Below are 69695 nucleotides of genomic sequence, written 5' to 3' on the forward strand. Positions count from 1 at the left end.
TCAAGAGAAGCTGCCAAGGGTGGGCCCACGGTGGCTCAGTGGCAGAGTTCTCGCCTGCCATGCCGGAGACCCAGGTTCGTTTCCCAGTGCCTGTCCATGCAAAAAAAAGAGAAGCTGTCGAACACCAGCAACCAGACTGGCCCAGAGAAATGCCAGGGCCAAAGGGCAGCCCTGTCTAGGGGCAGTGCAGGGAGCCCAGTGCAGCTCCCCCCAACCCCCAGCCCCATGCTCCCCTCCCCTGGCCAGCGGGTGTTTCCCCCAGTGACCCTGGAAGAATCCCAGGCTTGGCTCCCAGCGCTGGGGAAATAATCTATTGATAGGGCAGGCCTGGCATAGGGAGGCTGGCACCATGACAAAGAGGCACGGGGGCCTCCATTCCTGGTCTGTTTCATGGAGTGTGTGTGTGGGGGGATCCTCAGACCCCAGGCCCAGAGGTGGGCTTTGTGTCTGCCCTTTGCGAGGGCAACTCCCGGCCCTGCCTTCCCTCCCCTCCCCTCCCCTCCCCTCCCCAGACCTGGTTTCCAGAGAAGCATCAGCAAATGGGATTGGCTGGGTTGGAGAGGTCAGGAGCCCCCTTGGGCTGGGCCTACTGTCTGGATGGGGGGGACAGTCACTCCTGCCCCTGGTGAGACAGAGTACCACCCCAGGTCTGGGGAGGCAGCCTTGACCCTGGACTGTCCCTCCCCCACCCCAATGCCCATCTCCTTCCCAGCCCTCCATCCTCACTGGAGAGTCGCCCTGAACCCCCTGACCACTTCAATTGCTCCTTTCGCCTCCATCCCCACCTGGAAAGGTGGCCTGGGCTCCCTAACAGTCCCCAGGCAGCCCAGCCTCTGTTACCCATTCACAGCCTGCTCCTTGCACCGCCATCTCACGGTACCATTTGTCACAAAACACCCATCACTGTTTGCCAAGGACCGGAGGGGAGGGCCTGGCTAGAAGGGGGCCCTGGGGCGCATATTTTCGGTGAAGGGAAGGTCCCTGTCCTGACAGGGATAGGGTGGTCTGCAAACACTTGGGAACTTTAAAGTAAGAAGGAGCATTTTTCTGCCTGCCAAGGACGTCTTAACAGAAAGGACGGGGGAAAATGCGCGCACCCGCAGGCGTCCACTGTCCCTCCACCCCGGCTCAGGAGCGGAGCCAGGCCTGCGGCTCCATCCAACAGGCTACCCTCCCAGGCTGCCGCCAAGCGCCCTTCCCTCGCCCCAGTGCCCCGCAGGCGGTCCCTGCTCATCCGTCCTCCCCCACACCCACCACCGCGTCCCTCTCCCCACAGGGGCCGCCGGGGCCATCTGGAAATGTCCTAAGGGGCGAGGGGCTGTCACGCGCTGGCGGAGCTCCTCCCTCTCCTCTCCCGCGGGGACAGAGCTGGGGCGTGCGGAGCCCGGGAAGCGCGGGGAGCCGAGGCCGGGCACCTCCCTCTGGCTGAGTCCCTCCCGCGCGCGCCCCCGCCTAGCGGTCGGCCGACAGAAAGGCGCGCGCGCCGCCTTTAACGCAGGCGGGGGCGCGCGGGGGCGGCGGGGGCGCACACAGCCCGCTCGGGCTCGGAGGCGGCGCGGCTCCCGGGCGGCGGGAGCTGGCACCGGCCCGCATGGCCAGGGCGCCGTGGCCGTTGCGGCTGGGCCGGGGCTGAGCAGGGCCGACGGGACCGAGCTGGGCCGAGCGGGGCCGTGCGGGGTGAGCCCCGGGCCCCGCCGCAGCCCCCGGCCCGCGCCCACCATGCGGCGGCTGCGGCGCCTGGCGCACCTGGTGCTCTTCTGCCCGTTCTCCAAAGGCCTGCAGGTAACGGGGCGCCCGGCCCCGCCCTCTCTGGCCCGGAGCTCCCCACCCCCACCCGCCCCACCTCCCCGCCCCCTCCAGCCGCCGGCCCCCCACCCGGGCCGTGCGCCCCCGGCAGTGCAGGCCCGGGTCCCTATTGCGGCGCGCTCGGGCCGCGCCGGAGACCCCAGTGGTTTCGGCAGCCGTGGGGGTGGGGCCCGGCGGGGCCGGGGGTCACTGGTGTCAGGACAAAAGGGGTTAATGAGGGCTGGGTGTGGGGTAGGGCGTTGGGAGACGGCTCGGGATTCCGGGTGCCTAGGGGTGGTTGGGGAGGGGGGGGGGATGCCGCCTGCGGATGCTGCGATGGCACGTCCCTGCCCCTGGGCGAAAGGAAGCCCCCCCCCCCCACCTCAGCAGGGCTGGACCCTGCTTCCTGAGGCCCCACACCATAAAAAAGAAGTTATTGCCTATATTCCCTGCTTAAGAAAACAAGGTTTTTAAAAAAAGGCCCTAAGAAGGACCTAGCAACCCCGGCTCCATCATCTGACCCGGCTTCCCCCCAGCTGACAGTGTGCAAGAGTCTGCCTTGCCCCCCACCCCACGGTGACCTTGAGCAAGTCACCTTCCCTCTGGAGGCCTGGCTTCTGACTGCCCCAGGGTTCCAGCACCAGGACTCTTGCTACCCTGTGCTTTGGGGTGATCCCAGAAGGGGCCCTCCCATGCCCTACAGGCTCAGGGCCTGCCATGAAGGAACCAGCTCTGGTCGAGCCCACCCACCTTCTCAGGCAGCCAGGGCTGTCCTGGGGTCAGGGCAGGAAGGGCCCTCCTGGACTCATGGCCTTTGCCCAGGACCCACCTGGCCTCACAAGGGAGGCAGGTGTGGGGCCCCGTGTGTGCCATGACTTCCTGCCCGCAGTGGAAGGCTGGTGCCAGGTCACTGAAGGTCCTCCCGCCCTCCCCACACCTGCTCCGCCCCCCACCCCCTGCCCGCACCTCCCCCCCTCCCCCCACCCCCCCACCCCTTACCGAGATGAAAGGGAAGGATGGTTAAGTGTCGCCGGGGCACAGTGGGGTCCACCCAGGCCTGGCAGGGCAGGAGAGGAATTGGGGTGTGGGGGTGTGGCGGTGGGGTTCCTAGTGGAGGTAGGCCAGCTGGGAGAGCCCTGGGTGAGCCCCACGCACCCTCCCTGGTGACCTTCAGAAATGCTCTGAGCCTGTTTCTCTGTCTGCGAAACGCCCTTCTGGCCTGGTGGTAAAGGTCCAAGGCCATGTGCCTGGGGGGGCCCCTGGCCCATGGTCCGAGGTCCCTGAGCGGTAGGTATTGTCCGCGGGGTCTCGGCCAGGAGCTGGTTCCATCCAGCCTGCTGCAGAGCCCTGGGGGGCCCAGGCTACCAGCACCAGCAGTGGCCCCCCCAACCTCCAGTCAACCCGACCACGGGGGGGGGGGGGGGCGTCAGGAACCTGGTGGGTGGGGTGGGCAGCACCCTGCGAGCACCAAGGGGGCGTGAGCCCAGTGATAAGACGGAGCTGGGTGGACCAGCACCCTGTGGGTGGGGGGTGGGCAGTGCTGGGTGGGGCTCCTGGGGGAGTGCCCCTGTGGGACAGACACCTGGAGGGGAAGTCCGAGCCAGCCGGGTGGGGATGGTATTCCAATATTCTAGGCAGATGGCTCTGGACCCCCAGCCCCACCTTTTGGACCCCCCCCACGAGGTTCCCACCACCTCCCACTGCAGCCTCTGGGCATTGTTCCCCACCAGCCGGAAGTCCGACCTCATCCTGCCAAATGCCCCCCCCAACCCTCACCCCCCTTTTCTCTGCTTTCCTGTTTTTTATTATGAACAATTCTGATGGAAACAGAAGAGGGGCCGGGGACTAGAGGGCCCGAGGAGGTCCGAGGGGGGCTGAGCCTCACCCATCGCTGCCACTGAGGCACCCCTGGCCCAAGGCCGCCCAAGCCCTTTCCCTGGCTGGTGGGGTCCTCCCCGGGCCCTCCCAGGGCAGCCAGCAGTGTGAGTGGGGTTGGGGCAGCAGGAGGGGGACATGTCCTGAAAGAACCTATGAAAGTGATCACAGCCACGGGGTGGGTAGGGCCGATAGGCCCTTTGTCGGCCCTGTGGGGTCCCCCAGACTCCTGCCTGGCCCTGCAGCTAATAAGGACGGAGCAAGACTAGAGCCCAAGCCTCTGACCCCGCACAGCTGCCCAGCTCCATTGAGGCTGAGGTCCCAGCAGGGATCTGCTGGCCAGGCCCCCAACAATCAGCCACGGGGCATAGGGGGGCTTCTCAGGGGCTAGCTGTGCAGCTGTGATCCTGCCCTCCTGCCCTGGGCTGGTTCCTTTTCTCTGGGACCCTGCTGGGGGTCCCGGAGGGCTGAGCCTTTGCTAGGGACCAGCCAGTGATGCCTCAGACCTCTCTGATTTGCCAGAGCACAGAGGGTGGGGCAGGGGGGCTCCCAGTAGGCCCCTGGCTGTACCGTTGGAATTGGGCGCTGGGATGGAGACAGTGCCCCCAGCCCATCCACACCAAGAGTTGTCACTCTACATGACAGGTGGGGAAACCGAGGGCAGGGTCTGAGCCCTTCAGGAACCTGGAGACTCCAGTGAAAACACAGGCTCCCAGACCCCCTTCCTGGATACCTGGGTGGCCCTCAGAGGCTCCGGGGCCACAGGTTTCTGGCGCTGGTCCAGCCGGAACATTCTTCCAGGCTGCAGCACAATGAGAGAAGCGCAGACTGTGTCACGGGGTGTGCAGACCCTCCCGACCGGCCCTGCTTGCTTGACTTCAAGAAATACTTTTATTAGCAAAGTAGAGAGCTGGCACCTTCTGTAGCCCTCACTTGAAATCTATTTGTACTTGTCCGTGAAATCCAGATGTCTGGGAGGCGCCAGATACTGCTTCGAGGCCCTGGGACCCTGTGGGTTCCCCGGTTCCAGGCTGACACCCATCCCCCACCTGTACCCCAGGGGAGGAAAGACCTGGCAGGCCCCGGAGGAGGGCACCCCACAGGAGGCTCTGGAGGCTGGAGGGACCTGGCTCCAGAGCTGGGGAGGGGGGCTTCGGCTGCTGCCTCCTGACCTGGGAGGCGCCCACAGGCCATGATGCCTCCTCCTGGACCTGGCTGCAACGCCCACCTCTGTTCCCACAGGGCCGGCTCCCGGGTCTCAGGGTCAAGTACATCTTTCTGGTCTGGCTGGCTGTCCTGGTGGGCAGCTGGGTGGTGTACGTGCATTATGCCTCCTACGTGGACCTCTGCCGCGGCCGTGTGTGCCAGGCCCTCATCGTGAGTGCTGGGGGCGCAGGTGGGTGGGTGGGTGCATGGGGGACCGCGGCGAGCCAGAGAGGTCCAGGGTGGAGAGCAGAAGAATGTGCACCTCCCAAAAAATAAGTGGAAATTGCAGCTTCCTTTTTCCCAGGGTGTCCTGACCTTGTGGCCCAGTTGGTTCCATGGAACTTCCTGGGGTCAGTGCCAAGCCCAGCTCTCTTGACTCCAGTGTTCCCAGGGGCCTTGGGGGGGGGGGTCCTCTCCTTTATAGAGGAGGCAGTGAGTAGGGGCTCCCTCCCACCAAAGGTGCAGGACGAACTGTCTCTGGAGGAGCTGGTTGGGGCTCAGAGAGGTTCAGCAGCATGTCCGAGTCACACAGCGATGAGGGTGAAAACAGACTGTGGGTGTGGGGTGGGTGTCATTTATAGAATGCTGGCAGGGCGCGTCGTGCACAGGAATTCCGGGATGACCATCTGCAGGCAGGGAAACTGAGTCTGAGAGGTGGGGCTATTGCACAGGGATTTGGCTGATCTAAGGGGCCGCAGGGGGGCTGAGGGTGCCGCCTCTCTCTGCTTCCATGCAAGCCCCGCCTACCCGGGGGTGTCCAGCGGAGGCGCCCCTGAATGGTAGATGGCTCCTGGCCTTGCAGTGGGCAAAGCCCCCCAGGTGGCACCCCTGAGAGGGACCTCTGTGGCTGGGCAGAACCCCCCAGGGCGGGCCCTGCGGTCTGCGGGATTCATGGCCCAGGTGCAGGTTGCCTGTAACCACACTTGGTGTTTTGGGGGCTTCCGAGCAGAGAGAGCTCCCGAGGTGGAGGGTCTCCCTGCAAACTGAGAGACTGAAGTGCCCCTGGATCGTCTTAGCTTTCTTTTTCTCCTTTGCTGGACGCGGAATTTTCCATGCTGCGCCACAGGAGACGCAACAGAGTTCGGGGTCTCGGGTCAGCTTGGTGTCTTTTCTGCCCCGCCTCCCAGCTGTTCCATCTGGGGTCCGGAAAGCCCCGCCCCGCCCGCCCCCTCCCTCCCTCCCTACTTCCCGGCGGCGCCCTGTTCTGCGCTTGCCTCCTCCCTCCGTTCCCGCTCCCCTGGCTTGCGGGACCCGGGCTCCATGGCAATCGGTGATGCGTCCCCAGGAATGCACCCCCATGCGGCACCCCCCAGCCCCTCCCCGGAGTGGGCACACCTCCACTGGCTGCCGGGGGAGCCTGGGGACCCCCTTCTGCGGCCCGGCCCAGGCTACTCATCCCGGGTGGGATTTAATTACGCCCAAGGCAACCCCCCCTCCCCACATCCTCGGCTGACTGGGTGGCCCGATAGGGAAGACAATGCAGAGGGAGCCTTTCTTGACCTGCCATCCACCTCCGGATTTAGCACAGCTGCCCCATCCTACAGGAGGCCCAGGGGCCCCTGGTGGCCACCAGCTTGTGGGCGACTCACTCCAAGGGGGAATGAACCGGCTGGAGGGGTAGTCCTTGGTGGGGACTCAAGGCTGGGCGCTGCTCTTCCGCGGGGAGACCCCACCTCTCCGGCCCCAGAGCCGAGCTCCTCACTTCCTGGATGGCTGAAGCCGGGCGTGTTCAGGGGCCCCTTGCGCAGGACCCTCCTGAGCTGGCTGGTACCTGTGGCTCCCGGTCCTTCCCGTCTGCAGTGCTTTGACTGGGGTTGGAGGTGGAGGGCTCCCGCAGCGGCCCCCTAGGCTGGTGGCTGGCAAGGTGTAGTGGGCGTGTTCCCGCACAGTGACCACTCCAGGGCTGGGGGAGCCCTCTGAGGACAAGCGCTGTGGGTCCTCGCCTGGGAAAGGGCCCCCTTCACGCCCACCTCATGCCGCCCATAGGGGTACAGAAGGATCGCCGGGGTGGCCTCGCCCAGGAGGCCGCCAGTCTGGCCCTCTCCTCTCCTGCCCAGAGGCTGTGACAGGCCCCAGAGCTGCTCAGGGCAGGAGAGCCTGTGCCCCCCCCCAGGGGTCCCCAGTGTGGTTTAGCACAGCAAAGTCACCTTTCACCCTGTGCATTCGGGGGCCTTTACGGTGGGTGCGGGCAGGTGGGTGACTGGGGTGGCAGTGAGCTGGCTGCCCCGGGGATGGGCCCTGCTCTGAGTTATCACACTGCCTCCTCAACTCCTGCTCTGAGTCCTCCCCACTCCTACGGCCTACCTCCTGGCTCCTCCTGGTCCCGGTGTGGTCATTCTTTCTTCCATCGCCAGCCCACGGGTCCTTGTGAGAGAGCCTGGGGTTCCGGCCTGTTTGTAGCCCCTGGAGGCCTCCTGTGCCACACAACCCCCCACCTGCTGTCCCTGAACCCCAGGGCAGGGTCTCCTCCCAGGCCTTCCAGTGCATGCCCTAGACTTCCTGTCTGCACCCCACTGGCCTTGGTGCAGGTGAAGCCTGGTCAGGGTTGGAACTAGAGAGAGCTGGTGGGTGTCCCTGACGGGCCAATGCTTGGGGGGGCCCAGCCACTGCCCAGGTGTCACTCATGCCCCCTTGGGGTCACGGTAACATCTGTGTTGCTCACCTGGCTCCTGGTAATGCCCGGCCCTTCCCCACTCTCCCACCTTGTTGCCCCGTGACCTCCGCTTGCCAGATGCGACGGTAAAGTCGCATATGTGACATCCCTGCTTGGTGGTGTTTGTCCTGCCCTGGCTCTCCCCATTTCAGTACCTGGCGCCCTCGCCCACCTGCCATCTCCAGCCAGAGCCCCTGGTCTCCTCCCCAGTTTCCACTTGCCCCTCCCCCATGTCTGCCCTCCCCAAACCTGGCCTCAGGCCATCCCTTCTCTGCCCTCACCTGGACCCCCAGGCTTGGCACCTGGTGGAGGTGGTGGGCTCTTCGCCTGGGGGTGGGGCCTTGGAGGAGGGGCTGACAGGGTGTGGGCCCTGGTGGGTGTAGGATCCTGGCCAGGGGCTCTGGTAGGGATGGGGCCCTGAAGGAAGGGCCAACAGCGTGCAGGGGTCTTAGCCAAGATCCTGGATGGGGCCTGGAGGTGGGGGGCAAGGTCTTGGAGGAGGGAATGGCTAGGCAAGGGCAGGGTTCTCCTGGTGGGAATGGGATTCTGGGGAAGAAACTAATGGGGTACGGGGTCCTGCTGGGGAGCAGGCAGCAGGCCCCTGTCCTTGGGGCCTGGATGGCCAGTCTTCCCAGCCCACTTGGGCCTCCCGTTTCTGGTGGCTCCCAGGCCTTGCAGAGACCTGGAAGCTTCTCTGCTGCCCGGCCACTGCTCCCACCGCTGCCTCAACCCTGCTGGTCTGGGCTGATGAGTGGATCCAGGGCAGCCAAAAGGGGGAGGTTGGGGCTCTCCACTCAGAGGCTGGGGACGGAGAGGTCACGCCATAGGGTACAGTAGGTGACCACATGGGGAGAACTCACAGTCCCACCCTCTGTCCCTCCTCCCCAGCTCCGGCCCCCCCAGGTACAGCCCTCTGCGCTGGTGCACGTGTGCCACACAGCCAGGAGCTCTGGGCCACGAGCTCTACTAAGGAAGGGCGAAGGAGTGTGCTTGGAAGGGAATGGGCCGAGAGAAGAACGGGGGTGGGAGGGCACGCCTGCTGGGCCCACTGCCGTCTCCAGGCCACTGGCTATACCTCTTCCCCCAGTGTGACCAGTACCACAAAGGTGTCATCTCGGGCTCTGTCTGCCAGGACCTGTGTGACCTGCACCAGGTGGAGTGGAGGGCTTGCCTGTCCTCTGCCCCGGGGCAACAGGTGAGCTGGGGGGCCCCCCACCGTGGGGTCGGGGCGCTGGGGCCATTCAAGGGCTTCTGTCCTCAGGCTGACAACTCAGTCCTCTGCCCGGGCTGGGGCGAGGCCTTGGGTTGCCCTCCCCCCCACAGGGGGGCTATGACTAGCCATGCCCCTCCCTATCCTTTTTTGTGGGGGTCCTTGGAGAGAGGGGTCAGTCACCCAAGCCCCCAGAGTCCCCCCAGCCTGGCTGCCTTCTGAGTCAGCGCCCCAGGGGGGCACATCGGGGGGCTGATGGGGCCCAGTGGGCAGCCCCAGTCCTTCTGTCCTGCGCAGGTGTACAGTGGGCGGTGGCACGACAAGGACGTGCTCATCAAGTGTGGCCTGGAGGAGGCGCTGAGCGCCCAGGCCCAGCCCGACACAGCCCCACCGCGGGAGCTTGTGCTGTTCGACAAGCCCACCCGGGGCACCTCCATTAGGGAGTTCCGGGAGATGACCCTCGGCTTCCTCAAGGTCAGCTCCCCCCTCAGTGGGGATGGGGGTGCAGCCCTGCAACTGAGGTCTCCAGCTCACAGGCAGGGATGGGGGCTCCCACGCCCCCAGGCCAGGAGAGCCCACTTTGTGCTGGGAAGGTGGGGCCCAAGTTGAACTGCTCTGGTGTTGAACTGCTCTGGTGTCTGCTGTCCCTCGTTCTAGAGCGCTCCCTCTGTAGCCAAGTAGAGGATACCCGAGCTGTCTTCCCCTTTGGGGGGTGGGGGGGGGCAGAACAAGTTGGGCAAGTCAGTGAGGGTGGGGTGCCAGGGTGGGGACAGGGGGAGAGGCTTGGAGGGGAGCATGGCATCGTGGGCTTCCTGGGGAGGTGTCAGACAAGGGTCAGGGGCAGTGAGGGGTGGGGGATGCAGAATTCCCCATGGCAGTGGCCCTGCATACACTGGGAGGTGGGAACAAGGTCCCCCCAGGGGCCTGGCCCACCTCTGCTAACGATTCCCTTGGGGCAGGGGTCCGTCCTAGGAGGCAGCAGAAACAGGCCCTTTTCCTAGATGGGCAGGAGGCCCAGGAAGTTCCCTAGGGGCCACTGAGGGTGAGTGGGGAGCAGGGAGACAAGGTTGACCCAAGGCCACCCTCTGGCCAGGTGGGGCCTGGGGTGAGAGGCTGAAAACCTCCCCTCCATGCTGGAGGCTCACTTCCAGCCTGGTGATGCTCCAGGGTGGCCACCCTCACGTCCCAGGCGCCACGACTCGGTTTCCCCTCTTCCACCAGGCAAACCTGGGGGACCTGCCCTCACTGCCGGCACTGGTCGGCCAGGTCCTCCTGATGGCCGACTTCAATGGCGACAGCAGGGTGTCCCTGGCTGAGGCCAAGTCCGTGTGGGCCCTGGTGCAGCGCAACGAGGTCCTGTTGCTGCTGTCGCTGCCTGCCAAGGAGCACACGCCACGGCTGCTGGGCTTCTGTGGGGACCTGTACCTCACCGAGGGCGCCCCGCACAGCTCCTCACGCGGCGCCGCACTGCTGCGGCCCCTACTGCCCCCTGCCCTGCACGGCGCCCTGCAGCAGTGGCTGGGGCCTGCGTGGCCCTGGAGGGCCAAGATTGCACTGGGCCTGCTGGAGTTTGTGGAGGAGCTCTTCCACGGCGCCCACGGCACCTTTTATATGTGCGAGACTACGCTGGCCAATGTGGGCTACACAGGCAGGTACGATTTCAGGATGGCCGACCTGCGGCAGGTGGCCCCCGAGGCGGCTGTGCGCCGCTTCCTGCAGGGCCGCCACTGCGAGCACAGCCGGGACTGCACATACGGCCGCGACTGCCGGGCCCCTTGCGACCAGCTCTTGCGCCAGTGCAAGGGCGACCTCCTCCAGCCCAACCTGGCCAAGGTGTGCGAGCTGCTGCGGGACTACCTGCTGCCCGGGGCACCAGCTGACCTGCACGAGGAGCTGGGCCAGCAGCTGCGCACCTGCACCACGCTGAGTGGGCTGGCCAGCCAGGTGGAGGCGCACCACTCGCTCGTGCTCAGCCACCTCAAGGCCCTGCTCTGGAGGAAAATCTCAGACACCAAGTATTCCTGACACGGCGCCTGCCCCTCCCTCTCCCTCAGTCCTGCCCCACCTCACTCCACTCACCGCCACCAAAAAGCCGGAGGGGGTGGGGACAGGCCACCTGGACTCCAGCAGCCTGACCAGCCGCTCTGTGATCTCAGCGGTGGGGTGGAGCTCTTTCCTGCCTTATCCTTTGCTAGACAACTTTCCCTAGAAAATGCTCCTGGGGTTCTACTGCAGGCACCTCTGCTTCCCCCCACCTTAGGGCTCCCGGGCACCAGCAGCCCAGACTCAGGTGGCAAACAAAATATACTTGGAGGCTGGCGAGGAGAGAGCATAAGGGCCAGGTCTACTCAAGGGCTGCCAGAGCAGTCCCAAGTGTTGATTTTGTTATTTTGAACATACAATGTAAATAAAGAGCTTTTATGTGAGTGTTGTGCGTCTCTGGGCCCTGTCAGTCACCAGGGACGAGGGTTCTCAGGCCATGGCCTGTGGGGACCCCAGGTGAAGGTCTGGGAAACCCTGGTTCTTATAGGATGCCCAGGGCCCGCAGGCAGTAAGTGCCGGTCCAGGTCCCAGGAGAGCTCAGGCCTCCTGGGTGGAGGAGTCATGTGGGACACTGCCTTTGGCAGTGCAAGTAGGGGGTGGTGAACCTGCTTTGGCCCTCCCCCTGCGGTCTGCCATCCACCCACCTGGACCCAGGGTGGACAGCTTTTTGGAAGCAGTGGGGCTGCCCAGCTCCCCACACAGCCAAGGGAATGGCTGCTCCCAGGCAATACTCTGCCTGAGACTAGGCGTGAAGCCATCTTTGGGCAATCCTGGGACTATTTTAATTTCCTGATACCTGATGCCAGAACTCAAGTTCACCAGAAGAGTTTCAGGTCAGCTTGAAACTGACCACAGAAAGCAATTTAAGACCATCCCATACTCATTCCCCTGCATGTCCAGTTCCTGAGTCACCAGGGCATCTGCAGGGACCCGGGCCTCAGGGGCTTGTTTGGTTTCCCGATCTGCAATATCCCAGACCACCCCCCTTCTGGTCCCCCAGAGATGGGTGAATGGGAGGAGACTAGAATAGGGATGTATACAGTATGTGCAAGACCCTCATCGTCAACATTCAAAACAAAGCACATCTCATAATGCTCACTGCACAAAACTAAGCAGCCCACATCTAGGAAATAATGTATTTAAAGCTTTGCCTATAATTAGCTGTTAGGTGTCAGCTCCATGGCAGAGTGTTATGTGGTCTGGACTCCTGCCCTCCCTCAGCAAGAGGCAGGGCACAGCAGCTGCACCTTTTCCTTACCAGGAAAGCCAGGCTGGCAGGTTAGGGTGGGTAAGTCCAAGTCCCAGGACTGGCACAGTGGCTGGCTTTGAACTGGGCCTCAGCTAATCATCAAGATGCAGTAAATCTGTTTTAAGATCAGTTTATTAAGTTTGTCAACAGAAAGAAATCCCTTCTTTGAAGAAAAGTGCATTCATTAAACAATTCACGGGCATCTTCGCTTAAAACACATCTTCCAAAATTTCAATTCTAATGCCATGTTCTTAGTGCTAATCGTCCAAACTCACCCTTGGTACTTTCAATCACCCAGGTTGCTCTCCCTTGAAAAGAGTGCTGGGACAGCCGTGCCCTCCCTCCCCCAGCATTATCCAGCTGCTCAAGCAAAAGGGAGCAAGCAGCTCAGCACCCGATGCTGGAACAATCTGGTCCCACAGCCTCAGGGCTGGCCCTTGTTCCTGACCCACTTCCCGTTCTTGCACCTCTGCAGTGAGTGCGGGCCCAGATGGGGGTGGGGAGCGTTTGTGCCCGGGTGCCCTCTCTGCCAGCTGTAGCCCAAACCACTCAATACAAAATGTGATGCAGCTGCTCCCCCTTAGGGTCTACAGAACCTGCAACCCCTCAGTTGCGGGGTCTGGCCCTGAACCAGCAGACTAGGGCAGCTGTGCTCCCTGTAATTTGGCTGCTCAGGCTGCTGACAAGCCAGTACTGCACTCCTGCACCTGGACATCCCTGGCCCAAGGTGGGTGTGTTGGTGACCAGCTCTGGCCACACAGAGTCTAGCTGCTGGTGGCCCTTCAGCACATCTTCAGGGCAGGCTCCTCCACTTCCCAACGGCGTCTGGGCTTATCCAGCAGGTACCCCTTCTTCAGACAAGGCTGGAGTCAAGCCCCTTACCTCAGGGCAGCACAGCAGAGGCTTCTGGAATTCAAAGACATAGGTACTAAGGCTTCTTCAGCCCACCCCCCACGAGAATACACTAGCAGATAGTCTCAATGTGCCACCTCTACCCTTTCTTCTGAGAACTCCCCCACATCCAGTTTCTGCTGGAACAGATGCCAAAAGCCAACAGGCCCAGCCTCATAAAAATGCAGAGGCCAATGAAAAACCCTGAGAAAATGGGACATCCCCAGGGCAGGCTATGAGGTGTTTTCCTGGTTCTCAGATAATTTTGCATACTGAATGTGACTTCTATTTAAAAAAATAAAGGGACCCTTCCCAAGTCCTCTAGCAGGCCACATCAGAGGGGCATGACATCTAGTTCACAGGCACCAATGCTGTGAAAGGAACATGCATACCTCATTCCAATTACTGGCTCAACGAAGTCAGTCTTGGCTTCCAAAGCGAGCCAAAGCTAGGGACAAGCCTCTGGTTTAGAGTGAAGCTGACTGTACTCACCAAGGTCCAGGAACTTGGGGGCGGAGGCTACTGTGAAGACTGGCTAGGACTCGTGGGTTGCTCCCCACGGAGACGGAGAAACGAGGACAGGGGCGGCTGCCTGGCCAGGCCGTGGACACGGTGCTGGCACCTGGCCTTCACAAATCACAGGCCACATTGACTGTACAGCTCACAATATTGTGAATACCCATCTTAAGAACTGATAAAAATAATCTAAACTACCAAAGCTTTGTCTGCAAGTCTGTCTTCCCCCGATTCTTATGAGAAATCCGGTCTGCCCAACCATCCATCCATCCATCCATCCGCCCCAGTGCCCTCTGGTTCTAGAGGACTGCCTGCAGAGGTTGCTGTGGGCTGTCAGGGCCCTACTTACTCAGCATGATCTGTGACTCCTACCAAACCCGTCCCTGAGCTCCACAAGTGCATCTCCCAAGAGCTCCAGGCCTGGGCACAGCAGGCCAGAAGTCAGCACAGCGCTCCTGTGCCTCCTGACATTCTGGGCCCACAAGCTGTCTAGTGTGAAGGTGCTGAGAAGGGCCTACTGTCTGGCAAGGTGCCAGTTCTGGCTGACAGACCAGGGATGCTCCATGCCCTGGTCCTGTCAGCCACCCTGTGCTGGGTGGCTGTGGACTGCTCCCTGAGCTTCCTGCCCTCAACCCCTACCCCTGGTCTACTCAGTCTGTCCTTCCAGCATTTGGTAGGACATGCTCCCTGCTATGAACAGTCTGGTCTGGGGCAGGAAGGGGCCACTCCCCACCTCCTGGCCTCCCGGAGCCCCAAGCCCCTTTGGGCCAGTCGTGGATGAGCAAAGGCCTTCCGGCAGGGGTCAGCTTGGGGGCTGGGCTGGGGCTGTGAGGCTGCCAGCATTCTGGGGGCTCATGGTCCAAGAGCACTCAGTGTAGACGGCGCCTCTTCCTCTCTGCCACCCATGACACAGCTGGGACACAACAGCCACAGCTGCAACGCCTGCAGGGGCAGGGGCCATCTGCCCTGCCAGCACCTCTACCTTGGCTCCTCGGCTGTTCTCCCACGAGGTGGCCCTGGCACATGCCAGACCTGGTCCCTGACTGCTCTGAGCCCCGTGGGGAGTGGGAATGCTAGACGGGACACAGGTTGTTTATCCCACCTCAAGAGCTTTGTAGTGGGGACACACATCACACTGCCCAAATCCTTCCCAGTCCGACTTTCAACATGTTTCCAGGAACAAGGCCTAAAAGCCAGACCTCTGCTGGTTAATCCCACTGCACCCCAAGCCCGCCACGGCCATGTGCTCTGTATATACACATATCCCATTTAATTCCCGGAACCACCCAGGAGCAAGTTAGGACCACCCCCCATCTCTCAGCCATAGTGCTCAGAGGAAACCACTTTGCAACGCAGCTGCCCCTCGAGGGACCAATCAATCGAAAGGAATGTTAGGCTACTGACCATTCTCAGTGCCCCCTGGTGTCTGAGCACTGAGTGTAGAAAGAGCCACTTCCTCTTTGCCCCCAAGCCGCAGGTGCAGCAGGATGTCTGTGCCTGCCAGGCTCAGAAGTCCAGGACAGCATCTGCCAGGGCCCTTGCTCACGGCCCACCTAGCAGCCCCTGGGGGCAAACATGGACCTTATGTTAAGGAGACTGTGGGGGAGGGGAAGGTAGAGAAGTACCTGGCCAGGAGAGCAAGCCTCTGCCCCCCTCTTCCCTTGGTCTGTGGCTGGAGTGGTCATCATGTCCAGGTCATCCCAGCTGGTGTCCCCTCTGGGAGTCACGTCATGAAGTAGTAGTCAGCTGCCTTCCTATAATTACAACCACAAACACATGGCACAGTCTACCAGAATGTAACACACGGCAGGAACCACCATCCCCATTAATGCGGAACTGAAAAGAACATCAGCAAACCCCACCCCAGTCCTCATTGTCCCTGCCGGTTGGTTCTGAAAAATCTATCCAACAAGTCTCGACTGAGGGATCTTAGAGACACCAAGTATGTAGGACAGGATTCCAAGACAGGGACTGCATGCTCCCCAGCAGGCACACCCGCTGCAATAGTCCAATGTGCTTATTTCAAGACAACTTTGACACCGACAAACACCTCTCAGCTGCGCAGAACCGGGGGTATGCTCCTAGAACTACCTGAAGTCCACCCCCAAGACCACTGGCTTCACTCAGCTTGAATGCTGGCCACTCCACTGGGACCCTGGGACCCCGGGGTGCCACGGGCAGTCACAGAGCAGAAAGCACCCCCTTAAGCCGAGCACTGCTGCATCCCAGCAGAAATCCTGTCAAACTTCTCATTTCTACTTAGCATCCTAAAACAAGAATTAGCCTATTTAGAGTTTTGAAATCTTATGGGGTAGACAGCACGCCTGGAAATGACACAAAGTGGCTTGGCAAATTCTCATTCCCTGTTCTAGTTTGCTAGCTGCTGGAATGTGATCCACCATCAACAGAATGGCTTTTAAAAGTGGGAATTTATTAAAAGAAATAGTGGGTGCAAGGGTAGTTCAGTGGTTAGAATGCATGCCTTTCATGCGGGAGACCCGGGTTCAACTGCTGGAACATGCACCTAAAAACAAAAACAAACAAACAAACAAAAACAACAACAACAAAAAACCCGGCTGCCTCCACAAGATGGATCAGGATTAAAATATGGCATTTCGAGGGCACAAAATTCAAACCAGCACCCCCCCCCCACCCCAAAGCAATAATAAACTGGACAATGGATGTAGGAGGGTGAAATAAACGGCAGAAATCAATGAAATAGAAAACACCAATAGAGAAAAAACAACTGAAACCCAATGCTGGAAACTAAAAAAGATAAGCTGCCAAAAGAATAAAAGAAAATATCACTACTGTCCCACGGTAACCACATCTACTCATTTTCACCTGCAACAGTTTTGCACCGTGTATTTGGCAGGTACAACTAGAAGAGACAACCACTTTCACCCCCTGGCCAGGAGGCACACCATGCTCACCAGTCTAGGAATAAAGTCCTGAAGATCCCATAGCTGAAAGATTTTAGGAAAAACTCTAAGGGCCCCCCAGCACTTGTCAATGTCTAGATACATGTTTGTACCCCATGCTACCCTGCAGTGGTTAGGTTGGCCACTGCTGTAGGGGACCACCCTGACCAATACTTCAAAGAAACCCCAGCCCCCAGGAGGTCAGGAAAGTAAAAGCTATGGGAAAAAAAGAAATACATTTTCCTAGCTGGACCTTCCCCCTGGAACTACCTGCCTGTGCTATATCTGAAACCAACCCCTCTGCTCTTGTGCACAGCCTTTAGGTCCCTGGGTGTGGTAATTTCTTCCCAAAGCTTCACATGGGTAGAGGTGTCCATCTCAGGTTCTGTCCTTATATGTTCTACACTTTTTGGCCATTTCACAGACCTTTCTAATCTCAAGATCTAAGGGAAATGCCTGGCATAGACACAGTAAGCCACGCTGCCAGCACAGAATACACCAACACTAGAGCACTGTGTCAAATGCCAGACCATTTTAAAAGTGAAACTGGCTTTATTTTTTCCTGTCAGTTCATAGCAATACAAGAACTATGGATGAGATTTGGTGCCACTGTCTTTACTCAGCAAAGATGCCAACAATTGCTCTTGATGTAATGTCTGCCCCTTAGGTGAATGAAACAGAATAAAACAAAAATAATGCAAAAGGGAGACCATTTGTGCTGGTCTGAATCTGTTATGTACCCCAGAAAATGCCATCTTCTAACCCATTCTTGTAGGTGGGATCTTCTGATTAGGTTGTTTCCATGGAGATGTGACCCAGCCCATTCAAGGTCTCCTTTACTGGAGTCCTTAATCCCCAGAGATGCTGAGAGAACCCAGATGCTCGGAGAGGAAGCCACTGGAATCAGATGCAGAGAGCAACAGAACCCGGGAATGAAGGACCAACAGACGCCGGCCATGCGCACTCCCACGTGGGAAGAGGAACTCGGGTAGCCAGCAGCTGCTCCTCAGAGGAGGTATCATGCCTTTATTTGGACATTTTCATGGCCTTAGAACTTAAATTTATAAACTAATAACCCCCCTTTGTAAAAGCCAATCCATCTGCATTTCAGCAGCCTTAGCAAATCCAAACACCATTAATCATTCAGAATGTTTCTTGGGTCATGCACAGGTAGGGGTCAACCTACCTTTAGTCTGTTCACCTTTCTGCTCAAGAACCCTCTGGCCCACTTCTGCCTCCTCCTATCACACAATTCATAGCAATCGAATGATCTGAGGCTGGAAGAATTAAAGAGCTTTTTACATGGGATGCTTCTGGTTGCCAATAAGCAAGCACTCAGATCACAGCACCCTGCCAAATGTCTGACTATTAATCATTCAAAATGTTCATGGATCAGAACATTGAGCGTAGACATAGCCTTTTTTCTCTCTGCCACCCAATGACACAAACGTGATACAGCAGCCACATCTGCAACGCCTCTGGGGGCAGTTTATGTCGGAGAATCCCCTGAAGAGCTTTTCCTCTACAAAGGACACGGCATTTGGCTGGTTCTGACAGTCAATTAAAATGGGGTTGTTTTCGCAAAGAAGTTATAGCTTGGGGCGAACCTGTTTCAGTGCCAACATGTCCACTTACCCAAGAGGCCGGCATCCCCCTCACAGATGCTTTGTTTTCAGCTGGCCACTTCCTCCCTACAGGAAAAAGAAAACCCTCATTTTACACAAATCTCACTAAGTCTACAAAGAAGCACATTACACAGAATAATATTTGGTCTCAAGGAAGACAAATGGCTTCTGACTACAAGGGTCATTTCAAGAAACTCCCAACCAAAGTTACATCCCATGTGCTGCTCCATCTGAGGGTGGGTATAAATGCAAAGTCACCATGAAGGGGGCAGCCCCAGGAAATACCACGACAGCCCGTCACCTCTGGGACCCAAGGACCAGGCCTGCACCTCAAAAGTATAACCCCCGTACACATCAGATTCCACGACAGGCCCAGGAGTCTGCTAAGGGGCATTCCTAACACCCACGGGAAATTGGACATCACCTCACTTTTGGATTGTGCCCTATAAGCATGGAGTTTAAATAACTAAGGAAGAAAAAATAGGAAGTGACTTCCTTGAAGCCTCAATCAGTAAAAGAAGCAGGTGCTAAGGGCTCTCTCCCCTTGATTTCCACAGCTTGTGTGGGTCAATGGGGGGTGGGGGGGGGGAGTGCTTTCTGTAATTCAGCCCTGGGGCAACTGCTAGGTCATCCTATTCTCCCACGCTTATATAGGTGGAGAAAACGGGGAGACCCCAAAGAGGCCACTGAGCCGATGGGGTGGAAGAGGGGACAGTTTCCTCCTCGTTCTCGGACATTCTCACTCACTCCTGGCCCCATCTTTAGGCTTATAAAACAGGTCAGCCCCAAACCAAGGGACACCCTGAAACTGTGCCGAGGAACTGAAACGGCCCCGACGTGTGCCCCCACCCCCACCTTCCAGCGTAACAGGGCTCGGCAGAGCCCACGGCACGTCCCGGCCCGAGAGCCCCGGTGGGGGTCACCGCCGCCCTGGGCTGGGGAAACCTACGGGTTTTTTCTCACCTGCTGGGGGAGGGGGCGGGGAACCTTACCACCCCTCAAGGAAATTCTAAGAGCGAAACGTCGCAGCGGCGGCTCCGCGGCGGGACGGCGAGGCTCGGGGTACCCCCAAGTCCCACGTCTGCCGCCCGGGAGAGGGGGCGTGCGCCTGCGCGGGGCCAGGAGAGCATACGGCCTCCCGCTTCCGAGGACCCTAATACCAAGAGCGAAGAAGACAACATGGCGCCCACCTCCGCAGCCCAGAGAGGACGGGCAAGGCCGTACCTCGTCTTTTATAGGCCGTACGGCGGCCGACGCGGGCCAAGCCGCGTGCTTCGCGCCCCGCCCCGAGGCCGCCGCAGGGCCGCCTAGCGGACCCACCAGGCCTCGGCCCACCCTCCCGGCTCCCGCCCCCGCTCCCGCGACGTCACCCTGCGCGCGCGGACACTTGCCTCCTAGACTGCACCTGCGATGAACCCTGCGAAGCGCTCGGATCCGTGCGAGACAGTAGGCCCTCAGTCGGTGTCTTCCCTGGTCACGGATCCCCCGCCACGGTCTCCCCAAAGCCCCGGGCACCCGGTCCTCCTCCAGACAAAAGAACAAGCTCCATTGTACACTTCCTACAGGAGACACGTTTTAGAATCAAGATATAAAAAGATTGAAACGTGGGACGGGCCACGGTGCCTCAGCAGGCAGAGTGCTCTGGTGCCATGCCGGAGACCCGGGTGCGGTCCCTGATGCCTGCCCATGCCAAAAGAAAAAAAGATTGAAAGTTGAAGATAGTAAATGATATATCGTGCAAACCACATAAAAGCTGGCATGGCTATATTAATATCAGGTAAAATATACCCTGAAGCAAAATATATTACTAGAGATAAAGTTTATAATCATAAAAGGGTCAATCTATCAGGAAGATATAACAATTATAAGCATATAGCCACTCAATAACAGAGCACCAAATTATAGGAAGCCAAACTGACATAAAGGACAGGAGAAAACAGATTAGTTCAATAGCGGTAATAGTAGGAGCATCTGATACGCCACCCTCAATAATGAATAGAAGAGGGAGATGTGAGGGTAGAATTCTCGCCTGCCATGCGAGGGACCCGGTTTCAATTCCTGGACCCTGCACTCCCCCCCCCCCCCAAATTCAACAAATAGTGCTGCAATAACGGGATAGTCGCATGGGAAAAGAATGAAATGTGACCCCCACCATAACGCATACAAGATAAAAAATAGTAATAATGAATAGAAGAACTAGACAAAAGATCGCCAAGAAAATAGGATACTTTAGCTACATTAGAAACCAACTGGACCAGACAGACATTTACGAAACACTCCACTCAATGACAGCAGATTACACATTCTTCTCAAGGGCACAGGAAACTTTCTCCAGGACATACCATATAATAAGACATAAAACATATCTCAGTAAGTTTAAAGACATAGAAATATTGCAGTGTTCTCTGACCATGGTAGAGTCCATTAGAAATGAGTAATGAGTGTGCATGGGTGGTTACAGTGGTAGAATGCTTGTGTGCCATGCAGGAGACATGGGGAGTGATTCCTGGCCCATGCAACTCTTACACCCCCACAAAAAAAGATATTGACAATGATAAAAATTGTTAAATGCACAAATGCATGTAAAATAAACCCACATATTCCTAAATAATCAGTGAGTCAAAGAAGACATCAAAAGAAGAGCCAGGGAACACATTGTGATGAATGAAAATGAAGACACAAGATACTAAAATTATGGGAGACAGATAAGCTCTGTTTAGAGATAAATTTATAGTTGTAAATGCCAATATTAAGGAAGAAAAATTATATGAAATCAATAATCTAACTTTGACATCAAAGCACTCAAAAACAAGAGGAAACTATAGCAAGAAGAAAAGAGGAAATAAAATATTACAGCAGAAATGGATGAAACTGAGACTAGAACATCAATAGAAAAAGTAAATTGAAGTAATAGCTTGTTCTTTAAAACAAATCATCAAAATAAATGAACGTTTAGTAAGACTGACGAAGAAAGAAAGAGAGAATACTCAATCACTAGCATCAGAAGCGAAAGAGGGGAGCGTAATACCAAGCTTACAGAAATAAAAAGAATTATATGGGAATAAAATAAGCAATTGTATGCCCATAAATTAGATAACTTTAGTGAAGTGGACAAATTCCTAGAAAGACACAAACTACCAAAATTGACTCAAGAAGAAACAGACATTCTGAATAGACCTATAACATGGGAAGAGATTGAATTAGTAATCAGAAAACTTCACATAAGGAAAATCTCAGAACCAGGTAGGTTCCCTGCTGAGTTTGAACACTTAAAGAAAAATTAATGCCATTTCTCACAACCTCTTCCAAAAGACTTGAGGAGGTGGGGACGGTGTGAACATTGGATCATGTATCCTGAAAAAGGCATGCTATGGATAATAATCTGTTGGTGTGAAACCATTTACAAATAGGGCCCTTTGAGGATGTTTTGTCTTTGAGGGTGTCAGTTCATTTATGAGTAAGCTCTTCCTAGTGGGCTCCTGGGATGATCCCATGTATAGGGTTCCGTGTTGTCATGGATTGTGACACTGTTGAGTTTACATCCTGTGCTGGTTTGAAAGGATATATGTCCCCTAGAAAAGGTTTTAATCCTAATCCCATTTTGTAAAGCCATTTCTTCTTATTCCTATTCAGCATTATATGTTTGAAACTGTAATTAGATCATCTCCCTGGTGATGTGATGTAATTGAGAGTGGTTGTTAAACTGGATAAGGTGACGACATGTCTCCACCCATTTGGGTGGGTCTTGATTAGTTTCTGAAGTCCTATAAAAGAGGAAACATTTTGGAGAATAAGAGATTCAGAGAGAGCTGAGCAGAATGACATAGCCACCAGAAGCAGAGTCCATCAGCCGGTGACCTTTGGAGATGAAGAAGGAAAATGCCTCCCAGGGAGCTTCCTGAAACAGAAAGCCAGGAGAGAAAGCTAGCAGATGATGCTGTGTTTGCCATGTGCCCTTCCAGATGAGAGAGGAACCTTGACAGTGTTCACCATATGCCTTTCCAGATGAGAGTTTGCCATGTGCCCTTCCACATGAGAAATCCTGAACTTCATTGGCCTTCTTGAACCAAGTTATCTTTCTCTAGATGTCTTAGATTGGACATTTCTATAGACTTGTTTTAATTGGGACATTATATCAGCCTTGGAACTGTAAACTAGCAACTTATGAAATTCCCCTTTTTAAAAGTCATTCAATTTCTGGTATATTGCATTCTGGCAGCTAGCAAACCAGAACACATCCCTTGATTATTGAGAGCCTCGTGCTCAGCTTCTAGACGTCCTCACGGCAGGGAGAAGCAGGCGCAGGAGTGGAGGTAGCCTCACTGCTGCTCCTCCACCCGGTTCCAAAGGGGAACCTGCTCACCCATCCAAGACAGGACCATTGAGGGATGCATGACTCCCTGCCCTTTTCTAATTTCCTTCCATCCCCATTTGCTCATGTCCACTCCCTTGGAACTGCCTCCCCAGATCTCTTCCCCCTCGGCAGCCCTATGTCAAATAGTAAGAGAAAATTCTCCTCTGGTTCCAATAATACACAAAAAAAGAGGCCATGCATATCCTAATGGGGGGTTTCCAGGACATCACCAGGACTGAGAGCGTGCACTCCTTGCTGCTGGGAGCCTGTGTGAAATCACAAGTGTCTGGACACAAGCCTTGGCATAACCATGTAGGGAACTATGGGATGGTCCTGGGAATCTGGGGCTCAACAAGAACTCAGGACATTCCAAGCAGACAGTCTAGAACACTAACTCCACATAGGGCCATGGGAGGGCTTCCAATGCTTCGTGGAGCTGAGGGTCTGCAAACTGTTTCTCTATTTTATTTTTACTTTATTTTTTACCTTGTATATTGATTTATTTTGGTATTAACTTTATCAGTTCCATTACATTTTTTTTTGCATATTCATCATCATGATGATTTCTTGGAACATTTGCATCTATTCAGAAAAAGAATTAAAAATGCATACTGTTTTGTGGGAGTGACTTTTCTGGAGGAAAGAATCCATTGTTTTGATTAGATACTCACAGTAGGCTGTGACCCAAACTTGGTCAGGTGCCACTGATCATAAAAGGTTCAATCTATCAAGAAAATATAATGATTATGAACACATATGCACATCACAGCAGAGCCCCAAAATATGAAGTAAAATTAGAATTGAAGGGCAAAATAGACAGTTCATCAATAATAGATGCATAATTCAATACAGCATCTAAACTGATTGATAGAACATGAAAATAGATCAATAAGGAAATAGAGGTCTTGGACAGGGTTATTAACCACCCAGACTTAGCAGACATATATAGGACAATCTATTCAAATCTTCACAGTCACATATGGGATATTTTCAAGATATGTGGAATGCATATATGTACAGATACAAATGCATACAGATATGTGACCATATGTATAGTCATATACCCAATCTTGACGTATTTTAAAATATTGATGTCATGTAAAGTATCTTTTTTAGACCGTGAAGAAAGGCAGAAATCAATAATGGAAGAAAACTTGAAAATTTAAAAATGTGAGGAATTTATTTGATTTTTTCTGTTTTTTAATTAAATTTTTAATTTTTTAAAAACACCAAAAACACCAAACAAACACAAACATTCTAACTTTTGATCATTCCATTCTACATTTATAATCAGTAATTCACAATATCATCAGATAGTTGCATATTCATCATCATGATCATTTCTTAGAACATTTGCATCAATTCAGAAAAAGAAATAAAAAGACAGCAGAAAACAATTCATACATACCATACCCTCTACCCCTCCCTTTCATTGATCACTAGCATTTCAATCTAAATTTATTTTAACATTTGTTCCCCCTATTATTTACTTTTATTCCATTTGTTCTACTCATCTGTTAACAAGGTAGATAAAAGGAGCATCAGACACAAGGTTTCCACAATCACACAGTCACATTGTGAAAGCTATATCATACAACCATCTTCAAGAAACATGGCTACTGGAACACAGCTCCACATTTTCAGGCAATTCCCTACAGCCTCTCCACTACATCTTGACTAACAAGGTAATATCTATTTAATATGTAAGAATAATCTCCAGGATAACCTCTGGACTCTGTTTAGAATCTCTCAGCCATTGACACTTTATTTTGTCTCATTTCACTTTTCCCCCTTTTGGTTGAGAAGGTTTTCTCAATCCCTTGATGCTGAGTCTCAGCTCATTCTAGGATTTCTGCCCCATGTTGCCAGGAAGGTCCACACCCCTGGGAGTCATGTCCCATGTAGACAGGGGGAGGGCAGTGAGTTTGCTTGTTGTGCTGGCTGGAGAGAGAGGCCACATCTGAACAACAAAAGAGGCTCTCTTGGGGGTGACTCTTAGGCCTAATTTTAAGTAGGCTTGACCTATCCTTTGTGGGGTTAAGTTTTGTATGAACAAACCCCAAGATTGGGGGCTCAGCCTATTGCTTTGGTTATCTCCACTGCTTGTGAGAATATCAAGAATTCATTGAATTTTCCCCCTTTCTCACCATTCCCCAAAGGGGACTTTGCAAATGCTTTTTTATTCACTGCTCAAATCACGCTGGGATTTCTTGGGGCATCACTCTGGACAAACCAACAAAATATGCCATAATCAAGGTACCATGTACTTATAGTGTTCAATTAAGCAGTCTACATAAATTATATTAGGAAATGCACTAGTCAAAATATAGATTTCGTACCAAATAAACATTTTTGCTTTAGTTTAACATATGTTAAAATTTTAAAATATTAATTACCATCTATTTTCAACACCCTGCAGTATTGACATTCCTTTGTTATTCCTCATGCAAAAACACTTATTAATTTGGACATTTAGTCACTATCATTATATACTCTAGGCATTCCTAGATTATACCATCTCAGTCTTTATCATCTTTCTTTCTGATTTCATTTGTGCCCCAGCCCTCCTCCCTCTGTCATTCTCACATTCAGTTTCATTCAGTGTTTTAACATAATTGTATTACAGTTACATAGTACTGTGCTATCCATTTCTGAGTTTTTACAATCAACCCTTTTGCACAATCTGTATCCCTTCAGCTCCAATTAACCAATATCTTACCCTATTTCTACCTCCTGATGGCTTGTGTTACCAATGAAATTCTCCAAGTTTATTCACTAATGTCAGTTCATATCAGTAAGACCATACAGAATCTGTCCTTTTGTTTCTGGCTATTCTCACTCAGCATAATGTCCTTAAGGTCCATCCATTCTGTTACATACTTCATAACTATTCTGTCTTACAGTTGCATAATATTCCAGCATATGTATACACCACAGTTTGTTTAGGGACTCGTCTGTTGATGGGCATTTTGGCTGTTTCCATCTTGTTGCAATTGTAAATATGCTGCTATAACATTGGTGTGCAAATGTTCGTTTATGTCCTTGCCTTCATGTCCTCTAAGTAGACACCTAGCAATGGTATTGCTGGGTCATATGGCAATTCTATATTTAGCTTCCTGAGGAGATCCACCAAATTACCTTCCACAGTGATTGTACCATTTGACATTCCCACCAACAGTGGATAAGTGTGCCTCTTGCTCCACATCCACTCCAGCACTTGTCATTCTCTGCTTTATTATAATGGCCATGTTGGTGGGTGTGAGATGATATCTCATTGTGGTTTTGATTTGTATTTCTCTGATAGCCAGGGAAGTTGAGCATCTCTTCATGTGCCTTTTGGCCATTTGTATTTCCTCTTCTGACATGTGTCTGTTTAGGTCTTTTGCCCATTTTGTAATACGGTTGTCTGTCTTTTTGTTGTTGAGTTGAACAATTTCTTTATAAATTCTGGATACTAGACCTTTATCTGATATATTGTTTCCAAATATTGTCTCTCATTGTGTAGGCTGTCTTTTTACTTCCTTGACAAAGTTCTTTGATGTGCAAAAGTGTTTAATTTTGAGGATTTCCCACTTATTTCTTTCCTTCTTCAATGCTCATGCTTTGGGTGTAATGTCTAGGAAACTGTCTCCTAGTATAAGATTTATAAGATATTTTCCTCATTTTCTTCTAACAGTTTTATGGTCTTAGATCTAATGTTTAGGTCTTTGATCCATTTTGAGTTAATTTTTGTATAGATGGGAGGGTCTATATCTGAACACTCTACTTGATTCCATTGGTCAGTATATCTATCTTTATATCAGTACCATGGTGTTTTGACCACTGTAGCTTCATAATATGCCTTAAAGTCAGGTAGCATGAGACCTCCAACTTCATTTTTTCTTCTCAGGATACGTTCAGCTATTCGGGGCACTTTGCCCTTCCAGATAAATTTGGTTATTGGTTTTTCTATTTCTGAAAAGTAAGCTTTTGGGATTTTACTTGGTATTGCATTGAATCTGTAAATCAATTTAGGTTGAATTGTCACCTTAACTATATTTAGTCTTCCAATCTATGAACATGGTATGCCTTTCCATCTATTTAGGCCTTCTGGCATTTCTTTTAACAATTTCTTGTAGTTTTCTTTGTATAGGTCTTTTATCTCTTTAGTTAAATTTTTTCCTAAATATTTTTTTCTTTTGGTTACAATTGTAAATGGAATTTTTTCTTGATTTTGTCCTCAGATTGTTCTTTATTAGTGTATAGAAACACTACAGATTTTTGAGTGTTGATCTTGTAACCTGCCACTTTGCTATACTCATTTATTAGCTCTAGTAGTTTTGCTGTGGATTTCTGGGAGTTTTCAAAATATAGCATCATATCATCTGCAAACAGTAAGAGTTTTACTTCTTCCTTTCTAATTTTGGGGCCTTGTATTTCTTTTTCTTGTCTAATTGCTCTGGCTAGAACTTCAATACAATGTTGAATAACAGTGATGATAGTGGACATCCTTGTCTTGTTCCTGATCTTAGGGGGAAATTTTTCAGTTTTTCCCCATTGAGGATGATATTAGTTGTGGGTTTTTCATATATTCCCTTTATCATTTAAAGGAAGTTCCCTTCTATTCCTATCCCTTGAAGTGTTTTCAACAGGAAAGGATGTTGAATTTTGTCAAATGCCTTTTATGCATCAATCGAGATGATCATGTGGTTTTTCTGCTTTGATTTGTTGATATGGTGTATAACATGAATTGATTTTCTTATGTTGAACCATCCTTGCATACCTGGGATGAATCCTACTTGGTCATGGTGTATATATAATTCTTTAATGTGCTGCTGGATTCAATTAGCTAGAATTTTGTTGAGAACTTTTTCATCTATATTCATTAGAGAGATTGGTCTGTAGTTTTCTTTTTTTGTAATCTTTGTCTGGTTTTGGTATGAGGGTGATATTGGCTTCATAGAATTTGTTAGGTAGCTTTCCCTTGTCTTCAATTTTTTTGAAGAGTTTGAGCAGGATTAGTACTAATTCTTTCTGGAATGTTTGGTAGAATTCACATGTGAAGCCGTCTGATCCTGGACTTTTCTTTTTGGGTAGCTTCTTAATGACTGATTCAATTTCCTTACTTGTGATTGGTTTGTTGAGGTCGTCAATTTCTTCTCGAGTCAATGTTGGTTGTTTATACCTTTCTAGAAAGTTGTTCATTTCATCTACATTGTTGATTTTATTAGCATAAAGTTGTTCATAGTATCCTGTCATTACTTCCTTTATTTCTGCAGGGTCAGTGGTTATGGCTCCTCTTCCATTTCTGATGTTATTTATTTGCACCCTCTCTCTTCTTCTTTTTGTTAACCTCTGTAAAGGTCCATCAATCTTATTGATTTTCCTGTGGAACCAACTTCTGGTTTTGTTGATTTTTCTCAATTGTTTCCATGTTCTCAATTTAATTTATTTCTGCTCTAATGTTCATTATTTCTTTCCTTCTGTTTGCTTTGGGGTTAGTTTGCTGTTCTTTCTATAGTTCTTCCAAGTGGATACTTAATTCCTCAATTTTTGCCCTTTCTTCTTTTTTTATATAGGTATTTAGGGCAATAAATTTCCCCCTTAGCACTGCCTTTGCTGCACCTCATACATTTTGATATGTTGTGTTTTCATTTTCATTTGCCTCGAGATATTTACTCATTTCTTTTTTTGTAATTACTTCCTTGACCCACAGGTTGTGTAAGGGTGTGTTGTTGAGCCTCCACATATTTGTGAATTTTCTGGCATTCTGCCTATTATTGATTTCCAACTTCATTTCTTTATGATCTGAGAAAGCATTTTCTACAATTTCATTCTTTTTAAATTTATTGAGTCTTGCTTTGTGATGCAGCATATGGTCTATCCTTGAGAATGATCCATGAGCACTTGAGAAAAAGGTGTATCCTGCTGTTGTGGTGTATAATGTCCTATAAATGTCTGTTAAGTCTAGCTCATTCATTGTATTATTCAAATTCTCTGTTTCTTTATTGATCCTCTGTCTAGAGGTTCTGTCCATTGATGAGAGTGGGGAATTGAAGTCTCCAATTATTATGGCAGATGTGTTTATTTCTTTTTTCAGTGCTTGCCTCATGTATTTTGGAGCATTCTGGCTAGGTGCATAAATATTTATGATTGTTATGTCTTCTTGTTGAATTGTTCCTTTTATTAATATGTAGTGTCCTTCTTTGTCTCTTTTAACTGTTTTACATTTGAAATCTAAAATGTTGGATATTACTATATCTACTCCTGCTCTTTTCTGATTGTTATTTGCATGAAATATTTTTTTCCCAACCTTTCACTTTCAACCTATGTGTATCCTTGGGTCTAAGATGTGTTTCCTATAGACTGCATATAGATGGGTCCTGTTTTTTGATCCATTCTGCCAGTCCGTCTTTTGATTAATCCATTAACATTTAGTGTTATTACTGTATGGGTAGTATTCTATCATTTTGCCTTTTGGATTTTATACGTCAGATCTAATTTTCCTTCTTTTTACCTTTACTGATAGTCTTCATTTCTATCCTCTTCTCCACACCTCTCTCTCCTTTCTTTTCATATCTGCCTCTAGTTCTCCCTTTAGTATTTCCTTCAGAGGTGGTCTCTTGGTCACAAATTCTCTCAGTGATTTTTTTGTCTGAATATATTTTAATTTCCCCTTCATTTCTGAAGGACATTTTTGGTGGATATAGAATTCTTGGTTGGCAGTTTTTGTCTTTTAGTAATTTAAATATATCATCTCACTGTCTGCTCTCCTCCATAGTTTCTGCTGAGAAATCCATGCATAATCTTATTGGGCTTCCCTTGTATGTGACAGATTGCTTTTCTCTTGCTGCTTTCAAAATTCTCTCTTTCTCTTTGACATCTGACATTCTGATTAGTAAGTGTCTTGGAGTATGACTATTTGGATCTATTCTGTTTGGGGTATACTGCACTTCTTGGATCTGTAATTTTAAGTCTTTCATGAGAGTTAGGAAATTTTCAGTGATAATTTCCTCCATTAGTTTTTTTCCTCTTTTTCCCTTCTCTTCTCTTTCTGGGACACCCACAACATGTATATTTGTACACTTCATGTTGTCACTCAATTCCCTGAGTCCCTGCTCATAGTTTTCCATTTTTTCCCTATATTTTCTTTTGCTTGTTGGATTTCAGATGTTCTGTACTCCAGTTCACTCATCCTATCTTCTGCCTCTTGAAGTCTAACATTGTATGTTTCCATTGTTTTTTTTTTATCTCTTCTATTGTACCTTTCATTCCATTAAGTTCTGCAATTTGTTTTTTCAGACTTTCGATTTCTTCTTTTTGTCCATTTCTTGATTTCTTTACATCCTCCCTCAATTCATTGATTTGATTTTTGATGAGGTTTTCCATGTCTGTTCAAACATTCTGAATTGTTTCAACTCTTGTATCTCATTTGAATTGTTGGTTTGTTCCTTTGACTGGGCCATATCTTCAATTTTCCTAGTGTGATTCATTATTTTTTGCTAGTGTCAATGCACTCATTATCTTAATTAGCTTATTCTATAGATTGTTTTCACTTCTTTTACCTAGGATTTTCTTGCTAGATGACTTTATTGTCTATCTGTTCTTTGACATTCATTTCTGCTTATTCTGGACCATTATCTTAGGCTTTGTTTAATAAAGCAGAATTTTTCAGTTCTTGTTTTCTTGTTCATTGCCCTGCCTGCATGGTGCCTTCCCCCACCCTCCACCCCCCACCCTTAAGAGGATCTACTTAGGTATTATAGACCCCAATCAGATTTTCCCAGACCAAACTGGCCTCTTGTCAGGAGGAAAGAGTCACCTGCATCAGTTTTCCCTGAGGGTGAGACCCAGCAGATTGAAAGACTTTCCTGTGAAGTCTCTTGACTCTGTGATTTTCCTATCCTCCCCAGTATGTGGTGCTTGTCTGCCTGTGGTTCCCACAAGCATATGGTGATGTGGTACCTTTAACTTTGGCAGACTCTCCCTGTTGGGGTGTGGTAGAGACAGAGAAGAGGTTGCATGCTGGCTTTAATCACTACACTTTTCCAGACCCTGGGGTCTGAATTCTTTGAGGGAGGGAATCCACCTGAGCTGTGCCCCCCCCCCCAGCAGAAGGCACAGGCTCCAAACAAGCACTCAAACAAGTTTGTTTCTGCCTATGCCTGGGGCAGTTGCAGCCTGAGAAGCCCTACCACTGTATCCAAAGGCAGTCAAGCCTTTGTAGAAACACAGCCCCCAAAAATAAAGAAAAAAATCTTTCTCAGAGCAGAACCCCTATTCCTCAGGTTTGCCAATCAAGAGCATAAGTTGGTATGTTGCTTTGTGTACCTTTAGATCCTATGTGCCCCCTCTTTTCCTTCAGGGCCCAGACCCTTACAAGTATTCTGTGCTATCTGATCCAAAAAAACTGTTTCTTTTTTTCTTTCTTCTTTTCCCATCAGCCCTGCTCCCTCAGTACCGGGACAAAAATCAGCAACCTCTGCTTTGACCAGGTTCAGCTTAGCTGGGGGCCTATTTTTAGTGGTCAGAATTTGTGAATTAATTCCACAATTGGCATTTGGCTGTGCTCAACCCCTGCTGCTGGTGAAGTCTCTTTCCTTTTCCCTCTGGGAAGCAGTCTGTGGGGGAGGGGTGCCATTGCTGCAGCTTGGGGAACTCACGGTTCTGGGGGTCTTGCAGCCAGTTTAGCTGGTCCAGACTGGGGTACACTGTGCGTCCGGTCACTGACATGGCCCCAGCAGTTGTTCTGTTCTGTTCCTGGCTATTTAGGAGTTGTTCTGGAGGATGAACTAAATCCCACATGTTGCTAAGCCACCATCTTGGCACTCTTAACATCCACTCTTGATTGAGTCACATCTTCAGGGAGGTGATCTAATTACAGTTTCAAGCATACAGTACTGGATATGATTATAAGAAATGGCTGCCTTTACAAAATGGGATTAGGATTAAAATATGGCTTTTCTAGGGTACAAAAACCTTTTAAAATCTCTGGACCCTAAAAAAGACATGTTTTCCCCATATACAAAATACATTCATTCCATAACAATATCAGAGAACTTTAAATCATTTCAGTAACATTATAAATTCAATTCAAGGTTAAAACTAGTTCAAAGTTGCCTCATAGTTAGCTACAGGCATTGTTTGTTCCAAGCAAAATTCTCCTTTGACTTTGGACTTGTAAAACTCAGAACAAGTTATTTGCTGTCAACATACAAAGGAGGGACAGTCATAGGATACATAAACCCATTTCCATAGGGAGAAACTGGAGGGAAAACAAGAGTCACTGGACCCATACAGTTTTGAAAACGTGCAGAACACAGTCCATTAGATTTCAAAGTCAGAGTCATTTACTTTGAGGCCTTAGAAAGTGGCAGTCTCACCCTTTCCAAGCCTACACAGAGGCCCACCTCTCTCTGAATGCAGCCTTGCGGGACATTGGGGAGACCACCTTTTTCTTGGCTCCACCCTCTCCAAGGATCGAGATGGCACCCAGGCTCTCTGCCATATCCGGGGCACATGCTCAACCCCTCCATGTGGTGGCAGCCAGGCTCTCTCCAAACTCCAAGGGATGTGCTTCACCCTCCCCAAGGCCTGAGGCAGCATTACTCTTGCACTGCTATGAGATGGAAGGCCCATCTCTGCCTTCAGGGAAAACTCACCCTTTCCACATGCTTGGGTGGTCCACTCTCCTGGCCTGAAGCTTCCTGACTTCAGACCCCAGCCTCCATGGCTTTGCCTCTGAAGTTATTTTTCCTCCAATGTATCCCTTCTCTGTCCCTCTCAGTCCAGACTGGCAGTGGTTCTCTTCATACAGATTTATACGCTCATCAGCTTTCCATGCAGTAGCCTTGGATTATGCCCATCAGACATAAGGAGTTTCCACAAGTCCCTCCTGGATAACTCCATCTCCAATCTTGGCTTTCTCTGAAATGGCTGACTCGTTCCAAATTTGGCTAAAGCTTCATGTGGGGCACTATTCTCTGGAGTCTCCCTTCCTGGAAGCACAAAATTTTCCAGAAAATCAATTTCTGGTTTCTTTGTGCCAAAGAGGTCAGTTCTCAGCTTATCTCTTTCATGTCCCATTTCACTATAAGCTGTGAAGAGAAACCAAGCTGCTCTTTCCAAGTTCATGGCTTTTAAAATCTGCCTTCCAGCCAAAGCCACTAGTCAATTTTGCCAGATTATCTGTGATCTGAAAACAAGGATTAACTTCCTTCCAGTCTGCAATAACACAAGCCTCATTTCTATGTAGATCCTGGGCAGAGGTATCTTTAGAGTCCACATTTCTACCAACAGTCTCTTCAAAGCATTCTAGGCCTTCTCTATCAAGCTCCTCACAACTCCTCCAAAATCTTCCCCTTATCCATTTAAAAAGCCATTCCAACATGTTTGGTATTTGCAAACTGCAGCAGCACCCGACTCTAAGTACCAAAATCTTTTCTAGTTTGCCAACAGCCAGAATGTAATATACAAGAAACAGAATGGCTTTTAAAAAGGGAAATTTAATAAGTTTCTAGTTTACAGTTCTAAGGTCAAGAAAATGTCCCAATTAAAACCAGTCTATAGAAATGTCCAATCTAAGGCATCCAGGGAAAGATACCTTGGTTCAAGAAGGCCGATGAAGTTCAGAGTTACTCTCTGAAGTGAGAAGGCACATGGCAAACACAGTCAGGGTTTCTCTCTCATCTGGAAAGGCATGTGGCAAACACAGCATCATCTGCTAGCTTTCTCTCCTGGCTTCCAGTTTCATGAAGCTCCCTGGGAGGCATGTTCCTTCTTCATCTCCAAAGGCCACTGACTGACAGACTCTCTGCTTCTTGTGGCTGTGACATTCTGTTCTCCTCTCTCTGAAATCTCCTCCATTCCCCAAAATGCCTCTTCTTTTATAGGATTCCAGTAAACTAATCAAGACCCACCCAAATGATTGGAGATATGTCTCCACCTAATCCATCTTAACAACCATTATTGATTGAGTCACTTCTCCAGGAGATGATCTAATTACACACAGTACTTGTGCTGGTTTGAAAGGATGTATGTCCCCTAGAAAAGCCATGTTTTAATCAAAACCCCATTTTGTGAAGACAGAATAATCCCTATTCAATAATCTATGTTTGAATCTGTAATTAGATAATCTTACTGGAGATGTGATTTAATCAAGAGTGGTGTTCAGCTTGGTTTAGGTGATGACATGTCTCCACCCATTTGGGTGGGTCTTGATAAGTTTCTGGAGTTCTGTAAAAGAGGAAACATTTTGGAGAATGAGAGAGATTCAGAGAGAGCAGAGAATGCTGCAGCACCATGAAGCAGAGAGTCCACCAGCCAGCGACCTTTAGAGATGAAGAAGGAAAATGCCTCCTGGGGAGCTTCATGAAACCAGAAGCCAAGAGGGAAAGCTAGCAGATGATGCCATGTTCGCCATGTGCTCTTCCAGCTGAGAGAGAAGCCCTGTGTTTGCCATGTGCCTTCTCATTTGAGAGAGAAACTCTGAACTTCATCAGCCTTCTTGGATCAAGGTATCTTTCCCTGGATGGATGCCTTAGATTGGACATTTCTATAGACTTGTTTTAATTGGGACATTTTCTCAGCCTTACAACTGTAAACTAGCAACTTATTAAATTCCCCCTTTTAAAAGCCATTCCACCACCCTCCCCCTCTCTGCATGAGACATGACTCCCAGGGGTGTGGACCTTCCTGGCAATGTGGGACAGAGATCCTGGAATGAGCTGAGACTCAGTATCAAGGGATTGAGAAAAACCCTAGAATGAGCTGAGAATTAACATCAAGGGATTGAGAGAACCTTCTCGACCAAAGGGGGAAGAGTGAAATGAGACAAAGTGTCAATGGCTGAGAGATTCCAAATAGAGTCGAGAGGTTATCCTGGAGGTTATCCTTATGCATTAAGTAGATATTACCTTGTTGTTCAAGATGTAGCAGAGAGGCTGGAGGGAACTGCCTGAAAATGTAGCGCTGTGTTCCAGTAGCCATGTTTCTTGATGATGATTGAACAATGATATAGCTTTCACAATGAGACTCTGTGAATGTGAAAACCTTGTGTCTGATGCTCCTTTTAGCTACTATATCAACAGAAGAGTAGAACACATGGAATAAAAATAAATAATAGGGGAAACAAATGTTGAAATAAATTTAGTTTGAAATGCTAGTGGTAAATGAAAGCGAGGGGTAAGGCGTATGGTATGTATAATCTTTTCTTTCTCTATTATCATTTTATTTCTTTTTCTGTTGTCTTTTTATTTTTTTTTCTAAATCGATACAAATGTTCTAAGAAATGATGAATATGCAACTATGTGATGATATTAAGAATTACTGATTGTATATGTAGAATGGAATGATATCTTATTGTTTTGTTTATTAATTTTTTAATTAATAAAAAAGTTAAAAAAATAAATCGACTTACATAAAAAAAAAGCCATTCCATTTCTGTTATATTGCATTCCAGCAGCTAGCAAACTAGAACAGTACTGAATAGGGAGTAGAAGAAACAGCTGCCTTTACAACATGGGACTAAGATTAAAACATGCCTTTTCTAGGGTACATAAACCTTCTCAAACTGGCACACATGTGAAACTCTGAAATCTGCTCTACAACTAATTGTGGTGTTGTGCTTTGAAATTTATTGCTCTTTTGTATATATGTTATTTTTCACAAAAAAAAGAAAAAAGTTGATTGTGGGTGACAAAAAAATATTTAAGCCTTGTAGCCTCCTATTATCTAGACCAGCTAGAAGGAAAAATCTGAGAGGATCATTTGGTAGCCCATGACACACTCTGGGATCTGTCCTATTACTGCTTGTTGAAGAGTTCTTTGAAAACTTTTGCCTTTTTATTTCTTTGCTTTGCATATATGTTACACTATACAATTAAAAAGTTAAAAAAAAAGATGAACATGACACAATGAGACGAATAAACACTATAAAACTTTCTTTCTTATATTCCACCTAACTTAGGAAGACTAACTTTGCACCTTTCCAAACAGACCTCCAGCCTATGGGTCACAAGCTCACAGATGAAAGGTTGGGATGCATGTTGGGGCAGATTCCCCTGCCCCAGCACTGGCCTCCCCATCATGCTGGACATTTCTGGGTGTGGAATTGTTATTGTTACAACCACATGGAGCTCAGTAGGGCAACCCATCCAAGATTGTGTCCCTCATCTAAATACAGAGTCCAGATCCCAACGCCCTGATACAGTCACCTGCACCCCACAGTCCATCACCCCACAGAGAAGGGTTTTTGCCCTGGCACCAGGCACTGTAGCCAACCGCACACTCATCCTGTCCACTTGGGGACTTTTCAAAGGTGTGGGTAGCTGCTCCTAGGTGGACTATCCAGGCCTGAGTCAACCTGATTGGTCAGGAGTGGGGTGAGGGGGATGTCCCCAGCACCCATATCTGCTTCCTTCCTTTCTGCTCACAGAAATTCTTGGACTCACTTGGATGATGCAGGAGTTTCCAGCTTCATCTCATCATGACATTGGGGAGGGATATGAAATGTGACAGTGCTGTCTCTCATCTGACATCTAGGGGTTCTGCAGACAACCATAATGGGTTGGGTCTCCTTTGCAGTGTCCTCTGGCTGTTACCATATCCCTGTAGAGAAAAGAAAGGCCCTGGTTTGGAGGCATTGATTCTCCCACTGGCAGCCAGGCCCAGAACTGTGTGTCCAAGTGCAGGCCAAATCCACATGTCAAGTCCACCCTGGACTCTGCAGCCCCACTTCCCCTCCATGGTCCAGGGAAGAGAAGAGCTTGCCATGAGGAGAAGGAAACTTGGAAATAGGGTAAAGTTATTGACCTCTGGGAGGTACAGAAAGCTTCTGGAAGACTCTAATTTTGCAGAGTCACTCCTCTCAAAATCAGTTCCCACTGCGAGGACCATGGGGTCTTGTTCCCCGCAGGACAAGTGTAAACTCAGAGATGGTCCAGGCTGAAAGTATCCTGTGGCCTGGGACCCTAACTCAGTCCCTTCTCCTAGGCAGGACCTGAGATCCTGCCATGGGATCACATCTGCTTTGTACTCCAGCTATGCTCCTGAACTCACCTGCTCCCTCCCCTCCCCTGTCAGACCACCTTGACCCTAATCACACAACTGTCTGACAGCAGAAAGTTAAACAACTTGGACTGTAGGGAAATAAAACACTTCAGACAGGAACTATTCTTAGTGTCCCACTCATGTCCAACTGCCTGGGGAAATAAAGGTGATAATGAGAAGATAATATGAACAGCTATATGCTGAAAAGAACTAAACAATGTAGATAAAATGGACAGCTTCCTAGAAAAGTATGAACAACTGAAAGCATGACTTGAGAGGGTGAGGCACATTCCCTGGGGGTGGTGGAGAGCCTGGTCCACCACCCCACTGTTCTGAAGGGTTGAGCTTGAGCCCTGGAGATGGCAGAGAGTCCAGTTGCCACCCACATGCTTGGGGATGGTGAGGCCAAGAACAAGGTGGTCTTCTCTGGGTTCTCCAATGTTCCTAGACCCACCCCAGTGTTTGGAGAGAAAGGGCCACTGTGTTAGCCCTTGATAAGGGTGTGTCTGCTGCTGTCTCAAGTCCCAAGGATGAAACATCATTCTATAAATGATTCTCACACCTTGAAAGCTAATGGAGTTTTCCTGGCTGTTTTTTGGCACCGGTTGGTTCAATGACCTCTGTTTTCCTTTCAACTTCTCCCTATGAAAATGGGTACTTTCATCCTATGACTGTATTTCCTTTGTATACTGGAATCAGATAACTTATTCTGAGGTTCAGAGGTCAACAACCAGAATAGAATTTTGCCTTAGGAGAGAACATGACTATAACTGGCTTTGATGAGATTCTGTACTCTTTTTCGCTTTGTATTGTAACTGAAATGATTTGTCTTTATTCTTAAAGTGTTTATTAAGTTACAAGTTTTCAGTTCTAAGGCCATAAAAATGTGCAAATTAGGGTGCATGGTTGGTTCAGTGGTTAAAATGCCTGCCTTTCACGCAGGAGACCCAGGTTTGACTTCTGGACTATGCACCCCTCCCCTCAAATGTGCAAATTAATGCACAAACAAGAGGATACTTTCTTGGAGGAAAGACATCTGGCATCCAGCTTCTGTCACCTGGGAAGGCACATAGAAACATCTACTGTCCCTCCCTCCTGGCTTCTGGTTACAAATGGCTCTCTCAACTCCTGTGGGTCCTTCTGGATCCTCCTGGGGTATTCTCTTTCTTAGCTTCTTTTAGCTCTCAATTTGCTGATTAACACACAACTTGAATGGGCAGGGTCACATCTGCATGGAAAGGGCCTAATCAAAACGTCCCACAAAAACAGGTCTTCACCCAAGGATTGGATTAAAGCAGTATCAACTTTTCTGGGATACATAACAATTTCAAACAAGCAAAATGACTTTCACTAAATTTCTAATTAGTGGGATTGGAGGAGAGTGTGTCAACATGAATAGAGCCACACAAATGTATGTGCATTATGTCTAGAAAATCTGTTGAAGGACATATGAGAAACAATTAACAGTGGTTCAATCTGGAGAAGCATACTGGAGATCTGGGTGGCAGGCTTACTTCACACCAAATAATTCTCTGAAATAGTTCAAAGATAATATGTATCAGATACAGGTTGAACTAATGCTGTCAGAAATAAAAATATTTGCACAGTGCTAATACTTTACAGTTTGTAAAGTATATTCTCATCATTTCTCCTGCCCCATCATTCTGTAAAGGAGGCAGGACAGGAACAGTGGTTCCCAGGTGGCAGACTGGGAAGGGACATGTCCGAGTCTGGACACTAATTCAGACTCAGTCCAAATTCCTTCTCTTCCCTACAGTCCTGATCCACCTTCCACCCACATTCATGCGACTTGCTCTGGTTGTCCTCAAATGCTTCACTGGAAATCTCCTGGTCACTTGTTTATTTTTGTTTTATTTTCCAGCACAAACTTAAGGTACATTATTTCTAGAACAATCATCTCCTTTGAAGCTAATATTTTGACTCCACAATAAGAACACAAACTTCTAATCACATGTTTGGACACAGTGAGCCATTCCTAGTTTCACAGCAACCAGGAACAGGAAACTTGAGATCAAGAACTTCTGGACACTCATTCATTCATCAAGAGACAGAAGAGGCAAAGGAAAATGGTTTTCTGTTTTGAAGGTGGTTGTGAAAGCTGATTTTCTACAGGTGTAGGAAAAATTTTAACTAAACTCAACATTCTATCATGATTAAAGCAGTCAAGAAATTAGGCATAGAAGGTCACTTCCTTATCCTATTAAAAGGCATCTAGAAAAATCCCACACCTCTCATTCTACCTAATGGTGAAAGACTGAATGCTTTCCTCTAATATCAGAAACAGCAAAAGCAAAGTATGCTTCCACCAATTTTATTCAACATTGTATTAGAGGTTCTGGTCTGGGTAATTAGGCAAGAAAATGGAATAAAATCATCTGTGTTTGAAAGGAAAATATAAATGTATTCCTATTTGCAGATGACATGATCTTGTTTACAGAAAATCATAGGTAATAATAATAATAATAATAATAATAAAAAACCCTCCCCAAATTGACCAAAAGATTCAATGCGATTTCTATTAAAATCCAAGCTGAATTTCTTTTTGGCAGAAATTGCCAAACTAATCATAAAAATCACATAGAAAGAGAAGGAATCCAGAATAACTAAAACAATCTTGAAAAAGAGCAAAGTTGGAGGTCTCATAGCTCCCAATTTCAAAAGTTACTACTAAGCCAAGTAATCAATAGCATGGCCCTAGCTTAAAGAGAGACCATAGATGAATGCAATGCAATTTAGAGTCCACAAGAGGAAGGAGACCGAGGGAAGATTTAGTTTCTGATGCTCAAGGTGGTAATATGTGAGCATTCCTTGGCAGACCTGAGGGGCACAGTGTTCTGTACGACCATTCAATGGGATCAGAGGGCTAGGTCCTTCCTTGGTGGGGCTTTGCTTCTGCAGAGCCTGGGGACTTAGCTCACTGGTGCCTGGTGTGCCCAGATGACCTGGAATGGGATCACTATTACAACACTGCTCCAACAATCCTTACCCCAACACTGGCTGGGGGGCCTGCAGGATGGATGTGGGGAGAAGATAGGAGGGGAGGAGAGGAGCTGGACTTGCCTTTATCCCCAGGCCACTGCTGGCCTCCAGGTCTGGCCTGACTCTGCCTGTCCCCTGGGGTGGCATCAGGAGATGAGGGCGTCTGGGGAGATATGCAGTGACTGCCAGGTCTCCAGGCTCCCCACCCCTCTGGACCCAGTTTCTTAGGGTGCTGCCTGGTTGAGCTGGGGATGTCCTCAGAGCTCCAGTGATTGTGGGGAGTGGATGAGGTGGGCAGATGGTGATGAGATTGCATGGGACCAGCTGCACATAGACAGCAGCACATTGTGCATGTGCACAAAGAGGCAGGTCCTGTCCATGCAGGTCCTGAGCCCTGAGCAGACCCGGTGTGCCTGCCAGGCAGTGCATGCAAAGCCTGACTGTCTCCTCCCTCCCTGGTGCCCACCTATATCCACCTATTGTGGGGGGGGGGGGGCTGACAGTGCATCCAAGCTAGCTGAGAGGTCCTGTTGTATGTCCATGTCCAACCCCTCAAGGTAAAAGTGGGAAACTGAGGTACAGAAAGAGGCAGAAACTGGTCTAAGACAGAAGAGTTAGAGTGCAGAGGAGAAGGAAGACCAAGTAGGATTCATCCCAGGTATGCAAGGATAGTTCAACATAAGAAAATCAATTAATGTAGTATGCCATATCAACAAATCAAAGCAGAAAAACCACATGATCATCTTGATTGATGTAGAAAAGGCATTTGACAAAATTCAACATTCTTTCCTGTTGAAAACACCTCAAAGGATAAGAATAGAATGGAACTTCCTTAAAATGATAAAAGGAATAGATGAAAAACACACAGCTAACATCATCCTCAATGGGAAAAAACTAAAAACTTTCCCCCTAAGATCAGGAACAAGACAAGGATGTCCACTATCACCACTGTTATTCAACATTGTGTTGGAAGTTCCAGCCAGAGCAATTAGAGAAGAAAAAGAAATACAAGGCATCAGAATTGGAAAAGCACTAAAACTCTCACTGCTTACAGATGATATGATACTATCTGTTGAAAACCCTGAAAAGTTCACAGCCCAACTACTAGAGCTAATAAATGGATATAGCAAAGTGGTAGGTTACAAGATCAACACTCAAAAATCTATAGTGTTTCTATACACTAATAATGAACAATCTGAGGGGCAAATCAAGAAAAGAATTCCATTTACAATTGCAATGAAAAGAATAAAATATTTAGGAATAAATTTAACTAAAGAGACAAAAGACCTATACAAGGAAAACTACAACAAATTGTTAAAAGAAGTTGCAGAAGACCTAAATATATGGTGTTCATGGATTGGAGGACTAAATATAGTTAAAATGTCAATTCTATCTAAATTGATTTACAGATTCAATGCAATACCAATTAAAATCCAAACAACTTACTTTTCAGAAATAGAAAAACTAATAACCAAATTTATCTGGATGTGTAGGCTGCCCCAAATAGCTAAAAGTATCCTGAGGAAAAAAAATGAAGTTGGAGGTGTCAGGCTACCTGACTTTAAAACATATTATGATGCTATGGTGGTCAAAACAGCATGGTAGTGGCATAAAGACAGATATACTGACCAATGGAATATAATAGAGTGTTCAGATACAGACCCTCTCATCTGTGGAAAATTGATCTTTTATAAGGTTGTCAAGCCAACTCACCTCGGACAGAACAGTCTCTTCAATAAATGGTGCCTACTCTGGGATCTGTTCTGTAACTGCTTGTTGAAGTGTGTTTCAAAAATTACTGCTTTTTTTCTTTGCTTTGTATATATGTTACATTTTAAAATAAAAATCATTTAAAAAAATAAATGAACGTTGCCTAGAGAACTGGATATCCATATGCAAAAGAAAAAGGATCCATATCTCACACCCTATACAAAAATTAACTCAAAATGGATCAAAGATCTAAACATTAGATCTAAGACCAGAAAACTGTTAGAAGAAAATGTAGGGAAATATCTTATAAATTGTATAGTATGAGGAGGTTTCCTAGACCTTATACCAAAAGCAAGAGCATTGAAGAAAGAAAGAAAGAAATGGGGACTCCTCAAAATTGAACACTTTTGCACATCAAAGAATTTCATCAAGAAAGTAAAAAGACAGCCTACACAATGGGAAACAATATTTGGAAATGATATATCAGATAAAGGTCTAGTATCCAGAATTTATAAAGAGATTGCTCAACTCAGCAACAAAAAGACAGACAACCCAATCACAAAATGGGCAAAAGACTTGAACAGACACTTCTCAGAAGAGGAAATACAAATGGCCAAAAGGCACATGAAGAGATGCTCAACTTCCCTGGCTATTAGGGAAATGCAAATCAAAACCACAATGAGATATCTCACGCCCACCAGAATGGCCATTATCAATAAAACAGAAAATGACAAATGCTGGAGAGGATGTGGAGAAAGAGGCACATTTATCCAATGTTGGTGGGAATGTCAAATGGTATAGCTGCTGTGGAAGGCAGTTCGGCAGTTCCTCAAAAAGCTAAATATAGAATTCCCATATGACCTGGTAATACCAGTGCTAGGTATCTACTCAGAGGACATGCGGGCAAGGATGCAAACAGACATTTGCACACCAATGTTTATAGCAACATTATTTACAGTTGTGACAAGATGGAAACAGCCAAAATGTCTATCAACAGACAAGTGGTTAAACAAACTGTGGTATATACATACAATGGAATATTATGCAGTCATAAACAGAATAAATTGAGACATTATGCTGAGTGAGATTAGCCAGAAGCAAAAAGACAAATACTGTATGGTCTCACTGATATGAACTGACATTAGTGAATAAACTTGGAGAATTTCATTGGTAACACAAACCATCAGGAGGTAGAAATAGAGTAAGATATTGGTAATCAGAGCTGAAGGGATACACATTGTGCAATAGGATAGAACATAAAAACTCAGAAATGGACAGCACAATGCTACCTAACTGTAATACAATTATGTTAAAACACTGAATGAAGCTGAATGTGAGAATGATGGAGGAGGGCTGGTGGCACAAATGAAAATAGAAAGAAAGATAGATGATAAAGACTGAGATGGTATAATCTAGGAATACCTAGAGTGTATAATGATAGTGACTAAATGTACAAATTAAAAAAAATGTTTTTGCATGAGGAAGAACAAAAGAATGTCATTACTGCAGGGTGCTGAAAATAGATGGTAATTCATATTTTAAAATTTTACCTTATGTGTGAGACTAAAGCAAAAAATGTTTATTTGGTACAAAAATAATAATAATTAAAAAAGTACAATGGGTTTCAGATATTTCTGATGCAAAGAAAAATAAATTCAAGCCAGGGTAGCGTCGTATTTTGGGGTTAAAATTAACCCCAATTTTATTGAATTGTGTTTCTAAAGATAGATCTTTTTCACTCCACAAATGCATTCTATGAGCCCTAAGATACTTTAAGATATCTATGAAGCAAAAAGCAGAAACTAAAAGCAACCCACAATCCCATCATTGAACACATCTACTATGAATATTTAGTTTCTTATATTTCAATGTATTTTGATTAATAAAAAAGATATATTTACATGTAGACATAGTATTTACTATATATGACATTTAAGACATCTAAGATTTACAATTTGAATCAGTCTGTATATGGCACAAAATTCACCTAAATATTATTAGCATATGTATGTTCTTACATGTTAAAATAGTTTGAGAAAGCCATCTCTTTTGAATACACTTTCATAACATTCCATCTTAAGAAAACTTATATACAAATTTCCTCCCTGGTTTGTATTTAGGTTTCCGATCCTTTTGTGTTAATCTAAAGCAATACTGAAATGAACAGTGACATGGAATATTAGGGATGTATCTGTGAGGACATTTTTCATTAGAAGAGGTAGTAAACCTATTTGATTCATGCATCAGCTGCTTTCCCTCAAGAGACCACCAAAAGCATCTATCACAGACCTATGTACCTGGGAGCATCTTTGTTTACTGGATTCACAACATCTCCAACGATCATTGATTTTTCTTTACTTCAGTCAGTAAGTAAAATAATGTTACCTCATTTTGGCTTTCACTTGTCCTTGGATCATTCATGCATTCTTTGGGATTTACTGGTTAGGGCAAAATCTTCTTTACTGATAGGTTTCCTTCTGCCAGGTTTCTTTTTCTCATTGATATGTTCATCCCTTTCTGACAAATTTGTAAGAGACTGTTAGAAATTAGGAATGTGTAACCTTTGCTTTTTAAAACAATGGGGCCCACAAAAACACCCCAATTAGAAAACACCTTCTCAACCCAAAAAGCCCACGGCAGGGACCCCACCGACTCCCAAAGTGCCGCCCCCAGCCAACCACAGCAATCCCCAGCCCCTGAGCTCTGGGGGACCAGCCGTGACCCCCAAACCGCCCCCGGCCGACCCCCGCCACCCCCGGCCCCTGAGCCCTGGGGGACCAGCTGTGACCCCCAAACCGCCCCCGGCCTGCTGGGCCCCCCCCACGGCGCTGCCCCCAGGCTCCCGCCATGGCGCGGGGTCCCGGCCTCTCCGGCGCTGCCCGCCTCCTGCCCCGGGGCCCGGTATCTGCTCCGTCAGGCCCCAGTGGGAGGCCCCTGGGCAGCCGCCAGGAGCGCGGCCGCGGCCACCTTGACAATGGCGCCCCCTGCAGGGGAGATGCGGGGGATTCTGGGGGTGCTGGGGAGGGGGAGCGGGCTGCGGGGGGCTCGAGAGGGTCCTGGGGGTGAGAGGGCAGCTAACAGATGCGGGCTCAGTCAGGCACTGCAGGAAGGCCCCACGCCTGCCGCCCTGTCCCTGGTCCTGGGAGTTGGACCATGAACACTGCTGACCCAGAATCTCTAACTCAGGCCTCCAGGTGCTCTGCACTCGGGAATTCTCATGCATGGTCCGTCTCAGAGGGCTAGGACAATAAGAGAAATAGGAGAGAGAAAGGAGGAAAGCACAATCAGGTACAAACCATCCTTTGAAAGGGGGAGACATTTAACCTTTGAAATGCATGACAAATCCTTTCTTTGGCAGTATAAGAACAATGAGAAAATTGAAGGAGCAGGTTCATGAACAACACATCACTCCTCAGAAAGAGCCTAGGTTTGATGTTTTGTCCAAATCATAAAGCAATTGAAGCCGAAATAATGTCTCAAGGTGCTATTTCAGGTACACACATTATTATTCGCTAAACAGTTATTCCTTGAATTTTACTTTGTGCAGACTAAGAACTGTGCTGTGGTGGGCCCTAGGGAGAGAGTGGGGACTCTGATTTGCCCTCAAGGAATTGACCTTGGGGCAGAAGTGTGGTGAAGTTATCCCCAACATGTGGCTCCTCTTGATCCTTTGCACCTTTCACGTAGGTAAATACTCCCTAATGCTCTCAGCCAGCCATGGCTGCACTTTCTGGACCTGTACTGTTGCCAAAAGTGAGCTCATCAGCCTGATGTGCACTGAAGCCACTTTTAGTCACTGCATATTTTGAGAAGAGAGAGGGTTTATTGCTTCATTGACTAATAAGGAGACTGGAGGAAACCTTAGATCAGCTCCTTGAACAAAATAGAGTCTTGGGATTTTCTAGTGCATGGAGAAGGCCGACAAAAAGGGGTGGTGACAGATTGGGGGACAGGCTGTGGGCTAATCAATCTAGGGGAATGCAGGCCTAAGGGGGAGGGTTAAGCAGAGCATGCTGTGCTGCCCAAAATGCTTGGTCTTAAATAGAGGCTTAGAATGCTCAGTGTGGATAGAACCCACCAGTACCGGCCAAGGCAGGAACTGCAGAGTCATAGGAAACCCGCTTTTCTGGCTGTGAAGCAAGCTTTTTCTGAATAAACATGAGGAGGTGAGAGTTCAAGCAAAAGAAAGGAAAACTTTTCCAAACTGGTAAGAGAGGGGTCACCTCAGTTCTAAGGGGGGTTGGAAATTGGAGGTTTCACCTGCCCTTTCAGTTTGTGTCTGAATCCAATGCTGAAGGCTTCTTCAATGAGCTCCTAAGAAACACTCCTCAGAGTGCCTCTCATCAGATTAAGTTTGGCCTAATGATCTTATTACCACTTTTTTTTGTTCTTCTAACAATTTTTCTGTTCAGCAAAATAAATATGTCCCATTTTCCTTAAATAATCCCAGCAATGCTTTGCCCCAGTCTCCTGACATCCACTTTTCGGCCAACCAGAGTGTATTTCTTATAAACTGTTGGAGACAGAAATCTAATATGGCATCATTATTTCCATCCTTTGGTGATTGATCCTTGTATGGTCTCCTACCCTTTAGTGCATGAGAAACTTATGACTGGATGGGATGTCACTACCATGAGTAGGTGTCTACTCGGTTGACATAGAGTTCATCAGTATGGAGAATGTCTTGGGTAGGCTTGACCTAACCAGGTGAGCCTGGAAAGGGGGCTGGATCCTTTGTGAAGTCACAGCTTGGAGACATGAAAGGTCATATAGAGAGGACCAAGTGGCAAGGCTCTGAGAGTGGCCTCTGGGGCTGAAAGCAGAATTTGGTCAACAAGTAGCAACACAAGGAAGATGTCAGTTGTCTAACCAACAATAATAGTGTCTACCAACAGCCTGAGAAGGTGTGGGAGCTTCCCTACTAAAGACTCCAATTAGCTCTCAGCCAACCAACACTTTGATCTGTTTCGTGACACCCTGAGCAGAGTACGTGACCACTCTCCTCAGACTTCTGACCTGCAGAAACCCTGAGGTCATCAGTTTGTGTTGTTTGAAATGTGGCGGTAATTTCTTACACAGCGATCAAAAACTGACTCCAACACTAAGGACAAAGTGGGCATGTGAAGAGTGGGCCTCAAAGGTGAACACCGGGATGATGCCAGGATGGCAGCTTAGGGAAGGGCTTGGTGCCAGCAGGGATTCTTTGTGTTCCATCTTCCCTGTTTAACATCTGACCACCTTGGCTAGCCCCTCTAGGATCTTGAACTCCCGCTGAGTTGTGGGTAATTTCAAATCTGTTTGTCAAGCTGAAATCTGGTTGGGCCCACTGGTATGGAGATTTTTGGCCATCAGGTAAAAGAATTCTCTACTATCTCTCTCTGGTTCTTCTGGTGCTATTATGAAATCTAATCAGGCAGTCAAGTCTGGGGAAGCACCTTTGCAAAGGATGGCTTCTCACTTGACGTTTTGTGATTTTGGTCCTAGTTCTCATTCCTTTCTAAAAGAAAGGGGTGCACTCTAATAACCCCAAATTTACGCAGCCCCTGGGGATGTTTTGGTCAAGTTAAATTGAATTATCTCAAGGAGAAACATTAACAGCCCCCAAATTAAAATTATTTGCTAAAATGAGATATTTTGACAAATAGCTCCTAGTTCAGCAAAATGAAAAAAAAAGCTTGTGCTTCCACTGGCTGCTTTAGTTTACTCCCCTCGATTGTGCTGGCTGCTTTTTTCTGTTTCTGACTGTGCTGCTAAAACCCCTTAAGGCCTTCTCTCCCCCATTCCTCAAACTGACTGTGTTAGTTAGATTCAGTTGTCAACTTGGCCAGGTGAGCATACCTAGTCTTGTTGCTGTGGACATAAGCCAATGGTACATGAACCTCATCTGTTGCTAATTACATCTGCAGTCGGCTAGGAGGCGTGTCTGCTGCAATGAGTGACATTTGACTTAATTGGCTGGTGCTTAAATGAGAGATGGCAACGTAGCATTGCTAAGCAGCTCGGCATTCCTCATCTCAGCACTAGCAGCTCAGCCCAGGCCTTTGGAGATGCAGAAAGAAGTTACCCCGGGGAAAGTTGTTGGAACCCAGGGGCCTGGAGAGAAGACCAGCAGAGACCATCCTGTGCCTTTCATGTAAGAAAAAACCTCAGTGGAAAGTTAGCTGCCTTTCCTCTGAAGAACTAACAAAATAAATCACCTTTTATTAAAAGCCAATCTGTCTCTGGTGTGTTGCATTCCAGCAGCTAGTAAACTAGAACACTGACCTTCTGCCCAACCTCCAATCCTTAAAATATTAGCCCATCAGACCCAGCCCCAATATTCCCTCTGACCTCAAAATCAAATCTAAGGGAACTGGAACTAAGGACAGAGAGAATCACAGATGCTCACTACTCCTTTGTTTCTTGGGTCCACAGCATTAGAGAGAGCAGGGTCCAACAGGAGTAATCCTGGGGAGGCCTGCTTCCTTGCTGTAAGGAAAGTGCACTGGATTGCTTAACTGTGCAAACCTCCCTTTAAGTGTGTATGTAATGGAACTACTTGAAATGGTGGTCGAAATGGAGCACATGTTACAAAAACAAAAGAATTGAAGGTGCAGTGAAATAGAAGTGTGCAGATTTCCCCCTCCCATTTAATAACAAGCTTGTAGGAACACTAAATAAGACAGATAATAAAACAGAGGTGGAAGGCAGTCAATTAAAAAAATTATGAGTTAAAAAAATATGAGGGGGGGTGACAGAGGCCAAGCCAAATGTGACAGGTATGTTAGCTAAAAATGGAATAAATAAATAAAAGAGGATCCAAAATCCCTGGGAGAACATTGAGAAATAACCAATGCAATTGAAGTATTAGCAAAAGGGCAAACAGTCAAACCCGTGCTCTCTAAAAGCCCTACTTAGCCAGCAAATGAAACTACCATTGTAAAGAAATATTCTGCTGGGGAATTCATTAAATCGGGAACAACTTCCTCTAATAGCCAAGAAGAAGACATTTTGGCCTGTATGTGCCCAAAATTTCTACACCTGCTGAGGAAATTGCCTTATGATTACATTAAAAGAATAAATATAAAGGAGGGCAAAGGAATTAGGAATCCCTGTCAACTTCTCTACTTTGATAACTAGGATGCAAAATTGTGAGCTAGTCCCTGCTTTACACTAATTCAGTACCCTATACTAGTAGGAAGACGCCCCTATACTGCGGGCTAACAGGCCCTGGAAGGTTTTGACAAAAGTATGAAAACAAAATACCATCAGGGACTTCAAAATTTGTATAAAATTATGTCTTTTATTTTTGGGGAGGAAAGGCTCAGGGCTGGAACTTGCCTGGGGCTGGGAGGCCCCAGGTCACTGGAGGGAGGGAAGAGGCTGCCTGGACTGGCCTATTCCCACTGGGGACATCTAAGCCACCTGACCAGCTGGAGACAGGCAGGGTGACCCTAAGGCCGACAGGCATCAGGGCCACTTAGAAGCAGCCCCTTGACCACTTGAGCCCCATCTTCTTCCTGCGAAAAAGGGTGGAGCGGGTTCTTTTCTTCACCACGCGGAAGGTCCATTTTGTTAGAACTAAGTGGTAATTTCCTGAAGGGTCCATGGCATGGAATACATTACTGTCATCGGGAATGCTGAGCCCTGGTGGGGACAGACAGAGGCACAGTCAGCTGTGCTTACGGGGTTTCCCAAACCACTCCACCCCTTGGGCAGCACACAAAGTCAGACTCTCCCAGAGACATGAGCCCCCCAATTAGCTCCAGGACCACCAAAGAGTCCTTGGACTGATGCCTGCCCAAGGGCAAAACTCAAGAAGCACTGAACCCAACAAATCTTGTTAACACATGACTCTGACTGAACCCCTGGGAACCTCAGCCTAGAGCTAACAGAGGGTCCTCCCACCAGCACATCTTATGGCCAAGTGCTTGATGCCTTCACTGATGGGGAGGTAGGTGTTCTAAGAAGCATTCTCGAATGCAGATGTCCCTGAATACTGTACTCTTGGGGAAAGGGTAACTGAGGCCCAAGGCATGGCAGACCAAGTACAGGCCTTTGATGGGGTCAGGGAGTCCTCCACAGCCTGAGGTCCCTCAAGCGAGCACTGACTTCTGCTCTGATCCTCTTTGCCACCTGACTGCACCGGCCTAGAGAGTGCTGCACCATAATGCTCGTCAGACTTCCTGCTCCTGCCTCTGTTGTCTGCCTACTCCTGTGGGAACTCAGATTTCCTTTTCTGAAAGACACAGTCCCATTTACTCTGCTCATCTCAACAAAATGCTGATGGAAGATAAGGTAGGATATAGGAAACAATGATCTGGGAGTCAGAACTGATTCCCTGGCTAATTGGTGAGAAGCCATGAGTAGCTCACCAAAAATAAAAATAAAATAATAATAATAAAGTTACCCTTACAGGGTATGGAGAGGCCCTGTGTTCTCACATGGAGTATTTCCCTCTCCCATTGGGGACAAGAAACAGGCAGAGAGCACATGAGTAACTGCTCTATGGGCTCAGACCCCAGGCTGCCTGGCTCCGTGTCACTGCTGGGAATATTGAATTGGGTCCCTGGAGCCTCCAAAGAGGATCAAGAGGCTTTTGTTTGCATTGGCATCATAAAACATATTTGCTTCAATATTTGCTACATGTGTCCATAGACCCATGATTGTTTGCGATGCACAACTCAGCCCATCCTGGCTAGAGGGTGCTCTGCCTGCAGAGCTCCTGGGGCAAGAAGAGAGGACTTTGTCTTGGATCTCAATCCCGCAGTCTGCACTAGGGCTCCAGTGCTTGGGCCACACCCAGGGATGACACATGGAGAGGAGATGCAAGTCACAGGGGGAGACACTTCAGACCCTGAGGACCCCGAAATGCTGAACATCTCCCTTTTGGAAGTTGTCTTGGGCAGACAGCCCAGGTGGCGGGGGCTAGGAGGAGAGTGCTGAGGCAGCCCCTCACAGAGAAACTCCTGGACCAGCTCCCTGACTTCGATCTGGTGAGATGATTTGCACCAGCTTGTATTCCTTTGCTGCCTCCATATCCAGGTGGTACTCATCCAGGGCTTTGAGGATCATAGCCAGAGCCCTGTCATGGCAGGTGTTCTGGGCATGTCGGGAGACAGGCCATCAGGATATGGGTTCTGGAGCTGGCTCCCACAAGGGCAGTGGCAGGGGCCCTGCTGGAGCTGTCTCAGCAGGGAGCACAGGGCTCAAAGACCCACCCCTGTTGGGTCTGGGTGTAGAGTGGCCCCACTGCCTGCTGCTGCTCCCCTCATAGCCTCCATGGAAGGAGGGCCTTTTCCAATCATTCCATCCCATTTCCTGCAAGAAAGGCATGTCTCCCTTACAGGTCTCTGCCCTAGGGCTGAGCCCCTTGCCTCTGATCCTTGGCCTGCTCAGCTCCTATTGGCTCCCAGCAATCACCCTATAATGGGGTGTTGGGGACAGATGTGGCCACTCGGGGTCAGCTCCTCCCACCACTCCTTGGGCATCTCTTTTCTCCCTGAGATTTGTCCTCTTGAACAGGCCACTCAAAGATGACAGAATTAGTGACTTTGAGAACAGACGTCTAATCTAAGCCTGGGTGGCAGCAAAGAAGAGGAGCTGGATGCCCAGAAGTCTACTGCGTGCCAGGCATGTAGTGGTTGAGGGGATCCACTCCAGTGCCAAGCCCTGAGCTTGGGCAGGGCTCAGATAAAGAGTCATACTAGCGACATCTTTATACACCCACCCAAACTCCGGTCTAAAACTGAACTGCAGAGCTGGGCATATGTCTAATCCAGCACCTCAGGCAGCCTTTGTGCAGGTCGGGGATGAGGTGGCTCCATCAGCAGGTCTATCCAGAATCTGCTCCCCTCATGACCTCTTCCCTGCATCAGTCCCTACACTCCATTCCTGGGTGGTGGCAGCACCCCCTAACTGGCTTCCCTGCCCCTCCCCTCCATCCAGTTAGATGGGATTTAACCCCTGAGGCCTCTGTGACCTCAATCATATCCCCTGGGCCCTGTTCCTTCACCTCTGACCCCATGAGTGTCCTCCGTTGGGCCAGGCCCATGTGGAGCTTGGGGCTCTCCATGCGATCCTTTCCCTCCTTCCAGGGGCTGCCTCAGTGAGGTTTTCCCAGGCTGGCCCACCTCAAGGTGGAAGCCTCTCATCTATGTCCACTGTCCTCAGCCCTGACCCACACCGAACACTTTTCTTTACTACTTGTGGATCTGTGTGGCTGTCTGTCCTTCTCAACCCACTAGGCATGTGGTTCCAAGAGGGCAGGAAAAGAACATGTCAATCATTCTGCATTCCTGCCTCTCAGGCAAGGGGCCCCCGGGGTCAGCCGCCCACCCAGCTCACCATGATGCTCTTTGGCACGTTGACATGGTCCCCATCCAGGCTGATGTGGACGATGCAGCAGTCGCCCACCTGCTTTCTGTGGAACTGCAGGGGGCTCGAGGCTCTGTGGGCACTCAGAGGGGCCCCGGGCTGCAGGTGGTCTGAGCTGAAGGTCGAGTCACCAATCTGTGGGAGGACGGTGAGAGCAGGGTCAACCCCAGAGCCTGTGGGACACTTTCAGCTGAAGATGAGCTTCAGGGGGTTTGAGAACCTGTTTCCAAGTCAGGACTCCTGACCCCTTTTGAGGGTGTGGAGAGGGGAAGGCCTACACTGGAAAGGGGCCCAGAAGACAGACCTTCAGGGAGAAAAATGGGCAGGCACCTGTGTCTCCTGGTCATCAGGGCATTTAGAGATGCAGCCCACACTCATTTCCTGGTCAGACTTGGAGGCATCGGCCTCACGTCTGGGGAGTGAGACAGCTGTGACTCCACTGCTGCGGTCACGCCCAAGCTGGAGCCGGACACTGGGCAGGGAAGCACTGCTGCAGCTGGGCTCAGCGCTGAGTTCCTGGGGGCTGGATAGAAGGGCGCCTTAGCTGGGGCAGATGCCAGGGACCCACCCACTCCCTCCTGTGGCTATTGCCCTTGGCGGCCTGGCCACCCTGCCAAGGGCTCCTGCAGGCCATGGGAGCCCTGAAGCCCAGGCACCGGAATGATCACTCAGCATTTCCTATTTGCATCATGGCACAACCTGGCCCAGTACAATGGGGCCATGATGCTGTCACAGGGATGGTCAGGAGAGGGGAAGGGTCCCCAATACTAAAGTGTAGACACCCTGAGGGGATGCTGAGTCCAAAAAGACACTGAGCCCCGAGGCAGCTGCACCTGCCGGCCTGGAAAGGGAACTCACCCTGTGCTCCGAGGCTTGCCAACATCTGGGAGGTTTGGAGCATCGAGGATGTTGCTGGCCGACAAGGCCGGGGGCTCCCACTCACAAGACAGATGGAAGCTACAGGACAGAGGGCTGCTGTAAGGCAACAGAAAGCCACAGCTCGTGGCGGGGCCCTGCTGCTGCTACCTTCTGCCCTGGCCTTACCACTCAGAAGTGCTGAGCTGTTCCACAGCCCCAAACCAGGCCCTAAATTCCTCCATGGGCCGAAAGCAGATATAGATGCATCCTGCCTGGAGGCGCTCGATCCTGGGAATGACATTGTATTCCTGGGGCAGAGGGAAGGAGAAGATGCAGAAGAGGCCAGGGTGGCCTTGTTGGGTGGGATCAGGGCTGCAGCTGGGGTCTGTGGATTTGGTCACAGGAGCTGCCTCCTGCCCTGCACTCTCATCCAAGGCCTCCCTGGTCTCAGCCCAGGATTCTCACAGACCCTCCTACAGGGAAATGTCCTTGATGCCAGCACCTCCCCAACCCCCTTGGGGAGTTCTACATCATCTCTGTGAAACACTCTCCTGGTGAGAAACTGAAGGTGGATGGAGCAATGGGATGTCATGCCCTGTGAGTCTCAGATCATCCGTCCCATACCTCAACCCTGCAGTGATGCCCCCAGTTCCTCACCTTCAATCCTATGTCATAATTTCTCAATCTCCCCTGCAAGGCACAAAGCCAGGTCCATCAACAGAGGCCCCAAAAGGCCCTGACCAACCCCCGCACCCTCTCCTGTGCACTATTGGGAGGGGTCACCAGGGCCAGGCCAGCCCTCTCAGGGCTCAGACTTATTCAGGGATCTGGTCACCAGAACAGGGGGCCCTGGGCAGAGGCACAGGGACCTTCCAGCCTAACCATCTCTGAATGCAGATGGGGAGACTGTGGGTCAGGAAGGAAGGGACTCAGCAGCAGCCTCACAATGGAGGGGCTGACTCCACTCTCTCCCCATTCCCACACCTGAGGGACAGTCTGTGCCCACTCAGCCAGGAGGGTATGTGGGAGAGGGACAAGGCCTATCACTTCTGGGAACCCTTTGCTTCTGTGGCAGAAGTGAGACATGAAGCCTTAGCTCCCAGGGCTCCTGTGGATGAGCTGGGTCCTGGGCTGAGAGCACAGCGCTCAGGGTGGGGCTCTCTTCCCTATGCTAATGGGACTCGACTCCCTCCTCCTGGCCCGAAGTCCTACTCACTTCCTGACAGTCCGTGGGAGCTAACTGAAGGGAGGCCAGCTCTGACAGGAGCGTTCACAGGTCAGTAACGGTGGGCTGGGGGAAAACAGTGGCATCAGGTGTGAGACGGAGTGCCCAAGCCCGCTGGAACCCACCCAAGGCTCCTACCCTGAAGCCTCTTTCTCTCAGTCCCCTTCCCCCACCCAGACCTCACCCTGCCGACATCTGGTGCTCTCAGCCACCTCCTACCGAGTTCCCCTCTTACCCCTTGGCCGCAAGAGCACTGCTTGTCACCTCCCAGCGATGGCTCTTGGCAAATCACAAAACACTATGAGGTTTCTCGACCATCTCTCCCAGATCCATCTTCAACTGGGCTCTGCCAATGCCTTCCTTTGACTGCGAACGATCAGGGCCTCCTATATACTACCTGGTCAAGCCTCCATCTCAGGGTCCAGATGATGGCACGTCTCATGGATGCTCCCCAGGCTCAGTGGCACAGAAAGCAGTGGTGCCAGAAGAAGTGAGCCCTGTACAGTCATGGATGCCAACCCCACCCTGACCCTCGGTGTCCTCAGGCACCCTCACTCTCTCCCACAGTGGCCTCTCTTGCTCTCTCCTTGCTATCACCTCCCTGCTGGACTCTGTAGGGATTCCCTCCTACCAAGGTGGACAAGGTCAGGGAAGACATCTTCCCTTCACCCCATCATCCCACCTACTTGAGTGGGGTTTGTGCAGCCTGGAGATGTCAGTTGACAGCAATGCTGCTGTCACCAATCATCAGCCCTGACAGGGAGGCAATTGAGGAGCAGCACTCCCTGTGCTGTGATGTTGACGAAGTCGACCAGCCACCCTGAGTCTCTTCTGTTGTGTGCCAAGTGCAGGCATGAAATGTGCCTCAGATAATTGAGTGTCCCATAATGTTATCAGGGTGCTGTCTCCAGCACCTTCTCCCATCAGAACCAGAAGAAAGCTCAACCACATTCTTGTGCTCTCTTGAACCCCCATGGGCTCCCCTGTGAGGAAGCCAGCACAGTGTGGTCTCACAGCATTTGCACATGAGGAACAGAGGCCCCGCAGAGTTGTCACCTGCCCCTCTTCCTGCTGGGAGTTGGAAGAGTGAATGGCTCTGCCCAGCTTGGTCCGAGCTGGTCAACTCATCACTCAGCACCACTGTCCAGGGATTGGTTTTCCCACCCTCATGCTTTGTGACCAACAACCCAGTGGGTGAGTCATGCAGGGAGAAGGTGGATGTGGCTCTGGAGCTGTGGGTGTCCAGTCCTGCTATCTTGAGCCCACTGAAGTCTCTGACCACCATTGCTCCCCAAGGCCATGCCAGATGCCTGTTCTCACCAAGAACCCCCTTAAGAAATTCCCTCTGCCCAGAACTGTTTATGTCCACACAGCAATGGGCATAAATTCATAAATCCTCCAAACGATTCTCATCCCAAGCTGGGACATATGTCACCGCCCATGTGGGAACAGAGGAGAATCCTACAGGTGGGAAGGACACCGGCGAAACCTTCCCATTTATTATCTGTTCCTGAAATGGCCTAGTTACTTCTATCATACCCAAGGACCAGTGCCCCCTGCCCTCGAACTGCCCCTGAGCAGTGGCTAGCCAAACAAATCTCTCTCCCTCTTAGTCTAGACAAGACTGGCCTGTAATTTTTCAAGGAATATTCCCACCATGGCACCACCACCAGCCTCCACTTTACCTGGCCTGGCATTTCTCTTTCCAGGGAGGTTTTACTCATCATTTCCAAGTGACAAATGTTGTCCCTTTGGGGAGGAGAAAGAACAGAATGTTTGGGGGATGGTAAGAATGGGTGTGAGTGCAAACCCATTTGATTTTAGACTTCAGGGATCCAAATGGCCTGAATGAATGGGTTGGAAACTGAGGGGCTATAAAACCTCCATATTATATGGGACCCATTTCCCATGTCAAATGAGATGCCTTCTTATCTCTTTTTGATTTTGGTTGGGCAAAGCAATGCAGTGCCTTGGAGAAGATGCTCAAAAAGTTCCCCCATGGCTTGGGTTTTACCAGACAGGTCAGCCACTCTCTTTGTAGGTAGGACTTCTGAGGTCACATGGGGGCTCAGATCCCCCACCCATGCCATTGTCAGCCACAGGAGGTGCTGCCATCCAGCAGGGCTGAGGCCACTGGCAGGACAAATGCCCTGCCCTTGGCAAGATCCTTGGTTCCCCCAGGGGCTGCTGTGGAGAGGTCCAGCCCACCTGGAAGCTTCCTTCCATGTCTGCTTCAGGTGCTGGATGGAGTTGCTCCATAGAGCAGACAGGATTGCATCCAGGGATGTGAAGTTCAGGAACACTTGACATTCCTGGGGAAGGAGAAAGGAATGAGCTGAGAAGGGGGAATGAGTTGGCATCTCCACTTCTGAATGACCCTGACATGCAGACACCCCAAGGGCACAGCCTGTGCCCAGCCCATGACACAACTCAGGGAGGAGAGCTTTAGCTCCAGCTGAGGAAGGAGAAGTGGTAGGAAGTGAGTGCCCCACTCCTGGGACAGGCAAGGAAAGGACTGTGCCAGGAAACTAGCAGGGCTGGGGTCCAGGGAGCGACTTGGATCACAGATTCCAATCCTGAGAGCTGATCAAAGCCAAGAGTGATACCCAGGACCCAGGAGGCTGGGAGGTCCTGCTCGCCCACAGCGTACCCTGGCCACCTCTACCCAGTGCTCCAGGATCCTGGACCTGTCCGAGGCTGTCGTGCTCTGGTCACCGAGGCAGGTGGTTATTACACAGTTGGAGACACGGTTCATCTGGGTGATGGCAGCGCGGATGGTGGGTGCCAGGTGCTCCTCACCCTTCTCTGAGTGCAGGGTCGAGATGGCTTGCACACAATCGAAAGCTACCACCTTTCTGAACAGCTCCTGGGGAGAACAGGAGTGTTACACTGCCTTGAGCCACCCAAGGCAAAACGCACCATCCACAGGCCACTGCCCAGTGTTCTAAGCAGCAGCTTTGCAGGTGGACATTGTGATTTGGGCCATGAAGGGGCCTCTGTCTTTGGTTCTCTGCTCCTTGAGAGTGCTCAGCATTTGCAAAACCCAGGACCCTTATGCTGGCTGGGAGGAGAGAGCTACATTTTCCTCAAGTCCTTCCTCACCACCGCCAAGCACAGGACGGGGACTCCAACCCCACATGCCGAGGAAGCAGCCCAGGGAGCACCTTGTGCACCTCCTGACAGCTGCCTGACTCCCTCTAATCTCATTCACCTGTGTGTCCCCTGCTGCTGCTACATCCAGGAGCTTAGTGTGGAGCCTGTCCTCATGCCCAGGACACATCATGTCTGATGCATGTGGAGGCCGTGGAGGCCAATGGGACAGATGGCTGGGCTAGTCCTGGACTCTGCTGCACATCTGATATTCCCCTCTTGCCCGCAACATGCCAGTTTCTGACCAGCTCCTCTTGGTCCTAAGATGTTGATTGTCTGCACTCCCGTGCTCTGACATGCATGGTCAGGGCAGTGTCCTGTGATGTCCTCTCCAGCTGGGAAGATGAGGCCTAAGGAATGAAGAACTTGCCGACGTCACCAGGGTGGAAAATGGTGGAGTTGGGATTTGGACCCAGATCATTGGACCCCAGGTCTGCGAATGCCATTTCAGGGACAGCAGAAGCCAGAAAAGGCCCATCGCATTCCCCCCCTTAGGAGCCCAGTTGCTCACCACGTCCATCTGGGTGAGCTGCTCTGCAAGCAGCCTGGGAGGGAACGCCAACACGGGGGCCTTCCGCTCCCTCAACCCCTGCTCTCGGAGCCCACGTGAGGAGTAAGAATGATCTTCTGGTGGAGTGACAGCTGGCGCTGACTGCAGCTTAACAGATGGCACTGCAGGTGGCACCTGGTCTGCCTCCTGCTGCTCAGTGGGTGCCTCAGGTGGTGAGACAGCAGGTGCCAGATCAAGAGAAGCCACAGGTTTTTGGTCTGAGGGTGGTAACTGAGTTGGCATCAGAGCCACCGCCAGGTCTGCTGGTAAAGCAGGTGATGTCTCCAGCTTCGGCTCCTAATCTGGGGATGATGCAGCCTCTGGATGTGGCCAGGTAGGTGGCATCAGAGGTGCCTCCCTCTCTGGAGCTGGAGTGATGGTTGTCGGAGAAGGTGGAAGGAGCTCTGGAGGCCACGGTGGCTCCACGTCGGTAGGTGGCATTGGAGGTGCTGTCACAGGTGCCTTCTGCTCTGTAGGTGACAGGATTTCTGCTGCCAAGGATGGAACTGGCTCTGGAGGGGGCTCTACAGTGGTTTGAAACTCTGGGTCTCACATAAGAGCCCCAAGAGGTGGAAGATGCAACAACAGAACTGGCTTTCTATGGACCTTTCTCGACCCAGAAAAGCCTGTACCGCCTCTACCTGCACCACTTCCCCCAAGGACGCCACTCTCAGAAAGTTTTCCAGATTGCAAGTGCTCAGGGGAGGGGGCCAATGCTGCTCTTGTCTTCCTGCCCACAGGCAAAAGAGGGATTCTGCCCGTGTGACCCCCACCTCCTCCTCTACACCCCACCCATCCCTACCTCCATGCTCCTCACCCTGTGTTTGGGTCTCACTGGGCCCTGACGGCTCCAGCTCAGAGAGGAAGAGCTGAGCCTACCTCTCCAGGGTAGACCCAGGCAGTGCCATCTGGGCGAAGGCCACCAACTGTTTGAGACTGGGAAAGTCCGGGGGCTCGCAGAAATCATCAGGAAACTCATGGAGCCAGGTGAGCAGGAGGCAGGAGAAGATGCTGGGGGTGGACGGGGCCGCAGAGTGAGGAACGACCGTTCCTGCCATACTGCCCTCTGGTGACCACCCTCCCGGGTGCGGGGCTCCTGGGCAAGACAAGCCAGACATGCTATTTCTGTCTGTCTCTGATGGGCACCCTCCCACTGGAACAGAACTGACATGAGGAGAGGGAGGGGTTGTGTCTGCTCAGTCAATGGCACTGCACTTGTACACAGAAGGAGCTTCATCAACTGCCTGATGAGGGAACAGAGCTTGTCCCCTGCCTCAGGTCCCCCTGGACCATCACGTCACCTCAGTCTGCAGTCATGCCCTGAAGCCATGCCTCCTTCTCTGCCAGCCATGTGAGGGTCTCCTCTTCCCACTGTCATGGTCCCTGAAGGGCACGGGGACAGCCCACTGCAGCTACTCGCAGCCAGGCTCACAGGACTGGGTAGTGAGGTGGATGTGTGAGCTGCATTCTCCCCACACCTCCTGATCTTTGTCTGTGTGCTGCTGGCATGGTGGAGGGGCAGCAGAGTTGGGTGCATCTAGAGTGGGCTCTGAGCCCCGGGGAGCACTCTGCACCCAGTGCCCCAGGAACTCTCCTATGGGTTTCTCTGAGTTCTGTCACCCTGCAGGGGATGGAGCTCAGATCTCTGCACTCACATGGGAATCATGAGATGGACTCAGGGACATGCCCAGTCAACTCCTGGCACCGGCCCCCACGTCCCATCCTGGGCTGTCAGGAAGGAGCCCCTCTCTCCTCACCTGGACCTTACTCAGTTTTTTAGGCATTCCTGGCCTCCTCCATCCCTGTCACACAAAGTGCAGCTATCGCCATACCTAGAGGGGTTATGGGTGTGTCACATGTACCTTCTTGGCTGCGTCCCGACTGATGACGTCTACTACTACTGTGGACCCCCGACTCAGGCAAACACAAGGCAACAAGCGTTTTGCAGTTTCCTTCAATGAAGTAGGCTGAATGCCTTTCAAATTGCTTGCCCTTAGACTATTTGCCATAGATCTTTGATGAAGATATATGAATGATCCCTGAGCTGCATCTTCCCAGATAACTGGTGAGGCCTGGGGCACCTCTGCCAGCCCCCAGCATTCCGGACTCAGGTTACACTGAGGACCGAATGCACTGAGATGCAATCTCAAACCTCCTTCGAATGGGAATACAGGACTCCAAAGATCACTTTGGAGCAGAGCCTCTTGACATGGAAAGGAAATTTCTAGATGTTGAGAAGCCCTCCCCACCGAGCTTCCTTTCGAGAGAGCCTGGCATGGGGAAGAACTTTCCAAGATCTGCATCATGCAATTCTGACTCTGCCCTCAGCAGGTTGGTCCTGCTATGACCCCACTAGCAAAAGAAGGAAACTGAGGCAAGACACTTCAATGACCTCCTTCAGATATTCAGATCATACAATCCAGAGCTCTTGTGAGATTGAGGATGAACATGTGCTCACCTTTTGGACACCTTGTCCAAGACCCGTTGGGTGGAAAGGAAGGGCCGGTAATGGAACACAAGGAGGGATACGCCGGCCTGGTTGCCCTCCTCGACAGCTGCCACCATGCGCTCCAGGAAATTCTCCCATGCTCCCACCATGCCAGTGTACTCCTCCAGGTCACTCTGGACTGGTGACACGTTTGCATCCTGAGACTGGAAGAGCAGTAGCAGATGGTTAGCCAAGGAGCTGGGAAACCAGGAGAGGTGCAGGGCTCGGGGGTGAATGCAGACCTGCCTTTCCGTGGCCCCCCTGCCTTGGTACAAGAAGTGGGGCAGAAATTCATCTAGCAGAAAAAGGTCCCACACTCCAAATAAAAATTCTGGTGAAGGAATTATGAAGTCATGAAGACGTTGTCATCATTCAGGGGGCTGAGGAACAGTGGAAGCTGTGCAGCAATGCGTGGAAAGTGTTTTATTCCCGTGAATCCTCACCAACCACCCCCATTCACGAGATAAGGAAACTTCAAGGGGAGACTCAACTTTTTGCAGGACAGAAGCCATAACCATTCACACTGGACGTTTATGATCTTCCCTCGATCCTCTGGCGGAGGCTCTGCTCCAGACATGGAGGGGAAGGGTCTGCTCCCCTCTCATTCTTCCCCACTTTAGAGGCAGTGCATAGAGAAGACCGAGATGGTGAAACACCTTTGTTTTCACATCAACAGCCAGATTTGAATGGTTGTAGAGTTCTGAGAACCTGCAACCATGTTGATCCCTGCTCAGACAAAAGTCAAATGCCAGGAGGACCCAGGTGGGAGAAAGACCCCCATATACTGTGAGTTGAACAGAAGTCTCAGCAAAGAGCAAACCCAAATGGTCGCCTGATGTGGATGGGAATTCAATTTGCACTGGACATCTGGAAATCAAATCAGTAAAGGGATTCCATTAGCCCCCCTGACAGCAGTCTGACTAAAGAACAGCTTTGCTCACAGCTGGACTGGGAGAAAACAGGGAAGCAGCCATGGTAAGAGACTGTTGGTGGCCATTGAACTGCTGCACACTTATGGAGGTTCCATGGCTCCAGCTATTAATTTTCCCTGTATGTGTGCGACATACCCATTCGCATACAGGGGTTCTCACCAGAGGGGTAGGATGGGGGCCCAGTCCATTAGGACACACAGAAGAGGTTCCTGGCTGCACAACTTAAATGGACCTAGCAAGGAATCCCTTCAAGAACTGCCAGCAGGGAGAGGCCCTATCTTCAAGACAGCTTCATTTCTGGACTAGAATGCAGAGACACAGGCCACAGTCCCTGCCCTGGAAGGTCAAGGGGGTGTATAAAGGGAGTGCACAATTTCCACCAGAATTGTTGTCATAGCGTCAACCTGAGTCCAAATCACCCTTGAGAGTGTGAAGATGGCTAAGACGTAGAGAATGTGTGCAAGTCCCATGCAACTGACTGCTCGAGGGCAAGCAGGTTACCAACAGTAACAAGAGAAAAAGTAAACCAATGTGAAGGAGCTCACGGTCTTATTAGAAGTAAAAATAACTGTCTTCACCCATTCTCAGATGCTATATCAAAAGATTGAAAAATGACCTTCCATGAGGCCAAGGGCAGGCCTGCACAGGTTGCTGGCATGGGTGAGGGGTGGAGACCCACATGGCTTTGGCAGGGAGACTTTGTGCCAATCAGATGGCAAATCCGTGGGTTGATACACAAGGGAAGACACCACAGTTGGATCAGCGCTTTCTGGCCTGTCCCAGCTGCCTCAGGACTCAGGGTTGGAGAAACCACTACGCTGTCCTCACTTGATCACACTGCCGGCCCAGGTCAAGGGGCCTCCTGGCCATCACCACAGGGGGGCACCCCAGCCATCCCTGCCACCCTGATCAGGTGGACAGGTGTCTGCACACTTGCCCAGTCCACATTGATAGGAGATGGCAACTCTTGGGCCCAGGATTAACACGTTGCATGGGAATTACCTCACCATCACCACTTGCCTTCCCAACAGCCATCTATCACTTCAGGTGTGACCAAAAAATGCCCATGAGGTTTCCAAACCTGGCCGTGGATGAACCCATTCCTCATTCCTCCTCGCACTGAAAACAGGACTGATATGGGGCTGCAGAGGCAGGATGACAATGCCGGTATTTCCTGAATTGTCTGACCTTGGGCCACTTTGACTTACCTTTGGGAACTCCCTGACCAACTGACAGCAGCGGTGAGGTGGAGGGTTCAGCCAATGCCTGCATCTGTTGAAAAATGTCTCCTTCCTAGCTTTCCTCATGCCAGAAACTTTTGCTCTACAAATGCAAGAGAACATGTTGATCTGTCGACCGTCTCTGGCTAAATGAGCCTGGTGGTGGGCTGTTGTGGAATCTAGGTGCCTGGTTACCAGGGTTCTATGTTCCACTAGACGGCAGCTCAAGGGAAGTGAGGTCATCTCCTTAGGCTGCTTAACTGAAACTTCCCAACCGTTAGGTCCTCCATGAAAGCCCCTCTTGACTCCTGACTGCTCATCCTCCTTAAACATACTATCCTGTTCATTGGGCCAAGTTTTCTCAACACATCACTCCCCACAGCTACCTGGGAAGGCCTGGGTGCAGACTGGGCCTGACCATGAGGAGGGAGGACTCAATTCTAACACAGATGAACTTTCTTAGAAATCTTGTAACCATGGTGTAGTCATTGTTACTCTCATCTCAGAGTCTCCCCAGTTCCCACACCTACATGACAGGGTCATTCTCCCATTTACTTCCTGGGTCAACATGTGGATGTGAGATAATCAGTGTGAAAGCCATGGCTGGTTTTCAAGTAGCTGACATGCAAACAGACATGACAGCATTACAAGAAGTAACACTTTTGTGGGTTGGCTGTGGCTTTGTGATCCATGGGAAGTTAGATTCCTGGTTTGTCTCATTTCTGGGTCAGCACCATGAAGAAGTTGAAATTAAATGGAATTTAGAGAGGATGGCTCTGTGGCCTGACACCTTCCCATGGTTTCACATTATAATCAGAATCAGACACAGGTGAGAAAAATGGCTTAGCCTGTCGACAGCTGTGCTGGTTTGAAAGGATGCATGTCCCCTAGAAAAGCCATCTTTTAATCAAAATCCCATTTCATAAAGCTAGAACAATCTCTATGTAATACTGTGTATGTTTGAAACTGTAATCAGATCATCTCTCTGGACACGTGATTTAATTAAGAGTAGTTGTTGAGCTGGATTAGGCAATGACATGTACCCACCCATTTGAGTGGATCTTGATTAGTTTCTGGAGTCATATACAAGAGGAAACATTTTGGAGAATGGGAGATTCAGAGAGATTGGAACAGAATGACATAGCCAGGAGAAGCTGAGTCCACCAGCCAGCAACCTTTGGAGATGAAGAAGGAAAATGCCTCCCGGGGAACTTCATGAAAAAGGAAGCCAGGAGAAGAAGCCAGCAAACTAGAACAACAGCCTAGGTCAAGGTGAAGCTAAAGTATGAGCTTTGTAGAAGAGTCAAGTATATGTTCACTAGGCACAGCCTGAAAGTCAAGTCAAACAAGGATAGATGGTTTAGCAGAGGGTGTGTCTTTCAGATGGACAAACTCTTGTCCTTCTCCCAAAGTATAAAAGGTTCCAGTGAGGCTGGCCATGGAGGAAGCATGGTAGTGAGCATGTTATGAGAAGAACTCAAAGAAGGTGGTGTGCAGGTGTCAGGATGTATCATACAGGAAGAGAAAAGGTTGAACAACAGGACACGGTCCAGGTGGTCCCATGACAGCCTCAGCAAATCAGAGCTGTAGAAACTCTAGAGGGCACATGTCCACCTCACTGAAGCCCAGATCCTTGACATTCACCCATGGGAGAGCAGGCATACCTCCATGCCTTCATTTTGCACAATGCATGTATTTTGGTGGCCATTTGCCTTCTTCCTGTATGAGAAGGCTAACTGGAATGCCCAGAGTTGACTACTTGTCAAAACTGCTGCTTAGGAAACATCCTGAGACAGACATCACAGCTCTAAAGTCACTTAATCCTGACATCTGGGCTACGAGGGCTGAATTGAGCTGTCTGACATTCAACAGCTCAGAGGAGATTCTGGGAATGATACCTGTGTAGGTTTGAAATGATGCATGTCCTCCAGAAAAGCCATGTTTTCATCAAAATCCCATTTCATAAAGGCAGAATAATCCCTATTCAATACTGTATGTTTGAAATTGTAATCAGATCATCTCCATCGCGATGTGATTTAATCATGCATGGTTGTTAATCTGGATTAGGTGGTGGCATGTGTCCACACATTGGGGTGGGCCTTGATAAGTTTCTGGAGTCCTATAAAAGAGGAAACTTTTTGGAGAATGAAAGAGATTCAGAGAGAGCAGAGCAGAATGACATAGCCACAAGAAGCAGAGTCTGCCAGCCAGTCACCTTTGGAGATGAAGAAGGAAAATGTCTCCCAGGGAGCTTCATGAAACTGGAAGCCAGGAGATGAAGCCAGCAGATGACACTGTGTTCACCATGTTCCCTTCCAGATGAGTGAGGAACCCTGACCGTGTTCACCATGTGCCTTTCCAGATGAGAGAGAAACTATGACTGTGTTTACCATGTGCCCTTCCACCTGAGAGAAAAACGCTGAACTTCATCAGCCTTCTAGAACCAAGGTATCTTTCTCTGCATATCTTTGATTGGACATTTCTATAGACTTGCCTTCATTGGGACATTGTCTTGACCTTAGACCTGTAAACTAGTAACGTATGAAATTCCCCTTTTTAAAAGCCATTCCGTTTTTTGGCAGATTGCATTCTGGCAGATAGCAAACTAGAACTGTACCCAAAGATCTTTCCTTTCAGTTGTCTCACATTCATGCAGTCATTCAAACGAAAAGCTATTGAATACATTCTGCATGTTCAGCAACATGGAGATGGCCTGCAGCATCATCCATGACTTCTTTGACCTCGTAGCTTGGAGGCATATCGACGTGCTAAATGCTGACCTAGAGATGAGGAGGACCTTTTCTGAGGACACAGAAAGGCCTCCTCAAAAGAGACTGCAAAAATCCAAGCAGGCTTCCTGGAGGTGATTATAGAAAAGAGGGAATGGGTCTTGTCCAGGGGATGAAACAGACATCGAGGGAATACAATGACTGATAGGTGGGCAGGGTAAGCACATGTGCTCTGCAACAGGCTTTAGAGTTCATGTTGTGATATTAGACTGCAAAGGCAGGAAGGGATTCAACTGAATCTAAAGAAATGACATGAAGATTAAGCTGCAGTGACCCACTGCCAGGGGGCATGGCAGAAAGATTTGGGGAGTAATTTTGCATGACATTCATTAAAGTGGTACCTCCCAAGAGAGAAAAGCTTCAGGTACTACAAAACATTGACCTGCCCTAGTTATATTGTCACCTGTGTTTTATGAGTTTCTGCCCTGCTCTTCCAGGGGAAGGCTAGAGGTCTTCTACCTTGGATTCTGCCCTATCCCCTCCCACCCATTTGCTGACCTATTCTTTTCAGACCACTCAACCCAAGGCAAAGACTTTTATGTCTTCCCTATAACAAGAGCAATGTTGAGCTGTTAAAAATTGATTGAAGTTGTTGAAATACAGGATTAAGACAATTTGTAAAGATATTAACCGCCAAATCATGAAGCTTCTTTTGTACATCAGACAATAAACGGATAAAGCCCTGTTTCTGCTCTTGTTTCCTCTTTCCCCATGGATTGTGCTTGGTGGGGGTTCCGTCAGATGTATAAGTGCAAGGCAGGGAGGTGTCTCACTGTAGATAGTTCCCTGAAGCAAAGCCTCCTGCCAATTTCTCGATTAGGGTGGGAAGAGGAAGATGGATGGGGAGTGGACAGGACTGAATGCTGATTTCCTCAACTGAGTGCAGTTGAGACAATGTGCCTTCAAACTTCTCCTCTTCTCCAGCTCCTCTATACTAAGCTGTCACCTCCTCCTTAGGGTCTTGCCCACCAGTGGCCTTATGGGACTGAGCATAACCCCCATGCACACTGAGTATGCACTTAGAGAGGGAGAGACCAAAGCTTCAGGGCTCTCCAGCTGATGGGTTTTGCTTCTTTCACTTACAAGATGTGAGTACAGTCAGGGTGCTTCCACCTCACCCAGTCCTCCTGGAGGAACAGTAGTCAATTCCCTGATCTGTTGTGGAGATCAGGGTTGTGTAAATATTGAATCTGTAGCCTCCTGCAAGGATGTGTGTTTGAAAATCAGGCAATCTGCACTACCACTGCATATCACAGTAGACCCTCTAATGTGAGCTGGACAAAGACTTTCTTTGTGTCCTAGCCCAAGGCCTCAAATGGAAACATGTTGAGATGCCCTTCCAAAGGCAGTTGTCAGAGCAAGGGCCTCTAATTTCACGTCGTGTGCAGGTGTGACTCATCACCATGGAAAGTCCAGATCTTGCCCTTTTCAAAGGTGATTCCTGGTCCCTGGACAAAGAGCTGGCCACTTGTAGCCTGGGGCCTCACAGTTCTCTGAAGCCCTCCAGTTACAGGAAGGGTCTAAATCCCTTTCAGAGATCCATGTTCAAGTTCGCCTCTTTGGGCCATATGCGACAAGAATGGGGACTCAAGTGGAAGGGTATTGAGGACTGCTGGAGATGACCTTAAACTTCCTGGCCTCAGCCCCAGGGCCCCTTCACTCTAGGACATGTGTTATGGCCCTGGCAGCCTTCACTTCTGGTCTCCCCTCCTACTGACTGACCATTTTTGGTGTCTCATTATTCTGGCATCCTTTTGTTCATCTCCATTTTAGTCAGCTTTTTACAGTTTACCTACACTGGGTCTGAGGCCACCATGCCTGGTCTCCTCCCCAACTAAAGCTTTCAGAAGAGAATCCTTGGAATAGTTTGGCCCTGCTGGGGTTTCCTGGCAGCAGTTTTCTTGATTCAGGCACATGGCAGCCCCTACTTTCCCATCAGCTCCTTAGGAAATGGACATACTTGAACAGTGTGGAAAAGCCCATCAGCTTCAGACAGGTGGGGAAGGGGCTCTTGTCTACTCAAGGGGTACTCATGGACAGTACTTTGGAGGCTTCTGAGAGATGAAGGGGAGGTTCAAGTAACTCTCATCTTGTCAAGGAGCCTTTGGTTGATTTCTTGTTCTGCCAGGATAGCCATGTGACAGCCCCTGCTTAACTTGTACATGCTGCTCACCTGCCAGTAAGAGAACCCCAACACAAACAAGTCCTGTCTCTCCAAATGAGTGCTACAAAGGCTTGAAAGACATATGAGTTCATGGGGGGTCTGATGACAAGTTATAGCAGACATTTCCCAAGGTCCCCAGTGCCACAGGGTTTCAAAACACAAAGCCACAATCAAAGTAGAAAGAAGAGGATGCTCAGCTTATAACTGCTCAAGGGAAGGGGAAAATTAAGCTTGTCTGAGAGAAAAAATAACAAGTCAGGTGAAAGGAGTTAATTCCCTGAAAGCTGTAGCTTCCCCAACAGAAAGGTGGGGCCCAGATCAAGCAGAATCCCTTCCTCGAGGAACTCAGGCCCCAGTTCCTGGAAAACTAAAGCAATTAATGCCAACCTACAACCTCATCCCTCTGTCTTAACCATGACCCCTTCAGAGAGAATCTGCTGAAGATGAAGGCACCTCATCACTTTACCCTAGTGGGATGCCTCAGGCTGCCAAGCACCACATACTGGCCAGGATAAGAAAACACAGAGTTGAAGAGCTCCATAGGATAATTTGTCAACCTGCTGGCTCTAACCCTCAGGAAAAACTGATGCAGGTGACTCTTTTCTCTTGACAGGAGGACAGTCCAGTCTGGGAAAATGGGACTGGGGTCTATGGTATCTGACTGGACAATCCTCCTCAAAAAAGGTCCCATATATGCTGTGCAAGAAACGGAAAAACAAGAACTAAGAAGTTCCGATCAGGTTAATAGAACCAGTGCTAGAAGTTTACAATAAGCTGAATTGAATGTCAAAGAACAGATAGAGAACTAAGCCATCTAGCCAGAAAATCCACAGGAAAAGAGTGAAAACAATCTCCACAAGAAACTAATTAAGGAAATCAATAGCCTAGATGCCAGCAAAACATAATGGGTCATACTAAGAAAACTGAAGATATGGCCCAGTCAAAGGAACATACCAACAACTGAAATATGATACAAGAGTGGTAACAACTGATTCAGGATATTCAAACAGACATGAAAAATCTCATCAAAAATCAAATCAATAGCTTGAGGGAGGATGTAAAGAAAGCATTGTCCAAAAGAAGGAAAAAATCAAGAGTTTGAAAAAAATCACAGAACTTACAGGAATGAAAGGCACAATGGAAGAGATGAAAAGAAAAAAAAAAAAAAGGCGGGCACCTAGAACAATAGATTTGAAGAGGCAGAAGAAAGGATTAGTGAACTACAGGACTGGACATCTGAAGTCTGACACACAAAAGGATATACAGGAATAGAATGGAGAAATAGGAGCTGCATCTCAGGGAATGGAATGACAACAGGAAGCACATAAGCACACATGTTGTGGGCATCCCAGAAGCAGAAGAGAAGGCAAAAGGAAGAAAAAGATTAATGGAGGAAATTATCATGGAAAATTTCCCATCTGTTATGAAAAGCACAAACTTACAGATCCAAGAAGTCCAGCATACCCCAAACACAATAGATTCAAACACACATAATCCCAGACACTTATGAATCAGACTGTCAGATGCCCAAGAGAATGAGAGAACTTTGGATGCAGCAACTGAAAAACAATCCATCACATACAAGGAAAGTCTAGAAAGAAACTGTGAATTTATCAGCACAAACCATGGAGGTGAGGAGGCAGGTGTATGATATACTTAAGATTCTAAAAGAGGAAAAGGGCCAACCAAGAATTCTATATCCAAAAAATTATCCTTCAGAAATCAGGGGGAATTAAAACATTTCCAGTCAATCACTGAGTGAATTTCTGACCAAGGGACCAGCTTTCCAAAAATACTAAAGGGGGCACTACAGGCAGATAGGAAAGGGCAGGCATGGGGGGTCTTCAGAAAAGTGTAAAAATGAAGACCCTCAGGAGGGCTTAAAAGGGAAAAAACTTTGATATGACGTCTAAAATCCAAAAGACAAAATGGTAGAAGAAAGTATTGCCTTTACAGTAATAATGCAAAATGGTCATTACAAAGGGTCCTTCTTAAGGCCTCAGGGCAGGGGAGGCCGGCTCACCTCACCTTTACATAACCGGGAGAGGTCACCTAAGTGAGTCTCCAACAAAATGTGCTGGGTCCGCTTAGACAGAGAAGCAGTTAGAAATTTTAAGATGGCAATTTCTTAAAATTCTACCTAATCAGAGAGATTAGGTTATCTACCTGAATCAGAGAGAGAAAATGGGGGGCTCATGCTGAGTTTTGGTAAATCAGATCACCTCACAGGTTGTTGAAAAGAGCGTTTGCAGCTGGTTTGGAATTCCTGTACCACAAAAGAGCAGCCTGGTGGGATGCCTGTACGCACATGTGCGTGTGTGTGTGTGTGTGTGTTTGGTGCAAGTTCAACAAATCTTTGGATCTCCCTTAGAGATCAGTCAGGCCATTGAAACAGCCAGTCGGCAGGTTTCATTTCACAAAGCATTTCTCTAAAGCAGGAAATAAACATAGAATCCACATTGTGTGTGAAGAAGACAACTGGTTCAGAGAGTTTGCTGGGCTATGTTTAACATTGGAGTCTGGAAGTAAAATGATGTCACATCTTGGCAAGTGTGTCCAAATATTCCAGTCAGACCACAGCTGAAGAATTCTTGTTTTTATTTGTTTCTTTCAGTGTTGGGATTCTTTCAAAAAAAAGTTGAATTTTAAATCCCTCAATCCGGAAGGCTTTGCAGCTTGAACTGTGCCCAGGGCTGCATTGTCTCCTGTGACTTGTCTAACAGACATGAAAGCTCCTGCAAGCCAACAGACTTGATCAAAGTACATGAGCTAGTGGGAGAGGAGGAGGGATTGTCTCCTGATAGGGGATGGACTTGCTCACAGAACAGCAAAAGGCAAGCCATATTAAAATGATCCTAATCAGGATTTCCTGACTCTGCTGTGTGATCTTGTGTAGG

At 49.2% G+C, this 69695-nt stretch overlaps 2 protein-coding genes, 2 long non-coding RNA genes and 3 other non-coding genes across 9 annotated transcripts; 1 reads left to right on the top strand and 6 right to left on the bottom strand.

The window, feature by feature from the left end:
* Positions 1-1705: 1705 nt before the first annotated feature.
* DIPK1B (divergent protein kinase domain 1B) lies at positions 1706-11155 on the top strand. Its single transcript, XM_077148841.1, has 5 exons — positions 1706-1782; positions 4903-5037; positions 8607-8714; positions 9027-9203; positions 9951-11155. The coding sequence occupies exons 1-5, from the start codon at positions 1720-1722 to the stop codon at positions 10752-10754; spliced, it is 1287 nt and encodes a 428-aa protein (XP_077004956.1). The 5' UTR covers positions 1706-1719; the 3' UTR covers positions 10755-11155.
* Positions 11135-19187, bottom strand: LOC143673825 (uncharacterized). Of its 3 annotated transcripts, XR_013170672.1 has the most exons (6): positions 18938-19158; positions 17985-18040; positions 17536-17626; positions 15054-15182; positions 13405-13539; positions 11135-12927 (listed from the first exon to the last, which is right to left on the bottom strand). It is a non-coding gene; the product is annotated as an uncharacterized LOC143673825 (long non-coding RNA). The 3 variants fall into 3 exon arrangements; XR_013170671.1 differs by lacking the exons at positions 13405-13539; positions 18938-19158 and adding an exon at positions 19165-19187 and having other exon boundaries at positions 11809-12927; XR_013170670.1 differs by lacking the exon at positions 13405-13539 and having other exon boundaries at positions 11809-12927.
* Positions 14253-14383, bottom strand: LOC143675384 (small nucleolar RNA SNORA17). Its single transcript, XR_013171609.1, has one exon. It is a non-coding gene; the product is annotated as a small nucleolar RNA SNORA17 (small nucleolar RNA).
* LOC143675371 (small nucleolar RNA SNORA43) lies at positions 14815-14952 on the bottom strand. The gene has a single exon (XR_013171597.1). It is a non-coding gene; the product is annotated as a small nucleolar RNA SNORA43 (small nucleolar RNA).
* LOC143675383 (small nucleolar RNA SNORA17) lies at positions 17706-17838 on the bottom strand. The gene has a single exon (XR_013171608.1). It is a non-coding gene; the product is annotated as a small nucleolar RNA SNORA17 (small nucleolar RNA).
* A 183-nt stretch (positions 19188-19370) lies between the features above and the next one.
* LOC143662005 (uncharacterized) lies at positions 19371-43709 on the bottom strand. Its single transcript, XR_013165085.1, has 3 exons — positions 43452-43709; positions 35759-35915; positions 19371-19533 (listed from the first exon to the last, which is right to left on the bottom strand). It is a non-coding gene; the product is annotated as an uncharacterized LOC143662005 (long non-coding RNA).
* A 6266-nt stretch (positions 43710-49975) lies between these two features.
* LOC143673826 (ral guanine nucleotide dissociation stimulator-like) lies at positions 49976-61976 on the bottom strand. Its single transcript, XM_077148842.1, has 17 exons — positions 61834-61976; positions 59664-59857; positions 58963-59037; positions 58023-58216; positions 57167-57675; positions 56717-57005; positions 56156-56371; positions 55714-55817; positions 55191-55254; positions 53741-53871; positions 53497-53571; positions 52938-52970; positions 52467-52588; positions 52281-52379; positions 51753-51945; positions 51393-51557; positions 49976-50147 (listed from the first exon to the last, which is right to left on the bottom strand). Exons 13-17 carry the CDS (start codon positions 52520-52522, stop codon positions 50001-50003), a joined length of 660 nt encoding a protein of 219 aa, XP_077004957.1. The 5' UTR covers positions 52523-52588; positions 52938-52970; positions 53497-53571; positions 53741-53871; positions 55191-55254; positions 55714-55817; positions 56156-56371; positions 56717-57005; positions 57167-57675; positions 58023-58216; positions 58963-59037; positions 59664-59857; positions 61834-61976; the 3' UTR covers positions 49976-50000.
* Between the last annotated feature and the right edge of the window lie 7719 nt (positions 61977-69695).

Source organism: Tamandua tetradactyla, chromosome 2 (genome assembly GCF_023851605.1).
Source record: "Tamandua tetradactyla isolate mTamTet1 chromosome 2, mTamTet1.pri, whole genome shotgun sequence".
NCBI classification, from domain to species: Eukaryota; Metazoa; Chordata; class Mammalia; order Pilosa; family Myrmecophagidae; genus Tamandua; species Tamandua tetradactyla.

Coding starts and splice junctions, on each gene's coding strand:
- DIPK1B (XM_077148841.1), top strand. CDS start 1,720: ATGCGGCGGCTGCGGCGCCTGGCGCACCTGGTGCTCTTCTGCCCGTTC. Junction 5,038..8,606: donor GTGTGTGCCAGGCCCTCATC/GTGAGTGCTGGG, acceptor CTCTTCCCCCAG/TGTGACCAGTACCACAAAGG. Junction 8,715..9,026: donor CCTCTGCCCCGGGGCAACAG/GTGAGCTGGGGG, acceptor TGTCCTGCGCAG/GTGTACAGTGGGCGGTGGCA.
- LOC143673826 (XM_077148842.1), bottom strand. CDS start 52,522: ATGGAGGAATTTAGGGCCTGGTTTGGGGCTGTGGAACAGCTCAGCACT. Junction 52,380..52,466: donor CAGCTCAGCACTTCTGAGTG/GTAAGGCCAGGG, acceptor TCTGTCCTGTAG/CTTCCATCTGTCTTGTGAGT. Junction 51,558..51,752: donor CTGATGACCAGGAGACACAG/GTGCCTGCCCAT, acceptor GTCCTCCCACAG/ATTGGTGACTCGACCTTCAG.